At 36.1% G+C, this 63,225-nt stretch overlaps 2 protein-coding genes across 3 annotated transcripts; one reads left to right on the top strand and one right to left on the bottom strand.

Annotated features, from left to right (window-relative positions):
• Nucleotides 1–3,562: 3,562 nt before the first annotated feature.
• LOC125683656 (14-3-3-like protein 2) lies at nucleotides 3,563–18,251 on the bottom strand. 2 transcript variants are annotated; one of them, XM_048925028.2, is made up of 5 exons: nucleotides 17,676–18,251; nucleotides 16,973–17,138; nucleotides 9,156–9,319; nucleotides 6,508–6,603; nucleotides 3,563–4,709 (listed from the first exon to the last, which is right to left on the bottom strand). In XM_048925028.2, the coding sequence occupies exons 1-5, from the start codon at nucleotides 17,973–17,975 to the stop codon at nucleotides 4,650–4,652; spliced, it is 786 nt and encodes a 261-aa protein (XP_048780985.1). In that variant the 5' UTR covers nucleotides 17,976–18,251; the 3' UTR covers nucleotides 3,563–4,649. The 2 variants fall into 2 exon arrangements, with proteins under 2 accessions (XP_048780985.1, XP_048780986.1); XM_048925029.2 differs by lacking the exon at nucleotides 16,973–17,138 and adding an exon at nucleotides 16,578–16,713 and having other exon boundaries at nucleotides 17,676–18,213.
• Nucleotides 18,252–21,871: 3,620 nt separating this feature from the next.
• On the top strand, nucleotides 21,872–55,171 carry LOC125646083 (mRNA turnover protein 4 homolog). The gene is made up of 8 exons (XM_048872225.2): nucleotides 21,872–22,003; nucleotides 25,580–25,638; nucleotides 30,609–30,712; nucleotides 34,835–34,984; nucleotides 35,715–35,866; nucleotides 36,450–36,526; nucleotides 51,708–51,834; nucleotides 54,840–55,171. The coding sequence occupies exons 1-8, from the start codon at nucleotides 21,976–21,978 to the stop codon at nucleotides 54,902–54,904; spliced, it is 762 nt and encodes a 253-aa protein (XP_048728182.1). The 5' UTR covers nucleotides 21,872–21,975; the 3' UTR covers nucleotides 54,905–55,171.
• The last annotated feature ends 8,054 nt before the right edge of the window (nucleotides 55,172–63,225 follow it).

Here is a 63,225-nt window from a genome sequence, read left to right as displayed (position 1 = left end):
ACTGTGAAATTTGGGGGGGGGGGGGATCACGAGGTGTTGAAAATGGGTCGATTTTCATCATTTTTGTTCATCTTTTATTTGAGGATCAGGATGGCAGTTGCTTGAGTGTATTTCAACCCATTACCAGGCTAGCAGCAGGTGTCATCATGGACCTTCAAAATCTTTCATATGTGTACTTTCAAGAAGCATATACATTATGTGAAAAAATTGGTTGCCATGGTAACAAAATTTGAAATTTAAAAAATGGCCACACGGAGGCGAATTTTCCTCCATTTTCTGGTAGTTTGAGACTTTATCACTTGTGTGGATATTCACTTAAATTCTGGATTATATACATGTATATAGTCTTACATTTGTTTGTTTAATATTCTATCTGCAACACAGAATATCAAGAGATGGGGAAGAAAAAAAAACAACAACCAAAAAACAAAGAGGCCCATGGGCCACATCGCTCACCTGAGTCACCTTGGCCCTTATCTGAAGAATTTCCATATATATATTTGCATGTAAAACCTTAGTCCCTATTGTGGCCCCAACCTACCCCTGGAGGCCATGATTTTTACAAACTTGAATCTGCACTATGTCAGAAAGCTTTCATGTAAATGTCAACTTCTTTGGCCCATTGGCCAATGGTTTTTGAGAAGATTTTCTCTATATATTTCTATTTAAAACTTTGATCCCCTATTGTGGCCCCAACCTTGAATCTGCACTATGTCAGGAAGCTTTCAGGTAAATGTCAGCTCTTTTGGCTCATTGGTTCTTGAGAAGAAAATTTTCCCTATATATTTCTATGTAAAACTTTGATCCTCTATTGTGGCCCCATCCTACCCCCGGAGGCCATGATTTGAAGAAACTTGAATCTAGCTGCAGTATGTCAGGAAGATTTTATGTAAATGTCAGCTCCTCTGGCCCAGTAGTTCTTGAGAAGATTTTTAAATGACCCTTCCTTAATTTTGCATTTATGTGATTATATCCCCTTTGAAAGGGGCATGGTCCTTCATTTTGAACAAACTTGAAAGCCCTTCACCCAAGGATGCTTTTGGCCAAGTTTGATTGAAATTGACCCAGTGGTTCAGGAGAAGAAGATGAAAATGTGAAAAGTTTACAACGACAGACAACGGACAAATTTTGATAAGAAAAGCTTACTTCGTGAAATTCTTTTCACAAAAAATCTTACAAGATGAAAATTTTGTCTCTACCTTGTACTCAACTGAGTGCAGCTGTGCCCTGAGTAAGAATAAAGTTTCGCCACCAATATATACTTACTTTTGCTCATTCATAAATATATGAGCGCAAAATTATATTAAAAAAAAAAATTGTTTTAAAATTTTCATCTTAATCGTAAGAGATTTTGTGAAAAAGGCTGAGCTAAAAACGGAAAAACAGCGGCAAAACTAAGGAACCGAGGGGAAAGTACCAAGGATATCCCAATTATTCCCCCTACAGCTACGGAAAAAATACCAAGTACAGTATATCCCAATTACCCCCCTACAGTTACGGAAAAAATACCAAGTATATCCCAGTTACCCCCCCCCCCCCCTACAGTTACGGATCTACAGCTAGCAGAAAAACAATCAAGTTCTCTCCTACTTGACAGATTCACTTATATCATGCTCCCCATGACGTAGATAATGAATCTCAAGGGACAAAAATCAGTTTGTATTTCACATACCAGTATTATAATTCATCTTACCATTTTCTACATGTATCTCTCAATAGAGAAAATCTACTAAAAAGCATGCATGTAATGATCAAAGTATGATAAAAATTCAATTAATGCATTTATTTGTCAAAATGGTGTACATGCATATTCATGAAAGCTTCAGGTCAAAGTGCTGATGATGGTATAATATTACTGCATCTTCAACGTCAAGCAACCAGTTACGGTCGTTTTCTCAAAACGAATTATTTCACTTGCGCTGATTAAGATAGGCATGTACTATTTCTTCTCCTGTTTAAAATGATTGTGGTTTGCACATTTAGAACTGCTGGTAAAGTATGTTAATTTTGCCAATTGAAGACCATGTAGTGTTATTCAGTAGAGCCAGTTAGATTATTTACTATGCCACTCCCCTTCTTTGAAAAAGGGGCATATTTAGTGTGTACCTTTCGACTAAAAAGTAGATGAACCCTTTTGATTTTGAGGTCAGAATATCAAGAGACTAGTAGAAGGGTCGAACTCTGGACAGAAGATTGTCTGCTCAATATCTTCAGAACCCTTTACTTGACACACATCAAACTTGGTATACTGGTTCTGCTTAAGGAGTAGATAGATGACTTAGAACTATTGAATTTTAGGTCACAATGTCAAACTACTATGGACATAATAAGATACTAGATCTCGATATCTCAGTTGAGAATCCTTTGATTAAAAGACTAAACTTGGTACTTACTAAGGAGATGACCCCATATTGCATTTGAAGTCACCAGCTCACACTACTCGGGCAAAAGAAATATTGGCCGCTCAATTTCCTGTAAACTCTCTGTTGGTATACAGTAAACTTGGTACCCCCTAAACATTAGATGATCAGCATTGCTTTTCAAGACTCAAACATACTCCATATCTAAAAGCACTAACACACATGAAGTATGCCAACGTAAAGGGTTGCATTTTACACCCTAATGTTCTTGAAGTATGCCAGCATGTAGCGTTACAGTTCAGACCCTCATTCATTTTATTTTCATAAATTAAAATGCATTTCTTTCATTTACATCATACTGTCAAAATTCCCAGTCGTTAAAATAGATGTACACTTCAAACTTAGTATTGTGGTTGCCCCTACCATATTCTTCACCACCATTACATTCTTGTTGAAAAGTTGATCCTTTTTTAAATATCGCCACATATGGGCATATAGACCGGTCGCTAAGTGGTAGAGCGTTCACTTTGTAACCAAGAAGTCTCAAGTTCGAGCCCCTCTCATGCCATGACCGCATCAATACTCATCTAAAAGTGAGGATCACGGGTCTTTCAGACATTGACCTAAAAAACCGCTTGACGGGACGTAAAACAAACAACCAATCGGGCAATTCCTTGTTATGCAGGTGTTCCTGTATACATACTGTCCCCAATGTTCTATACAGGTTTTTTCAGTGACCAAAACACTAAAGTTGTTTCGATGGAGGCCTTGTAATTTACACATTTTGAAATTTTATTTTCAAAATTCTCCCTTTTGTATGCAACATGATGTACTAATACAAACTTTAATTTGGTGAATTCAATATCTTGAATTTTCATTTTATATTCATATCACATACTTCCACCTCATGATCTTCTAGGAAATAAATCACATCGCCTCGCTGTCTATGAGACTAATCAAACCCAATATATAGCCACAGACAGTCAGTAAGAAACCTAATAAAGTAATGGGCTTTTACTTTTATCATACACCTGTCACTTTAATAGTTGTATTTCAAATCAGTTTACAAAGGCTATTCTGAGGTTGAAATATAAGCATCATGCTTTCCTGTGCAGTGTTGTCAATTCACCCTTTGAACTGTATCGCATTCCTTGTGAATCGAGTGTTTCATCTACAGAGTACCAATTAAAGAAAGATCAGAATTGTAGACAAAACATTTATTGTTTCATATACCAAATCTTATTCATTTATCAGAACAGTTAGGCTGAAAGAATTTTTTGAAAAAGCAGAAATGATGAAATAGTCCTTCACTTCATTATGATATCCAATACTGAAAACACCGATTCATCAATGAATTATAAAAACCAACACTTTCATGAAAACATACATATTGATCTCAGCACTTCTTGTATAACAAAAAATAAGTTTGGAGGAAAAAAATGTTGAATATAAAATATTGCATTAAAATTAGCACACATAAAATGATGCCAACATATTGACTACACTCTGCACTAAAGATGTAACACTATACTAACACTACACATACAGCTTCCTTTGGTAATCAATAACATCAACAAAAATGGTCTACAGTTGGCAAGTTCCATTTCATTAAGACTTCACAATTTCAAATCCTGGAAACCATTTCTATGGACAGTGTTCACATTTTTCTAACTTGTTATACTTCTATCAGGAATACAGCAACAATAAATCTAAAACACATTTTTAATTTTGTTTTTCCTTTTTATAATGTCCTATTACATTGATAAGTGTTTCATACAAATTCCCTCTGTTACTGCAGACATTGTGCAATCCATTCAGATAAGAAAAAAAATCCGCTATTATGCTAGGAACAAAAGCTGAACTGTAAATAATTGAATTTCCAAGCTTCAAACTTAATAACAGTGAGAAAAACCAAAACACGATCACATCTTGACTAAACACAGACAGATACTGGAAATATAAGGTACAACAAAGTTATACAATAAATGTCATTATATAGCAGTGTACTGTTAATATTACTGTCCAATATTTTGACATGCAGTCTAATCCAATCTTTCATTTGATTACGCAAAGAAATTTGTCCAAATACAAAATGACTGAAGAGAAATATAGCTAGGTGTACACGAATACACAGTACAACCTGACCAAGTGATTTAGACAAATTCATTTGCCAGATCAACATATACTATCACGTTCACACACTTGAAGAAGTCCAAACACCAAGTTTGTCTCCTGTGATGACCAACTGTCAAACAATAGTTTAGGCTATGAGTGATGAAATCCAAATGATCAATTGTTATCCCCCTCTCCATCATTGTCACCGTCTTGATTGGCATCAGATGTCCACAGCTGTTCAAGAAAAAAAATGGAGGATATTGAGAAAACACAAGGCTTCAGAAATTATCAATTCAAAGAAAGAAAAAAATGCCATAAGCATTTCTGGGAGTATTGCATTCTAAGCAATTCATGTCCATTACCGACACCCCTATCAACTGACAGACGTAATTTGAGAGAATGTAAATTAAATGTTGTTTGACCTTGAACTGTTGTAAACCTAAAATATTGGTACAAAGTCGGTGTGTTTACCTGAATACCAGTATCGAATAAGTTTGATGTTTCGTTGTTCATACAGTTGACAGTTTCAATGGATGAACTAGTCTAATTCAGAACTCTATAATTCTTTAAATCAATTCATAAACATGTAATATACAAGTGTTGAGATCAGTGAGAAATGCTCACAAAATGCAGGTAAATTTGATATTGTGAAAACGGAGGACACTTGAAAATCTTACCAAGAGGCGATTTACAAAACTTGATAATCTGGTATCCATTTTTTACAGTGATGTTAAACTTGCACTCAGAATCATACAAATGCTTACATGAACGACTGATTTCATCTGTCTGTGTCTATCCCTCTTTTGCTTTTGTAATTTTTTTTAAAGAACTAACATTGCATAGTAATCGCAAATATAGACAGGTAGCCACATTCACTTATAGGGATGATAAAATTGAATTCCAGTGTCACATTCACTTATAGGGATGATAAAATTGAATTCCAGTGCTACATTCACTTATAGGGATGATAAAATTGAATTCCAGTGCTACCTTCACTTATAGGGATGATTAAATTGAATTCCAGTGCTACCTTCACTTATAGGGATAAAATTGAATTCCAGTGCTACATTCACTTATAGGGATGATAAAATTGAATTCCAGTGCTACATTCACTTATAGGGATGATAAAATTGAATTCCAGTGTCACATTCACTTATAGGGATGATAAAATTGAATTCCAAGTGGTTTTTGTTATTTATAAATCAATTATGCCTAGGGTAGATAAATTAGAGTAATTAACACATACGTCAATGCTTGCAATTTTGGGAATAAAGCGAACAAAGGAAATTATCATCTGTGTTCATACTGAATAAGGGTGCAGAAAATTACTCCGGGTCTGGGGAAAAAATTAACTACTAGCCCAGGAGCTAGTGGGATTAACAAAGTTACTAGCCCAAGATTGCCAGTTACTAGCCTATGAACTACTGACAGCAATATAACAAAACACCAAAAATGGAATTAATATATATGCAAATTGAAATATAAATATACAAACACTGGACAGTTTCATATCTTTCATTATTAAATAATTTGTTTGATAGTTTATGGCCAAGTGGTAAATGACTCAGTTTAATTATAATTATATGGCATTTTATACTTTCTACATGGAATGTGAACAATACTTAAGTTCAGAAAAGTTATATTTTCCCCCTTGATCTTTGTATTTCACAATATCTTGATACTTTTTACAGTATTTGCAATGCATGACTTTTCTCTTCATCAAAGTACAAGTCATGCGGTGTGGACAAAACATTGATTTTTGCTATGCAACTTTGAAACGAATCTTCACAAGAATACCAGAAAAAAGTCTGGAAAACTAATGGGACAGAAGTGAAGAAACCTATAGTAACCTTTGGTTTTACAAACCTGTAGGGGACAAATAATTCTTCAGAGAAACTGAGATTTCAACAATCAGAATAATTACAACTTATTTCTGGGATTCCTGTCACACAACGCATAACAATACTTTAAAGAGACAACTCGCAACATTTTATGAATCAAATTTTTTCTCTTCTCATAAAAGAATCTTTACCGTTAAATTATCCCGTAATAACTGCATTATCAAGGTACTGTCTTTGTAAGATTCTTCATTGAGTGTGTCCAACTCTGCAATTGCATCATCAAATGCCTAAAAGAAGAACAAAATATTAGCAAGCATAATTAAGAAAATTTCTCTCTCTCTCTACCTCTCTTTAGATATATATATTTAGACCCAGAAGCACACAATAGTGGAACAGTGAACGGTTTGGGAAAAAAAAAAAATTTCAGGTGATTTTTTAAAGAATTTTTAGTTCCACCCTCCTGTGATGTCATCAGATTTCGCAAAGTCAATGATTAAGCAAAATTTATGCATGACAGGAACATAAATTTTGTTGGAGTTTTTTCAATAGTTATTGTAAAAAATCTTGTTAACCAAAAAATATTTTAAAAGTCTAAGGACAAAAACTGTTTTCGTTAAATTATTTATCAAGTCCAATAGGTGATATGTTTCCATTAATTTCACAAACATTTTGTATATTTTTCAAAGAAACAGTTTCATGAAATCATTATGGATACTATTATATCGTTTCAACCAGTTTTTGTAAAATTTTGATAATGCTGTTTATGGAAAATTGCAATTTTCTGACATTGATACAGGTATATGTGTGCCAATTGATAAATTTTTTTACTAATACCGCAGCATACTTATTTTATCATTTTTATTTGTTAATAACATATTATTGGAAGAATCAACAATCAAATATAAGATTGAACCTATAATTCTACAAGGGTGGAATTGCCTTAAGGCCAAATCAACTTAATTGATAGATTATCATCCCCGCCCGCCCCTCAAAAACCGGCACGTCCCATTTTTTTTTTAATTTTGCGAAACTTGTGATTTCCGGAAAATTTTCATGTCTGACTCCGGTATTTACACTTCTTGTTTACATTTCCGGTATAGCAATGTGAAAAGCCACGTGAGGAAAATAGATATGTATTTCTTATTTTTCACATTCTTACGGGCATAAATGAAAGGAAGGGATTAATGTTCTTCATATCTTGAAGTTTGGTATCTTTCTGTGTTTGAAATTAAAGCTTAGCCTGGAATTTGTCTGTGAAATGAGCATAAATTGATATCCATCTGGCATTGACAAAAACTCGTTTGTCCTTAATATTTTTCTTAGAAAATAGAAATTAAAAAATAAAATCCTCCCACCCGCCCCATACTTTTTGTTGACCCTGGATGATAATCTACAAATTATGTTGAATTGGCCTAATTCAATCTTTATTCCCATGAAAATTATAACCCCATACTTTGGCCTCAACAGACCCCCAAAGGATCACAACATAACTGAAAATGAATTTCACACTACAGAGAGATGCCTCAACACCAACATGACTAACATGATCTTGCTGTTCTGGACAAGACCAATGTCACAAGGTCATAGATCATGGTATGAAATGAAAGGATGGTCTAGCCATAAGAAACCTATATATAGAAAATATGAAAAATCTACCTTCAATAGTTCAGGAGATAGATATTGAATAGGTCAGAGATTTAAACTTCATGAAATAATAAGGTCTTGCCATAAAAAAATCTATATACAAATTATGAAAGTTCAGGAAATAATGAATAGGTCAGGTTTTTTTTTTTTTTAAGTAGGTCAAATTTTCTAAGTAGGTCAAAATCCAAGGTCAAAAGATCAAACACCATTGCATACAAGATCTTGCCATGAGGAAACTATACACAAATAATGAAAACCCCATCTAAAGTAGTTTCAGATATAATACGTTACATTTTCATAAGAGTAGGTCCAAGTTCAAAATGAATGGTCTTGCCATAGGAAAAATGCAAACAAAATATGAAAGATCTACTTTGAATAGTTCAAGACATATTGAATAGGTCAGATTTTTATTAAAAGTAGGTCACATTCCAGGTCAAGGTCACAAGACCACAAACCATTGCCTCACACAAAAGGTCTTTCTGTATTAAAAAAATAATGTATACAGTATACAAAATATGCAAGTCCTAGCTTCAATAATTCAGAACGTATTTTTGAAGATTTTTCCTATATATCAGCATACAACACTTTGTTCCCCTACTGTAGTCCCACCCTATATCCCCTGGGTCACAATTTGCACAAACTTGAATCTATTGTATGCCAGAAAGCTTTTTATGCAAATTTGAACTTTTCTGGCCCAGTGCTTCTTAAGAAAATGATTTTTCTTATAGATATTCACATGCAGAACTTTGATCCCCTATTGTGGCCCCACACTTATCCCAGGGGCCATAATTATAACATATTTGAATCTGCACTATGTCAGGAAGCTTTCATGTAAATTTCGATTTGTCTAACCCAGTGGTTCTTCATAAGTTTTTTTAAAAATAATCCCACCATATTTTTAGATTTTTGTGATGATTTCCCCTTAGAATGGGACATGGCCCTTTTAACCAGGTTAGGTGAAATTGGCCCAGTGGTTCGGGAGATTAAGTCGAAAATGTGAAAAGCTTTACAAAACAGACGGATAACAGGTGATCAGAAAAACTTGCTTGAGCTTTCAGCTCTGGTGAGCTAAAAACATAACAGTAGAACAAGTGATGATCAAAAAGAAACAAAATAGGCACAACTCAAAATGAGAGCAAACTTGAATAGACAATGCCAATGAATTGCATTTTCTTTAGAATGAGATGTTTCTCACCGTTTTGGCCAGTTTACAGGCTTCTGTTGGCTTATTCATAATTTCATAGTGGAAAACAGAATAATTCAATGCTAATCCTAGACGAATAGGGTGAGTGGGGGCCATGTTGTCAGTGGCATTTTTGTAAGCCTCTTCATAGGCACTTTCTGATTTTTTCACCACATCTGAAAAAAAAATCAAATAGATGATAAGGTATACATCATAATCCTCTTGATAATGTACATATCATGTCAGAAATTAAACTACAGAACTGAACCTCTCTGGGAATTTAACAAATATACCAGAGAGTTACAGATCCATCCCTTGTTAACAAGAGGCCCATGGGCCACATTGCTCACCTAAGTCACCTTGGCCCAAATCTGAAGACTTCCCCTATATATTCACATGTAAAACTTTGATCCCTTATTGTGGCCCCACCTCAAATCCAGGGGCCATTTTAACAAACTTGAATCTGCACTATGTCAGGAAGCTTTTCTGGCCCAGTGGTTGTTGAAAAGATTTTCCCTATATATTAGCATGTATAACTTTGATCCCCTATTGTGACCCCAACTTAACCCCCAGACCATGATTTTAACAAACTTGAATCTGCATTATATTAGGTTTTTAAATGACCTCATCCTATTTCGCATTTTCGTGAACAATCTTGAATCCCCTTCACCTAGGGATGCTTTGTGCAAAGTTTGTAGAAATTGGCCTGCTGGTTCTGAAGAAGATTTTCAAAATTTGTCAGTGTATTTTCACCATTATCTCCCCTTGGAGAAGAGGATTGCCCTTCAAGTGAACAAACTTTAATCCCCATCCACCCAAGGATGTTTTTCATCATGTGTGGTTGAAATTGGACGAGTGGTTCTGGAGAAGTTGAAAATGTGAAAAGTTTACATTTAGACAGACAGATAACTGATCAGAAAAGCTCACTTTCAAGAGCTAAAAATGGAAAAATATCATTTTCAGTTCAAACTATGTTCATGTCTCTTCCCCCTTAATCTTTTCCTTGTGTTACTTACATGTAAAATATTTAATAAAATCTTGAAATAAATACAGAATGACAATAGATGCAAACAATCTGAATTTGAAAACATTACAAAATGAACATCTACAATCCATGCAATTAGAGAAGTTTTGCAATTTCAATCTTATTATATTAGAAAATGCTATCATTTGAGTTCAATAGATGGGGCCAGCTACTTTAGTATTTATATATATAGATGCAAGTAAGCAAACTCAATTATCCCCCTTTCCCATGCTTCTGAAACTTAAGGTTACAAAGTATTTATTCATACAAGACATTTACGTTTTTAAAACTTATCATTGATACATTTTCATGAAGCTAATTTTTCCCTGCTAGTTATTGCTAATATATCATATGAATATCTACATGTTGCACAGCATAACCTCATAGAACTACCACCTCAAAAATATATATACCAACACTGAAGCAGACCAATTACTATGATGATGTTGCAGTTTGCTATGTAGATTTTCATGATAGAACAGTACAGAGAGTGAAAAGGAGAACTTTTTGCGGCACACTATACATAGTCTAGCTAAAGCAAGCACAGTTGTTTACAGAGAATCCATTAATGGCCAATAACTGACGTTTTACATGTGGCATAAAGCTGGATATCAATCACATTATGGTCTACATTTAGATTCACACCTATTGTAAGAACACTGGGCAAACAATTTTATAATAACTGCATTAAACTATCACACTTTTATTTAAGCCATTCAACTTAATTAATTAGCAGATTATTATCCGGGGTCACAAAAAAATTGGGGCGAGTGGGAGGATTTTATTTTCTTAATTTTTAATTCCCCAAGAAAAAAAATTATATGACTAAAGGAATTACACGAAGTGTTAATCAAGTTAACATTCAAAGAATCCTTGGTAGAAGATATAAAACCAACATTCTGTGACTTTAATCATTCACTCATGTCAATGGGAAGCAAGATTGTTTGAAATCACATTTTTAGCGAAAATAAAAAAAAATCGGGGTGGGTGGGGATTATAATCTACATAAACACCTAACAATTAAACTCCTAGGTACCAGCACCTGATCCACCTCAAGTATCAGGGTCCGACCGACCAAGTCTACTAAATGATAGGTCCGGTCGGGTAAAATGCTTATTTACTAATCCAACTTGTCGTGTTGAAAAAAAATAAGCAAGAAACTTTACTTTAAACCACAAGATATTTTATTCTTAACTAAATAAATAACTGCAAAGAGTTTGAGAGCAATTTTGAACCGCGCGATGACATAATCTCTATTTTTAGTTGCAATATACATTATAAGCCGCGGTCGGAAGTGATGTTTTACGACATCTGCTCGATGTTAATGCTTTAGGGCTATGATGTGTGTAAAGTTATGTTTCGAATAAATAGATATAAATTGAATTCATATTCATTTAAAAAACAAGTTCATTTTAATTAAATATTTTATATAAAATAAAGTGTTTATCAAATTATTAAATTACATCATAAACAGCCATTTTTCAGTGTTGACATACGTGTGGAAATGTCTCTATATTCAAATACGTTTTCTCATTCTCAAGGAAAGATGTCCCAGGAGAAAAAAAGGGAAAAGGTTGGGAAGAAACAAACCAGGACTTATGAAATGGAATTTAAAAAAAACAACAATGTTGAGGCCATTTTATGCTGGGTAGAATTTAAAGAAACAGAACATATGTTTGAAAATAAATGCATCAAATTGAATGATGAGACTAAAGATTTTTTTGAGACAATTAAATATGTCTTAGTTCAAACTTAATGTTTGTAATTTGAATTAAATATTTAATCATGGAGAAACTAATCAGTTTTATCTGGAAAATTGGTCAGGGCTAGTAAAAATCATTTGAAGTTGCCTGACTGGTCTAGTGCTAAAAATAGGAAATGTCAAACCCCGAGTATATCCAGGGGTCCGCCTTAAGGCTTTGCTCAAAACTCTGTATGAGATTGATCACCGTTTTTCATATTTACCTTTTATCTTTGTATTATACAATATTTTCAATTTAATAAGGAAGCAAATTGAGAGCTTCCTGGTCAGTTGTCACTAGTGCAAAACCACCACACATGATACACCAATCAGTTGTTTATTAATCACATGGGGCAAACCTTCTTGAACTTTGATACAGAGATTTCACCAACTTGTTTTATGGCACAACTTGAAAGTACAAAATAATCCAATTGGTAATACGACTGCTTACTGAGTAAATCTATTATACTACTAATCAATAACTATTACCAAAGATTTGGGGATCTCTGAAACATTCAGTAGTAACTTACTCACTTCCTTACAGATATTGGTTTCTGAAAGTTTTGCAATTTCTGTGTTACTCTATTACCGGTAATTGGCTGTATTGCTATAGTAAGCTCCAAATGGAACATGCTTGTAGGAACATGAATTTAATCTGCAATTCACATTTCTCTAAAGATGTACCAGTTTGTTGATTTTATTACTCAAATCTTCATGTACATAAGCCCACAAAAAGGTTATGACATATTCTTGTATAATCACATCACCTTAACTAAAGGTCTCAGTGACCTTGATGTACTGATGTGTGTTGCAAAACAATACTGACCTAGTTTGATGATTATAGACCAAATAATGGTTCATTTATGAGCTGGACAGGGTTTTGCTATATCATCTTAATTAAAGGCCAAAGTGACCTAACCTTATAACACAACACACCTTCTACCCAAGATTCATCAGCTAACAAAATTTGACGATTCTAAGTCTCATTGCATTAGGTTATGATCTGTTCATGAAAAAGCTAAGGACAGACAGGAACACCATACCATAATATGCCCCATCTTAGACTGGCACATAAAATCCCAGTACATCTGTATCCAACATTGAATTCATAGATAGTGATGTCAGAAATTTCTGATTGTTTAAAACAACAGGTGCAGTAAAGCCAATATATTTGTTGGAAATTTTGATGGATCTTGCCTTTGGATAATCCTACATTATCTACTGACCATGCAAATCTTTACCATTACTTTATATACTTCTATTTTATTTTAGAATAGAAAAAGCCTTCTCCTTAAGTTCTACAAATACTACATTAAAGCAGAAACACACTAGAATAAATAAGTGATTGAGAGTTGTGCAGCAGTGCAGTTACTAGAGGTGAAACGACTCACAGCAGCTGACTAGATCATTTTGAATAGACAGTTTCATTATACAAGATTAATATATGTAGGTTGGCACTTTCTATTCATTAGTATTCAACAATTTCCAAGTCTGATCATTGGATGGATAGATTCCAACCAACATGCTTTCTGTTCTTTAATTTTTGCTAATAAAATCTGCCTAGAATTGTTTCACCTACATACCATCAATAATGAAATAAGATAATGATGTAACTTTGAAAACCCAGTTTCCATATTCAAGGCCTAAAACAAAATTTGCCATGTTTCCGCTAACACAACCAAGCCTCAACAGGACATTCGGTCTGGTAAACACAGGAACATTACCAGATTGAATCACATTTTACCAGACCGAAAAAAAGTAGTAGTATTTTTATATTAAAACATGAAAGCAAAACCCTTTGACTTTGAGCCTCCTGGTCATTGGATTTTCGTTTTAAAGGTTTACCGGGGACTGCATTACTCAGCCGTAGTGATGGGAATCAGTGAGAATTTCTTAATCGATGATTGGTTTACTGTAACTAACTAATTATCGATTATAATCGGACATAGAGAAATGCTATAATACTGAAAAAGTGTAAATAAATATTTTCTACATTTATATTTGCTGTTTCTGTAGCTGAGAGTGAATATTTTCTGTGTGTATATTTTGTTTTATTATTTTAATTACTTATATATAAAAGTCGCCCCCCCCCCCCCCAAAAGATATCGTTTGTTTCAGTTATATCCCCGTATATATGTTACATGTCATTAACTGAAGATGATCCGGCTAAATTAAAATATAATTAACGTTCAACAAAGCAAAATAAGGAGAGAAATTCATTTATTAAAAACAAAAAGGATCTAATGTCACCAATTGAAAACACGATACGCACGTGCAGAGTAACAGTGACCCTTAAAAGCGGTTTTTATCTGCGTAATTCACACATGGCTTTGCTATTATCAAGATTCTCGTTGATCAATGGCCCTTTGTTTATATGCCTGAATCAAAGTATGTCTATCTCAGTATCTGACCAAGCGAACATGCTTTATTTCCCGTGTATGGATACTTTCGCTTTCCTGTGCATCGCCATTACGATAAACAAAACTTTTAGGTTACTAGGTAGGTCACGGCAGGAATATTTTTCAAAACCTAATCGCTGAGAAAACAAATCTAAAAACCGATTGATTGGAATAAAATTGTCATAATCAAGCGCTTAGAATTTGCCAACTAACAACTGATTTTCGATTATAATCGATGATTGGAACACCACCATGCATTACTGTTCCATTTTGGTGTTTCGTATGGTTTTTTTAATCGAACTGGAAGTTGAAACGTAGTCTCCGAAACTGTTGCCGGAAGGTCACTGGACATTCGGACCGAAAATATAACGAAGGTTACCGGACCGAGAGTCAAAATTACCAGACTATCACTTGAAATGCCAGAGTGACGCAGTTATTTGTAAACATCGATTAAAAAAATAAATTTTGGTTAAAACTGGTGAAATAATGTATATGTCATACAGCCTCATAACTACATACGTGCAATGATTTACTAGAGTTTTTACGAGATGGAAAAAAAGATTGTAATTCGGACCATACAGCTTTAATATGTCATTCTGTCTGTCAGAATCACTCTCAATTGCAATGTTCATTTTTCAATTCAGGTCATGCAAAATACAAAAAAAAAAAAAAAATTAAAAAAACAAAACCACTTTTAACTTCTTTTTAAATGCCCATGCGTTTCTATGCAAGATATTTAAACAGGAATTACTTCCGAGATCCATGTGAAAACAACTGAGCTAAAATAATCCCGGAATTTCTACTTCATATTCATACGCTTTATGTGAAATGTGCTGATTTTTTAAAATAAAAATAACTAAAAAATTTCCGATTATGCAAGCTGTGTGAGAATATATATATATGTGTGCATGTAATTCTTGTCATGCTGCATTTGGTTTAGGGATAGTTAGGTTGGAATGTATATTCCAAGCACCTGCTATTGTTCAAAACAAACTTGCGTGCCTTCGTGGATGACTATGTTTTGATTGATAATACTGAAGAGTTGCTCTACAAATTAACAGATATGCCAAAATTGGGTGGTCAGTCAGTCCTTTTTAATGAAGGATTGATTGAAAACAGAGCCATCAGTCCTATTGTCCGACTAGGATCCTGTCCATTCACACCGAATATTTGTAGATTTTTTACTGGTCGGGACCCTGATTCGGATTTTAACACATTTTTAAGTACCATGATGATGACCTCATGACCAACTCTATACACAGCAGGGATGTAGCCTGGTGCAAATCGCAAGTGAGGACCAAAAAACAAATTTTCACGAGTCTGAAAAATGTCTGGAGAGGAACTTCTCAGAATAATAAAAAGAAAAGCTTAAGCACTGATAGAAAATGATCAGTATTTAGTCTTATTGTCTAAGAGGCTATTTCTCACTTTCAACACGTCCGAGTAATGAACAAGAAGGACTTTTTCCAGAAGTTCCTTTAGAATGGAAGTGCATACTTACAAAAGTGTAGTTAAAATGTAAACTACAGTAGAATTGAATATTGGAATGCAACGTAAGCAACAACAGTATTATACCAACTGGCAGTTAAGAAAAATAACATCTATAAATTTGGCACACACAATTCAGGACTTTAAAAAACAACAACAAGCACATATGTTTGTCTTACTATTTGTCAATTGTAACTGATGAATTGTTTTGTGACACAGTGAAAAGGTTTCCTAACACAAAAACATCAGTATTTAATATCTGTCAGACGTGTCACAGGACATATAAAATCTAAATTCTATTTATCATGTTCAAAACCTGCTTCAAATGCCTGCTTAACTGACATGTTTTAGGAACTCTTGAAAAGCATGCAATTTAATAAACTACTTAAAAAGTTCCTCATTAAGTAATTTCCACATTTTGAAAAAATATAGGTAAATTTCTAAAAAAGGACCGAGGTCGAATTTCAACCCAAAATTGACCCTTAAATAAAATCACTACCTTCCTACCCTAATCTCACCTTGGATATTAGCGGAAACACAACAATAATTATTTTGCCCTAGGGGGAAAAATCATAAGAAAATCTATAATTTGTTCAAATCTTTAAAAACTCTCATCCTGCAAGTCTGCCCTACATTGTTAATCTAAATTCTGTGCAACTCCCTAAATTATCTTTTCAAAATCTATATTGGTGTATCGTTTCAACCCTAAGTAACAGTATTAAGAAGTTTCCCCACAGAGAAAAGTTAGTGGTGTCTGATCACACAAGGTGCTCCTCCCTTACCATTGTACTGATCCCCATCAGTAACCTCCGCCAGATAGCGGAAATAGTCGCCTTTCATTTTCAGGTAAAACACCTTACTCTCTATGTCTTTTTCCTTCTCGTTATCATCATTTTTTATAATAGAATCTAACAATTGCTGAAAGAAAACAGAAGAATATTGTAAATCACCTAGTTACTACATTATTTTGCCACAGATGTCTTGATTTGTCTTTTGCTTGTCCACATACTGTAAAATTCACATCTTGCTTAATAAATTGTTTCTTACTGCATAAAATTATGCAGTTTCATTGCAATATTCTATGAGGTTTTCGAAATGTTATTGAAATCAATCATATATGCCAGGTGCACAGCAAAAGACATATCTTTAACATCCATGGAAATGACCCATTTCTTACCAGACTTCTCTTCCTCAATGGTAACTTCAGCCAAATAGCGATAATAGTCTCCTTTCATTTTTAAATAGAAAACTAAACTATCCTTCAAGTCAGTGTTTTCATTTGCGGCAGCATCTTTATAGTTCTTCATTGCTTCCTCATCTATTAAATATTTCTCAAGTAATTCCTGCAAAATCATTCAGATGAAAGTCATTTTTCAAAGCACAACATGTACCTTAGCCAGTGCATATTAGTCCCCCATACCAGATCTATGGGAGAAGGTGTAAACACTTGCAATCCAACATTTTTTTCCTACTATTTAGCACTTAAACTCAGTTTTACAAAGACATGCCAATGAAGTTACTGCCCTTGCTGAATGTCACATACTGAATGACCTAAATTTATAACATTTCTTTTCCAGATTTATAAACGTTTATAGACAAGTATTTTACTGTACAACAAAACTTCTAATTCAAAGAACATAATGGGGATGACACTGTACGAGCAGCACGTATATGGTAGGAGGGTGTGTAACCCCACTCATGACTCATCTTTCAGGCATCAGTCACAACGAATTCGTGCATACAAGAAAGTGCTTAGATGAGATCTGATTTCCAGCATATATAGTTTCGACAATCAGCAACTGAATGTAAATAAAATCATGAATAAAATTTATGCACTTGACCATAATAATGTCGTCTGTATCACCATGTTTGCTACTTACCAGTACATCACCGCAAATCTTTTTTAGTTCGTCTGTAATTTTAGTTCTGTAGGTAGAGGCTATAACTTGCTTCTTTTCGCTTGAGTCTGTTTTCGATTCTATACTGGATATAACTCTCCAAGATGATCGCCGAGCACCCACTACATTTTTGTACGCAACCGACAGCAGGTTTCGTTCCTCGTTCGAGAGTGGTTTGTAGTTTTCCACCAACTTTTTCATAGCTTCAGCCATATCATCATACCTTTCTGCTTGTTCGGCTAACTTTGCTTTGCTAGCAAGCTCCTCTCTTGAGAGGCTCATGTTTGCTGTGATATCAAAGGTCGACGTAAATTCGAAAGTTGTTTGCAATGTAGACTTACTACAGACACCAGTATGGCGGAAGACCGAGTTAAATTACACCTTATGACGTCATTTATTCATTCGCTAATTAATTAAAGCATTTCTTAGCTTGGATTGAATACATAAACCAACTAATAGCAAATAACAACTAATGTTATACAAGCCACAATCATGTAAATCACAATTAAGCACGCATATATGAATGACCTATCATATGTTTAGTGGACTATTTTTCTTGTGAAGGAGTTATCTTTCCTTAGATTCCGAACGTAAAGTTTGACCTGTTGGGGATTCTTTCGAAACCAAAGGGTAGCCATGACGTATATGTTTCTATGGTGATGTTTCTTCATCATCGAAATTATTTTATTTTGATTTTTGAAAAATTGTGCATAAAAAGATACTTCTCAAAAGTTGATAGAGCAAATACTAATCGCAATCTATGAAAAGTAAGTATGTCAAAGAATACGGTTCCGGGTCATTTTAGCTCCATAGTGTTTTTGGTTTAAGAAAGAGGCATTTTTTTTATTTTTTTTATTTTTTCTTTTATAAAGAAGCCTGGAATCTATATTATGAACATATCCTTTTGTGTTCATCAAGAAGAAGAAGGTGGGGTGGTCACAGTGTCGGATATAAGGCCGGATAGTCCGAAATAGCTGACGTTTTCCTGGCTTTTTTATGATTTTGATATTTACCGTGCACGCGGTAAATAATCAAAATCACAAAAAAGCCAGGAAAATGTCAGATATTTCGGACTAAAGGCCGGGTGGTCGCAATGTCGGATTTAAGCCCCCCCCTTTTTTTTCAAGACATTTTTTAAAATTAATTTATTGTTACTCTTATTGGGAGCACGTGAACATTTTACCCCCCCCCCCCAAAATCCTTACAATTTGTGCCATTATATTAATTTTCTCTCTCAACTCATTGAAAATGACAGAAAATAGTAAAAATCACTACACACGAGACATGTAGAATCCATAAAATCCAGTGGGAACTTTCTGGGCTTCGCTCCCTTAAAACAAATTATGCCCCCCCCCCCCGGGGGGGGGGGGGGAGGGGGGCTTTGCCCTGCATCCACTAGGGGCCCTTAAGGCGGCCCCTAGACACATTGCCTCATGGAATTGCACCCCGACTTCAATGTCTCGGATCCGTCCCTGGGTCCTTTAAACTTTCTTACACACTGCTAACATTACTTAAAGATTCTTACTTTCTTTTCAGTCTATTCTAAGTGATGTCTATATGATATATTGCAAACCCATCGAGTTACAAAACATTGAACGTATAACTCGACCATGCTGTCAGAGAAGATAAACCTGAAATTTTCATTATTTAATGTTCCATATTGGCATTTTATCCAATTCAGTTCTTTCAATTTTAATTAAAATATAACTGGAACTAAGACACACCTAAGTGTTGTTAGCCATGTAAAATCAAATACATGTACGTAATGTGTTATAACAGTACAATGTGACGTGGTATTACATCTTTTGTTTCTAAGGTGTAAAGAGTCTCTGATGTATAAACAAATTTCTTTTGCAGATACAATATTTTTTGCAGATACAATATTGAGAGGAATCTGTTATCAAGATACGGAATTATTATATAATATTTTTATGAATGCTTTTTTCTTAAATATGCTTGTATAAAGGACAATCAAGTAAAATATGTTTTTCATCTTCAACACTTGTCTTACAACAGGATTATCATTTGATTTTGCCAGATTTTCCAAAGAAAAGTAAATTTGAAAAAAAAAAATCATTAAAGACATTTAAAGGAAGTGAACATGAAAAGAAATATTTGATGCATAATAAACTTAAAGGACCTCCTGAAACTGAATAGTGTGGCCTAAATCTAATTTGCTTGTTTCTATTACGAGATTTGATCAATTAAACACTCTAAGTTAAAGGTTTATGGAGGTCATCCATTATTTCCCAGTATGCATCTGTGCTCTGACGTAGATGAGACACATTGCTGTTGACTGGGTCACTGTTATACAGCAGAAAAAGTTTATGGATTCATATTAGAATTGATGGATAAGGTTTTGGAGCAAAAAGAATCGATATCAAATCTAATTACAATGCATTAAGAAAAAGAAGAAAACACTCCCACAAAATATTTCCAGCTTCTCCAACTTCTTAACTTACTCAGAACACTGTATGTTTCAAGGTTCCAAAATACTTATTTACTAATATTTAGAATCTGTATCAGAGTCTGATGTTTTAAGAAATCCTTCATAATTGCAGTGCTCTTTAGGAAATGCTCCCTTAATTAATGAGGGTAAAACTACTCTGATCCCCCCCCCCCCCCCCCCCAAGAGGCTGACCGCATTTGACCTAGTTGATAAACTGTCTGTAGGCCATAAATCTTGATAGCATGTCGCAACAGAATTGTAACTGTATTCTATCACATGTGTTGGAAATGCTTACACACAAATGCCATGTTGTGTTAAGATTTTAATGCATGTGAATACAGAAGGTATTTTTCATTTTCGTGTTTTTCTTGCTTGTTTAATAAGTTGTTATCCAGGTCCTCTGGACCCTTCCTCTCTATAGGATACATGAATCCATGGATAAATGTATAAGCTGTATCAATTATAACAGGACTTAGACACACAGTGTTAGAATATATGGGTGTAGAGAACTGCACTTTATGTGTAATCTAACTGATACAAAATATTAAACTCATGACAACAAAGACACCTCTTGAATGTAAATAGCTACATTGTACAATTTCCACAAGCACACCAATCAAGGAAAATTCCTGTCTAATTAAAAACAAGTATTATTCTGAGAAACAATATCTTCCTCTGTAACATCAGCTCGGTTCAACCTGATATTCCATATCTAATTCACTTTCTGCTGATGACATTTTAACGTTGATGCTTACAATGTGCCAAAAATGCACAGTACATGTGTCCTACTGATGTCAGCATCAGTGCTGCCCTCTAGTGGATGCTAAGAGATAACTCAGCAGGGAGGTAATTTTTTTTTTCAATATGGCAGCTCCCAAGGATTGAAAAGATTAGTTAATCTTTATAAAATATCTCCCTACTGAAGAAAGCTACATCTTAGTGATTTTCAGAATTCATTATATACATCAAAATGACAAATCTAAACCCTTTGTCACATTTTCATGTTCACTTCCTTTAAGGTAAATTTTCTCTATGATATACTGGTATATCATTGAGCACCACCACCCCCTTCTCCAATCCTGCTCTATGTCTAGTTGATGTAATTCGAAATTCAAATAGAAAACAAAGTTTACATAAATTTAATGAAACCCATCTTCAATATTGCTCCTAAATTAAGATGATTCACAAACATTAAACAATCGCACAGGTCATTTTTTAAAAGATTTCAAACTTCATGGCGATTTTTTTTTTTTTTTTTTTTTTTTTTTTTTTTTTAGAATGCCTTTAATCAGAGACGCACGCAATCAAAATTAGATGTTAGATCCGCTCGTATTCTTGCATTATGCGAATATATGAGTGGATCTAATATCCAATTTTAATTAGATTGAGATACATACGCATATCTACCATAATACAGGAGGTATACATGTAGGGAATATTTATTGGATGTTTTAAAACAGAAAAGCCGTGTACTGCAATATATTTGTCTACGAATATGACTGACTTGCCCAACCCATCTTTGAGATTGTGTGATGTATAAAACAAGGACTTTTTATGAAAATAAAGAGGGGTGTGGGAGGTCCGCCTCAGTTCAAATTTTATAATTTTTTTCCACCCATGTGAAAAATAAGGACATTTGAAATAACTTAAATGTTGTGCCAATATTTGTTTGTTTTCCAAAGTATCTCGACCGAAATGTTTGGGTTTTAAAACAACCAGGAACCGTCAAATTGGACTTCCGATCCCATAATCCTACTGCTTTCCGGTTAAAGAAAAACAGAAGCACATGTCGGTAGTCGTGTGACAACCCATGCACATTGAAATTTAACAAAAATGCCGAAATCAAAGAGAGATAAAAGGGGTATATTCTTGTATTTATCTAATATGATGACGGTGCTATCGTAAGAGGGAGCGTAGCTACATTAAACAATATGCTGACGGTGCAGCCGTTTGAGCGAGGGGAGCTGTAGATGATCACAACGACAAGCACAGGAGTTTGAAATTTTACCAATAGTCAATAAAATGTACTTTATTGACCAATCCATGAGACATGCGTTCGCTATGCTTATGCATAGCTCATGGCTTGGTCAATTAAGTTCATTTTATTGACTATTGATAAAATTTCAAACTCCTGTGCTACAAGCCTTTGAATTTTTATCAATATTGCCGTAAAATGTGTAGTAAGGGTGATATGTATACCCCCTCTAGATATGAATACACATCATTTTGATGGTGGCCGTTTACTGGTAGATCTAGAAGAGGGGATGTACATACATCACCCTTACTACACGGTGTCATCTTGCGGCCTATTGTTAGAAATTCAGAGGCCTGTGCTTTATCCAGCAATTTAAACAATATCTAGGCCTATATACCAAATATTCAGTGCATGAATGGATTAGGCCGCAGAATTGGCATATTCTAACTCTCTTCTAGGATTTTATATAGATCTAATATATTTTAAAAATCATGACTTGCTAGATTTAGATCACTCTGAAATACTCGCTCGCTTCAAATGCCTAAAAAAAATCAAACTAGGTGCGATATGCGTAATTTGCCGGTCTCCTTGAATAGATTAATGTTTTAACAACTTGCATGCGAAATTTCAAGCTATTTTGCTTGGTATAATTGACAATTTATATATTATCATGCAAAATGTATACACGTATCAACACTTCGCAAAAGTTACGTCCCTTGTCCGCCATCTCCCGGATAAAAATCGTATTTCCCTACGTTGGCCTTTGTAATTTTCCTATCTGTAGCTTTGACATCTGTTATTTTTCCATCAATTGCAGTTAACTACAATATGCCCCAGATTGGGGCAACCCATTAACTTGTATGAAAACATGGTAATTGGCTAAAATTCAAAGTAATAACATCTTACATTTGGTAAGGTAAAGAAGAAAAACTTGGGTTTTCACCGATTGACCTTTGGCTGACCCCGCAAAGGGACGTAACTCGCGGCGAAGTGTTGATACGTATATTCAGACAATATGCCCATCAAGGACGGGGTGTATTATGGTATGGCGTTGTGCGTCTTGACCTTGTATGCAAAATGAACCATAAACTCTGTGATCTTGCAACTTGGTACATCTGATCATGATGAGAAGAAGATGCCTATTATTTTTCAAGGTCAAGGTCATATCAGTTAATAGGAAAACTTTCCAGGCAGGATACAGACCGGACCATTGTGGCTAGGACTGTCAAACTTGGTACAAATACACCAAACGGAGGATGCTTGTTGTTTCTCAAGGTCAAGGTCATAGTATAACTTAGTAGAAACAACCTTGTGTTTATTTTCCAGGCTTTTTTTGTTATGAATACAGGTATTGCCCTGAAAATTTGTCACAATTTTCCTCTCAGAGAAATACATGATCAGTTCACATTTCAACTGGTTGTTGCACTGTGATCTACTTTAAAACTAATAGAAGGTCAAATAGTTTTCTTGACTTTTTCTCATCATGGATACAGATCTTGTACTGAAGGTATATGGGCATATGCTGTACCGTTTGCAGTACTATTGTTTTTTTTTCCATATATATTTTATTATAAAGGACATTTTCAACAGTGTTCAACGAATTGATAGTCCCATTACAACAATTCTACTTGATAATTTATTGAATGAATAATGAAATTTATTCTTAGGGCTATTCCAGCAAAAAACGTATGGGGGGGGGGGGGGGGGGGGGGGGGGGGGGGGGGGGGGGAGGGACGGCAGCCGATATTTTTTTGGATGGGTGGGGGTGATTTGGGAAAATATATTTGTATGGGTGGTTGTCTTCCAGGTTAAATAAAAAACATGGGTGCCTGTGAATTATGATAAAAATGAAAACGTATCACGTTACGTTTCTTTTATTACAAAAGAAGAAGAAAAGCGGAGCCATCCTACATTAAGTACGATAAAAAGATTAATAAATGGGCAGATAACTCAATGTTACCGTTAAACTTTCCCCTCCAAGGCGTTATCCAACCTATTGTACCTGTCCTAAACGACCACCTGTCTAACGCAACCAACGATCATGAGTTTTGCAACCTTTTCGTGTAATTTCACCTTTATGAAATGGCTGTACATTTTTTCGATTACAACGCGATTCCTACTTTCGATTTCAGTCGAGCATGACTATTCTGGGAATTATCGCCCCTAACACTTTCGCTTTAAAACGCACAGGTAATAGTTCGGCGGTGATCTTGTTTAATCGGCACTCTGAATCAATTATTATACCCAAGCTATCAATTAGTTAACGTGTAATTAACAAGCAGCGTCGTGTGAGGTTAATTACCAAAACCCGAGTTGTTGTTTATTTAACAAAATCAAGGATCAGGGAATCACGACCGTTGTTTCCGAAGGTGTGAATTTCGACAGACTTTGAGATGTGCAGGGTAATTCGGAAATGAAATCTCCCACCTGGTATACCATTACGTTTAACAGAGTGGAAAATTTGCCTGATTGCGATATAAATCAGGTAAATATTATGCTTGGGACTGAAATTTTAAATGGAATATTCGCGAGTTTCCTGTACAAGAGATTGTAGGGGGAAAAGTCAAAGGGAAAAAGTCACAATCTATATGCATACACTTTGTAATTTAGGGAAATATCTATGTCTTGCACTTAAGTTGCGAGAAAACCTAACTCGTTGAAAAGTTCTTCTCCGTTGCTTGCTTGAATTTGTACACCGCTATACAATGCCATTTTATGTATACATATTGTAACTGATGTAATAAGACACATGTCTTTTAAAAGCAATAAAGTCTTAAGAGAGTAACAATATATGTGAATTTAAATTTAAAGGTATAATATATTCATATTTTATTTAGTTTTATATCATTAAAAAAAACCCCAACTTCTTGTTATTTCAACAATTAACAAGCACCCAGATCATGACATGAGTAAAAAGGACGTGCACATCTAGTCCAGAAATGATATGACAATATCCCACATCATTAATCTAGTGAAACTGTTTGTTTATAATAAGTAAACAGAGTTTAGGTTTCTACAACTCACATGTTTCCAGAGTATACAAAATTAATTGCATTTTTTCTTTCATTTTATATGCTGAGATCATCCTGTTTTCTCCCTACCAAAATTGCATTGGAAACCAAAATGTAATTTTTTCTGCAATGATTGCTACCTTCATCTCCCGATGAAACAAAGAAAGACATTTCATTGTTTATATTTTTATGCATTTTTAAAAATATAAACTAGATATTAAGTTCTAAAATATCATATGGTTTAACCATTTGTTGCGTTAAATGAAAGTATTGAATTGCATGGGTGGTGGTAGCAGAGGAAAATTTAATTGTATGGGTGGCTGTCTTAAAAATAAAGTGCCTCCCCCCCCCCCCCCCCATATTTTTTTTTGCTGGAATAGCCCTTAGTTAAATTAATATTTTATTCTTGACACTTCAAACTTTTGAAATGGCTGTGTTTTTCATTTTTCAGTCTCTTTAACCCAGACAAAGAAAAAGGGATTGGAATTTAAACAAAAAGTAATCGAAGATGTGAGTGATTTTGTGCAATGTAAAAATTTTGTAATTTGATAGGAAAAAGGAAGCATATTTCTTGGATCTTGATTCCAAGAGTTCTTGTTCTATGTGGTAGTGTTTAGGAGGTTCTATACTGTAGTTCATATTTAGCTGAAAACTTAAGTGAGCTTTTCTGATCACATTTTGTCTGACATCAGTCTGTCCATCTCTTTGTAAACTTATAACATTTTTGACTTCTCAACAACCACAGAGCTAATTTCTGCGAAACTTGCCACAAAGTTTTCCAGACCTTTATTAGGTCGCAATTGGTTGTCGCCGTCCATCGTGCGTTAACAATTGAACATTTTTAACTTCTTCTTGATAACTACCTGTCCAATTCTTTTCAAATTTGGTATGAAGCATCTCTGGGACAAGGGGGACATAAATTGTAAATTTCAGGACTCCAGCACCCCTGGGGCCTTAGGGGTGGAGCAAAAATTGACCAATTTTCAAAAATATTCTCAAGAACCGCATGTGTAAAAAAAAAAAAAACAAAAAAAAAAAACGAAACAAACAAACCAAACAACTAAATGCATGATGATGTAGAACAGGAAGGCCTCTACCAAAATTGTAAATTTCATGATCCCTGGGGTAGGGGATTTGACCCCAGGGCGGGGCCAAACTTGGTATATTGTGTTTATGTGTTAAACACTTAGATAACATCTTCTTTAGTGCTATTGATACTATATTGAAACTAAATGGGTATTTAGAAAGAACAGGAATTTTAAATTTGATGATCCAGTGTTTCTTTTGGGCTTGATTTGGGGCCGAAATTCGGCCCCAGTCCCAATCGTAAATTCCCTAATATTTCCCCAATTTTGGACCAAAAAATCCCCAATCGTAATTTTCAAAAAAAACAAAAAACAAAAAAAATCTTCGTACGAGTTATCTAAATATTATGTACGCCCTATCTATCATATATTTCATAGCTCTTCCGGTAATGAATGCATCGTGTTCTAACTGGTAGATTCAGTAGTCATGTCACATAACAGCAAATATTATGTAAAGAAGCTTAGTAAAAAACCCAAAAGATTCAAACAAAAAGATATCATCCTTCTTCCGGAAATGTATAATTAAATGATGCCATCATGGAAATCATGAAATTTTAATAAAGATGAATTTTCCCAATTTTCTTGTTTTGTCGCTATTTTTCCAAATTGAAAGGGCCCCAGTCCCAAATTGGTGAAAAAAAACACTGTGATCCCAGGGATAGGGGTTTTGGTATGAGGGTGGGGCCAAAATGGTCAGTTAAAAATGTGTGAACAATAGACATTTTTAACTTTTTAGCTCACCTGAGCTGAAAGCTCAAGTGAGCTTTTCTGATCACCCGTATTCCGGCGTCCAACCGTCCGTCCGTCTTTAAACTTTTCACATTTTCAACTTCTTCTCAACAACCACTGGGCCAATTTCAACCAAAGTTGGCACAAAACATCCTTAGGTAAAGGGAATTCTAAATTGTTAAAATAAAGGGCCAGGCCACCTTCCAAGGGGAGATAATCAAGAGAAGGTAAAAATAGGGTAGGGTCATTAAAAAATCTTCTCAAGAACCACTGAGCCAGAAAAGATGAAATTTATATGAAAGCTTCCTTATATAATGCAGATTCTGAATTGTTAAAATCATGGCCCCCGGGGGTCAGATGGGGCCACAATAGGGGATCAAAGTTTTACATACAAATATATAGGGAAAATCTTTAAACATCTTCTCAAGAACCACTGAACCAGAAAAGCTGAGATTTATATGAAAGCTTCCTTATATAATGCAGATTCTAAATTGTTAAAATCATGGCCCCCGGGGATCGGATGGGGCCACAATAGGGGATCAAAGTTTTACATACAAATATATAGGAAAAATCTTTAAAAATCTTCTTCTCAAGAACCACTGAGCCAGAAAAGCTGAGATTTATATGAAAACTTCCTGATATAATGCAGATTCTAAATTGTTAAAATTATGGCCCCCGGGGGTCGGATGGGGCCACAATAGGGGATCAAAGTTTTACATACAAATATATAGGAAAAATCTTTAAAAATCTTCTTCCCAAGAACCACTGAGCCAGAAAAGCTGAGGTTTATATGAAAACTTCCTGATATAATGCAGATTCTAAATTGTTAAAATCATGGCCCCCGGGGGTCAGATGGGGCCACAGTAGGGGATCAAAGTTTTACATACAAATATATAGGAAAAATCTTTAAAAATCTTCCCAAGAACCACTGAGCCAGAAAAGCTGAGGTTTATATGAAAGCTTCCTGATATAGTACAGATTCTAAATTGTTAAAATTATGGCCCCCGGGGATCGAATGGGGCCACAATAGGGGATCAAAGTTTTACATACAAATATACAGGAAAAATCTTTAAAAATCTTCTTCTCAAGAACCACTGAGCCGGAAAAGCTGAGATTTATATGAAAGCTTCCTTATATAATGCAGATTCTAAATTGTTAAAATCATGGCCCTCCTGGGGTAGGATGGGGCCACAATAGGGGATCAAAGTTTTACATACAAATATATAGGGAAAATCTTTAAAAATCTTCTTTTCAAGAACCACTGAGCCAGAAAAGCTGAGATTTATATGAAAGTTTCCTGATATAATGCAGATTCTAAATTCTTAAAATCACGGCCCCCGGGGGTCGGATGGGGCCACAATAGGGGATCAAAGTTTTACATACAAATATATAGGAAAAATCTTTAAAAATCTTTTCCCCAAGAACCACTGAGCCAGAAAAGCTGAGATTTATATGAAAGCTTCCTGATATAGTACAGATTCTAAATTGTTAAAATCATGGCCCTGGGGATCGGATGGGGCCACAATAGGGGGTCAAAGTTTTTTTGTTTTTTTTTTTGGTTGTTTTTTTTTGGGTTTTTTTTGTTGTTGATATAGTGCAGATTCAAGTTTGTTAAAATCATGGACCCCGGGGATTGGATGGGGCCTCAAGGGGGGCATCAAAGTTTTACATAGAAATTTATAGGAAAAATCTTTTAAAATCTTCTTCTCAAGAACCACTGAGCCAGAAAAGCTGAGGTTTATATGAAAGCTTCCTGATATAGTGCAGATTCAGGTTTGTTAAAATCATGCCCTCCTGGGGTAGGATGGGGCCACAATAGGGGATCAAAGTTTTACATACAAATATATAGGGAAAATCTTCTCAAGAACCATTGGGCCAAAGAAGTTCACATTTACATGAAAGCTTTCTGACATAGTGTAGATTCAAGTTTACAAAAACCATGGCCTCCAGGGGAAGGTTTGGGGCCATAATAGGGACTACGGTTTTACATGCAAATAGATATGGAAAATCTTCTGATATGGACCAAGGTGACTCAGGTGAGCGATGTGGCCCATGGGCCTCTTGTTCTTGATAACTATCATTCCAATTCTTTTCAAATTTGGTATGAAGCATCTATGGGACAAGGGGGACATAAATTGTAAATTTCAGGATTCCTGCACCCCTGGGACCTTAGAGGCAGGGTAAAATATGTTCAAAATTGACCATTTTTTAAAAATCTTCTTCAGATCTGTAGAACTGCACATGTTTAAGGAAAACTACATGCATTAAGATGTAAAGCAGGAAGGCTTCTACCAAAATTGTAAATTTCATGATCCCTGGGGTAGGGGTTATGACCCCAAGGTAGTGATGGGCAATCGGGGGAAAAAAAATTAATCGATGATCGGATTAATCGGATGTACCTTTTTGATTGATTAAATCGAAAAATAATCCGAATTTTAATGATTTCAAATTTATGGCATAAATATATGAAATTTACTTTATGTTTTACCCTAGATATTAAGTTAATAGAATAAAATAATTAGATTGATTGTATCTTGTTTAACGTCTCTCTCGAGAATTTTTCGCTCATATGGAGACGTCCAAAATCATAAATAGAACTTTGAAGTTAATCCCATACTTTCGATTTTATTTTCCCGGGATAGAGATAGATCTCTCGACTTTTGTTGTTCTTATGGGATCCCGTTTAGAATACAGCCTCATTACTCACCCCTTGCTTGTTGTAAGAGGCAAAATCCGAAGCCCCGTGTCACAACAGGTGTGGCTTGATAAAGATTCCTCCCTGTTGAAAGACTGTAAGCACCGAGCATAGGCCTAAATTTTGCAGGCCTTTACCGGCAATGGTGACGTCTCCATGTGAGTGAGAGATTCTCAAGAAAAACGTTAAACAATATTTAATCATTCAATCTTATCGGATGATTCAGCTTCGTCAGCCATTTTTGATTTTAGATAAGTCGCGGCAGGAATATTCGTATTATTAAAAAAAATTACCGATGTCGGCAATTTTCGAAATGACAATCAATTATTCACATCGTTTCAGTTATAGCGACCGACAATCGAAAGTTGGCGACAATCGGTACGTCACTACCCCGAGGTAGGGCCAAACTTAGTATATAGTGTTTATGTGTAAGTTTGCTGATACTGTATAAAATCTAAATGCATACTAAGGAATAGCAGAAAAAGATGTACAAAAAAATGGTGACTTTCACAACCCAGGGTTTTGACTCTAGGATGGGTCCAAATTAGTCATATCTTTCAATGTTAATACACCTATTCAATTATATTATGTGAAGCCTTTCATCAGTGTATGCACTTATGAGGGCATTGAAGTTGTGAGAACACTTCTTGTTTTATACTTTTGGTGAATGTTTAAATTTAGCTTTAATAGATATTTAGGACAGGAATTTTTTTCTAGATTTCATAACCCTTGGGAGTAGTGATAATTTTTTTACTAGTACTCAGGTGACCGATAAGGCCTGTGGCCCTCTTGTTTTTTACTAATACAGATACAATTATTACTATCATCATTAACTTCCAACATTATCATTGTCTATTTCATCCTATGATTTTCTCATTTTCAGTTACATGTGTACGTGTCACTGTGTGCGTGTGTGTATGGACATTCTGAATAGATTCCTTTTTCATTGTAAATGTGTTAATTCTTTGCAGGTACAGACTTGCTGTGATAAGTACAAACATATATTTCTCTTCTCTGTACACAACATGAGGAACTCGCATCTTAAGGAGGTTCGTCAGCGTTGGACAGGAAGTCGGTTAGTTATTCGATTCAGGATGGTAATATTTCAAATTCATTTAGCATTTTAAAAGTAGTATGATTTGATTGATAATCAAATGTTCTAAAAATATAACCATTGTTTAGTACTATAACAGCAATACAAGCTGTAACTGATGGTATTTTTCAACAACGCAAGTATGCACCAATTAACACCTATTGGTATAACTTATATAATCCCCAAGATCTGATGGAAAATTTAGCAAATTAATGAAGGGAATATTACTTGAAAGCTTATCTATAAACTGTTAAAAGTAAAGGTGTGTGGTATATTAGGGTAGTTATCCTTCTTTATATCTTTATATGTAATAATGAATTAGCACACAAAGGACACTGATAACAATGCTAAAATATGAATCCCACTGAAATATGTTTTTCCTTCATTAAAATCGACAGGTGTATTATGCCATGTTGCTCTTGTTATATTTCCTTGTACATACCTATGACAATTATATTCATGGCATATGCACGGGACGTTGACAAAACATGGACAATCACGGAATCACAGAAATTACACACAAACACAGAAGAATCACGGACAAATTTTTTGAAGTCACAAATACCAAAGTTACAGAGATTCTATGAATTGTTTTTAGGTCACCTGAATCATTCAAAAACCATCAAAATGAGTGTAATTTTAAAAAATCTTCTTCTTTACTCCTGGACATCAAGAAGCCAAACTGTGGGCATAATTATAATGGGTGTTGAGCCCTCTACCAAAATTGTGAAATTCATGGCCCCTGGGGCAGGGGTTCTTGTGTTAGGGTGGGGCTCTATTGGTCATATAGTGAAAGTGTAGAAATTCTTTGAAAATCTTCTTCTCTGTCTCTGGGTATGAAGTAGACAAACTAATAGCATGGTAATGATGAGCAAGGATGCCTCTTTATACCCCCCGCAACAAGTTGTGGGGGGGGGGGGGGGTATACTGGAATCGGGTCGTCCGTCTGTCCGTCCGTCCGTCTGTAGACGCAATGGTTTCCGGGCTCTAAAGCATTATCCTTTCCACCTACCGTCACCATATCATATATATGGACTACCCATGGGATGAAGATGTTCCCTATCGATTTTGGGGTCAAAAGGTCAAAGGTCAAGCACACTGGACATCGAAGTAGCAATATGGTTTCCGGGCTCTAAAGTGTTATCCTTTCCACCTACAGTCACCATATCATACATATGGACTACCCATGGGATGAAGATGTTCCCTATCAATTTTGGGGTCAAAAGGTCAAAGGTCATGCGCACTGGACATCGAAGTAGCAACACTCAGAAAAGAGGTAGTTTATACCTATTACCAACACCCTTTGGGAGATTGGGGTAAGCGGGGGGTATTCTTAGTGAGCATTGCTCACAATACCTCTTGTTAAAAAATTGTGAAATTCATGGCCCCTGGATCAGGGGTTCTGGTGCTAGGGTGGGGCTCTATAAGTCATATAGTGAAAATGCATTATTTCTTTGAAAATCTTCTTCTCTGTCCTTGGTTATTAAGTAGACAAACCAATAGCATGGTTATGATGAGCAAGGATGCCTCTTTCAAAATTGTGAAATTCATGGCCCCTGGGTCAGGGGTTCTGGTATTAGGGTGGGGCCCTATTGATCATATAGTGAAAATGCATTTTATTTCTTTGAAAATCTTCTCCTCTGCTGCTGGGTATTAAGTAGACAAACTAATAGTATGATAATGATGATCAAGGATGCTTCTTTCAAAACTGAAATTTATGGCCCCTGGGTCAGGGGTTCTGGTGCAAAGGCAGGGCTGACCACATAGCTATTCAATGTTTCTTCCATCCAAAAGTAAAATTCTTATATTTAAACACAAACCTAATTCAAACATTGGAAGGTTGTTACATGATACTCAGGTGACCTATAAGGCCCCTGGGCCTCTTGTTTGAAAAACAATTGTCTGAGAACCAGAGAATCGATTTGATGTGGCCTTATGTTATACATAATAAAATAATGTTAAAAATTACGGAATTGTCTCTGCATAACTAAAACTTCACTTGCCCATTCAGTTAAGCATGTCAGCATTTTCTGAAAGCAGATTTCACTTGTCCCTGGCAAGTTTACATTAATGTAGCTTCCTGATTCATACTTTATGAGGAAAAATTGGTGTGCTACACCAATATTGAAACAAAGTTTCATGAATATTCATATTTTGGGCCCCGCATGAAATGCGGGAAGCCCTATAGTAATCACATTGTCCGTCTGTCCGTCAACACTTTCTTTGTGACACGATAACTCAAACAGTTTTTATTGTACAGTTTTCAAATTTTGTACAGAAATAATGTACAATAAGAGGAAGAAGCCTATACATTTTGGGGGTCATTTCACTTTGTCTGTCTGTCTGTACGGCATGATCTTTGTCATTATGAACACTTTCTTTGTGACACAATAACTCAAACAGTTTTCATTGTACAGTTTTCAAATTTTGTACAGAAATACTTTACAATAAGAGGAAGATACCTATAGATTTTGAAGTCATGTCACTTTGTCTGTCTGTTTGAATGTCATCATCTTTTTTATTATGACCGTATTTATTTACCACTGTCTAAGGGAGATAATTCAATTTGAATTATGATATGCATTGTATTGATATATAGAAAATTTACAAGAAATAACTCTACAACATTGTGTATGTGTATATATTTGTTTTTTTTTTTAATGTGATATAAAAAATGCTTGATGTTACATGTATATTGAATTAAAACACGTCATTCCCAGTCAACAACTTTCGATCGGGATCGGAATGCGAAATAAAATTTCTTATATCCGGTTGCAAAGTGAAACTACTTCAGGTATCACACCGGTAATTATTTTCACTATATATTACTATAGAGGGGAAAAAATCATTAAAAATCAGTTTACAAAATTGATGCCGAATAACGCAGTCAGACACGTTCTATGTTACCTATCTCGTCTGCCGACACCAGAAAAACAATACCCTACGCGGCATTTTCGAAAAAAAATTACCCGCAAACAAGACTACCCTCAAATCCACGTGTTTTTCACATGTGTGTAAACAGCCGGAGTGCACCTCAGGAAGTAGCCTCAGCTACCAACAGCAAATAGTTCCTTTGTATACACTTGATTATTTCTACAAATTACACAAAATTTCCTAATCAGGGGTACAAAAATTAAGAGAAAAGAAGAAGAGGAAATGAGAAAAATCGCGCAAGGAAAAAAATATTTCTTTAAATATATGGAACTACAATTGACTAAGTTCATTTTGATTGGACAATTACCGGTGTGATACCTTCATGCTTCAAGTTATTGAATTATGTAGTAATTGCACGTTACACATTAGAGAACTGTTCCTTTTAATAAAGAAAGTCACAAAATAGATACAAAATGAGTGTACCTTATTCATTACTGTTACCGAGCTTTTGTCGGCGAAAATCTCGAAATGGCGTGTTTCACTGCGCTTGTTGACGGTAAGGTCCACATTTTCTACGTGAGTATTTTGATATTTGCTCATGAATTTTTTGCGCATACATGGTATGTCTCGGCTAGGAATAATGGAAACTTTCTCACTTATGTATGTAAAGACATATTAATCTCTATTTTTAAAAATGTAGAACACTTTTATCAAATGACAATGTGTTTGAAAACGCTTAGAGCCCCGATGTCAGAATTTCCTTTTCCAAGACATCAATATGTCAAATTCATAATCCTTTTCGAATAGGATGTACCATATTTTGTACCAGTTATCCATTTTGAATCCTCTATTAGAATGGGATTTTGTTACACTCTGTTGTGTTTGAGTGGATGAGTGTGTGTCAAACAGAAGTAATTTAAATTGCATAAGTCTCTCATAAATATGCTTCATCATCATGATGCCTTTTTCACAAATTGGCATTCCAATGTATCTTTATATATTATTAATTCTAACATATATACCAGCTCCAAACATTACTATATCAATTACAGATGTCACTTTCCTCTAATAACCCTCGGCGGGGCCCTTGCTGACCGTGTCAGTTTTCTAGTTTCATGTTATAAAAAGCAGATTTTTTCATTATAACCAAGGAAATGAAAATGTCTGGTCATGTGAACTTGAGATAGATCTTGTCCAGAAGTTTTATAGATATTTGATTTTGTTGCACAGATTTTACTTTGGGAAAAACAAGGTGATGTCCCTGGCCTTAGGAAGAACGCAGGAAGACGAATACAAGGACAACCTCCACAAGCTTAGCAACCAGCTACGGGGACAAACCGGTCTGCTATTCACCAACAAATCGAAAAAGGAGGTCGTTAGGTACGTACTAGTATGTGAGAGGACTAGAAATAGAGAATTCACCAACAAATCCAAGAAAAGAGTATCTTTGTTACTTTCTGCACCGCCAGTAGCCGGCTTGGAGGACAAGCTGTTGTATTCTAAATGAGAGGTCTTTAAGTAGCATGTCGACTGTCTGCCACCAATTGCAAGTCGAGAAATGATTGAAAGGACAGACAGTTCTACTGGGAGCTGAAAAATAAAAAATAAAAATATTGTCATGTATTTATAAACCGGTAAAGGTTTGTAGACCTTGCGTTTGAAAGGTTGTATGTACACTATTGATAGAAGTCTAGAAATGTGAGAGTAATTGTGTTGCATTGAGTGCATGGAGGGCACTTGGGCGGTATTCTCATCAAAAATTTGTTTTATGTCGTTGATGTCATAAGCTTTTCACATTTTTACCTTCACTGCTCTACCAATATCAACTTAAGGTAGCACAAAGTGTCTTTGTTTTATGTTGTTGATGTCATAAGCTTTTCACATTTTTACCTTCACTGCTCTACCAATATCAACTTAAGGTAGCACAGAGTGTCTTTGGGTGGAGGGGATTCTGGTTTGTTCAAATGAAGGGCCATACTTCTTTCAAATGGTAGATAACTTAAAATAGAGTAGTATATATCAATTTAACATAGGTAGTGTACATGTCATGTCGTTTATAGAGCAAGATAATAAAAGCCACTTTATCTTCTACTTTCACTTCTACTTTCAGTTTCTTTGATGGCTACAGAGTAGCAGACTTTGCCCGGTCCGGGAACACCTGTCAGCAGACAGTGTTGTTAGACCAGGGCCCCATTCCAGAGTTTTCTCATTCAATGGAGCCACAACTCAGGCAGCTAGGGCTCCCCACCTGTCTACAGAAAGGTGAAAACCAAATCAAAACAAACTGTATTCACCACTTTTAGTTTCGTATTGTCATTAGTATGGTGTTTTTTTTGTGACAATTACTTGTTGAACCGCAGCAATCTTCAGTTAACAAAATAGTTTAAAGATGTCACAGCGGGTGTTATCGGTTCTGTATCTGTATAGGTACATTGAATCACCACTTCTCAATAATGATTAAAATGGCATAAATCTTTAGAAATATTTCTTTTGAAGTACTGAAACTTAATTGTTTGATTTTAATAATCAATTTAACTAACATTAGTGGTGAAGTATGTAATAAATGGAACCAATGGTACCCAAACAGATGATGTTAATTAGATAGGTTAATAATTCAATATTTCGATACAAAGTCAGTTCTAGTTGGTAGTGTTACGGAGTATGAGAGATTTTATCCATTTATTTACAGTTCTAGATGGTAGTGTTACAGAGTTTGAGAGATTTTATCCCTTTATTTACAGTTCTAGTTGGTAGTGTTACGGAACTTGAGAGATTTTATCCCTTTATTTACAGTTCTAGTTGGTAGTGTTACGGAGCTTGAGAGATTTTATCCATTTATTTTCAGGTGTTGTGACCTTACTGAAGGACCACACTGTGTGTGAAAAGGGAAATGTTTTGACCCCTGAACAGGCTAGGATTTTGGTAAATGAGTTTTATCATATCTGCATATAACACTTAGATGTGATTTGATTGGTTGAAACTGTTGACCATCATTTTAAATCTTTTTATACCAAACTAAATATATTATACAGTACAATTCACCAGCATTACGGTTTAATTTGAGCTTATAATGGTAGTTTATTTGTGATTGTAATTGTTTTTTTTGAGTTTGAAAAATACATAATCTTAAATTTGAGCACCAAACTTCTGTTGGGGGAAAACCTCCTAAATATCAAAAATCTATTTTAACATTGCTGTCTAGTCGTATATTTACATGTACATTGTAAACAAGTGCTTTAGAATCTATGTGCCTGCTGATTACTTTCACATTTTTTTCTCAGGGTCACTTTGTATGACTGATATCTTGTCTGGTAGTTCGTTGTGTGTGATGACTCTTAGAGAATAGTCCCCACACAGAGACTCAGTCCCTTCTTAGAGAATAGTCCCCACACAGAGACTCAGTCCCTTCTTATAGAATAGTCCCCACACAGAGACTCAGTCCCTTCTTAGAGAATAGTCCCCACACAGAGATTCAGTCCCTTCTTATAGAATAGTCCCCACACAGAGATTCAGTCCCTTCTTATAGAATAGTCCCCACACAGAGATTCAGTCCCTTCTTATAGAATAGTCCCCACACAGAGATTCAGTTCCTTCTTATAGAATAGTCCCCACACAGAGACTCAGTTCCTTCTTATAGAATAGTCCCACACAGAGATTCAGTCCCTTCTTATAGAATAGTCCCCACACAGAGAGACTCAGTCCCTTCTTATAAAATAGTCCCACACAGAGACTCAGTCCCTTCTTAGAGAATAGTCCCACACAGAGATTCAGTCCCTTCTTATAGAATAGTACCCACACAGAGATTCAGTCCCTTCTTATAGAATAGTCCCCACACAGAGAGACTCAGTTCCTTCTTATAGAATAGTCCCCACACAGAGACTCAGTCCCTTCTTAGAGAATAGTCCCACACAGAGATTCAGTCCCTTCTTATAGAATAGTCCCCACACAGAGAGATTCAGTCCCTTCATATAGAATAGTCCCCACACAGAGATTCAGTCCCTTCTTATAGAATAGTCCCACACAGAGATTCAGTCCCTTCTTACAGAATAGTCCCCACACAGAGAGACTCAGTCCCTTCTTATAGAATAGTCCCACACAGAGATTCATTTCCTTCTTATAGAACAGTCCCCACACAGAGATTCAGTCCCTTCTTACAGAATAGTCTCCACACAGAGAGACTCAGTCCCTTCTTAGAGAATAGTCCCCACACAGAGATTCAGTCCCTTCTTATAGAATAGTCACCACACAGAGACTCAGTCCCTTCTTATAGAATAGTCCCCACACAGAGATTCAGTCCCTTCTTATAGAATAGTCCCCACAAAGAGATTCAGTTCCTTCTTATAGAATAGTCCCACACAGAGACTCAGTCCCTTCATATAGAATAGTCCCACACAGAGATTCAGTCCCTTCATATAGAATAGTCCCACACAGAGATTCAGTTCCTTCTTATAGAATAGTCCCCACACAGAGAGACTCAGTCCCTTCTTATAGAATAGTCCCCACACAGAGAGACTCATTCCCTTCTGATAGAATAGTCCCCACACAGAGACTCAGTCCCTTCTTATAGAATAGTCCCCACACAGAGATTCAGTCCCTTCTTATAGAATAGTCCCACACAGAGACTCAGTCCCTTCTTAGAGAATAGTCCCACACAGAGATTCAGTCCCTTCTTATAGAATAGTACCCACACAGAGATTCAGTCCCTTCTTATAGAATAGTCCCCACACAGAGAGACTCAGTTCCTTCTTATAGAATAGTCCCCACACAGAGACTCAGTCCCTTCTTAGAGAATAGTCCCACACAGAGATTCAGTCCCTTCTTATAGAATAGTCCCCACACAGAGAGATTCAGTCCCTTCATATAGAATAGTCCCCACACAGAGATTCAGTCCCTTCTTATAGAATAGTCCCACACAGAGATTCAGTCCCTTCTTACAGAATAGTCCCCACACAGAGAGACTCAGTCCCTTCTTATAGAATAGTCCCACACAGAGATTCATTTCCTTCTTATAGAACAGTCCCCACACAGAGATTCAGTCCCTTCTTACAGAATAGTCTCCACACAGAGAGACTCAGTCCCTTCTTAGAGAATAGTCCCCACACAGAGATTCAGTCCCTTCTTATAGAATAGTCACCACACAGAGACTCAGTCCCTTCTTATAGAATAGTCCCCACACAGAGATTCAGTCCCTTCTTATAGAATAGTCCCCACAAAGAGATTCAGTTCCTTCTTATAGAATAGTCCCACACAGAGACTCAGTCCCTTCATATAGAATAGTCCCACACAGAGATTCAGTCCCTTCATATAGAATAGTCCCACACAGAGATTCAGTTCCTTCTTATAGAATAGTCCCCACACAGAGAGACTCAGTCCCTTCTTATAGAATAGTCCCCACACAGAGAGACTCATTCCCTTCTGATAGAATAGTCCCCACACAGAGACTCAGTCCCTTCTTATAGAATAGTCCCCACACAGAGATTCAGTCCCTTCTTATAGAATAGTCCCACACAGAGACTCAGTCCCTTCATATAGAATAGTCCCACACAGAGATTCAGTTCCTTCTTATAGAATAGTCCCCACACAGAGACTCAGTCCCTTCTTATAGAATAGTCCCCACACAGAGATTCAGTCCCTTCTTATAGAATAGTCCCCACACAGAGAGACTCAGTTCCTTCTTATAGAATAGTTCCCACACAGAGACTCAGTCCCTTCTTATAGAACAGTCCCCACACAGAGATTCAGTCCCTTCATATAGAATAGTCCCCACACAGAGATTCAGTCCCTTCTTATAGAATAGTCCCCACACAGAGATTCAGTCCCTTCATATAGAATAGTCCCACACAGAGATTCAGTCCCTTCATATAGAATAGTCCCACACAGAGATTCAGTTCCTTCTTATAGAATAGTCCCCACACAGAGATTCAGTCCCTTCTTATAGAATAGTCCCCACACAGAGAGACTCAGTCCCTTCTTATAGAATAGTCCCCACACAGAGATTCAGTCCATTCTTATAGATCAGTCCCCACACAGAGATTCAGTTCCTTCTTATAGAATAGTCCCCACACAGAGACTCAGTCCCTTCATATAGAATAGTCCCACACAGAGATTCAGTCCCTTCTTATAGAATAGTCCCCACACAGAGAGACTCAGTCCCTTCTTATAGAATAGTCCCCACACAGAGATTCAGTCCATTCTTATAGATCAGTCCCCACACAGAGATTCAGTTCCTTCTTATAGAATAGTCCCCACACAGAGACTCAGTCCCTTCTTATAGAATAGTCCCCACACAGAGATTCAGTCCCTTCATATAGAATAGTCCCACACAGAGATTCAGTTCCTTCTTATAGAATAGTCCCCACACAGAGAGACTCAGTCCCTTCTTATAGAATAGTCCCCACACAGAGAGACTCATTCCCTTCTGATAGAATAGTCCCCACACAGAGACTCAGTCCCTTCTTATAGAATAGTCCCCACACAGAGAGACTCAGTTCCTTCTTATAGAATAGTTCCCACACAGAGACTCAGTCCCTTCTTATAGAACAGTCCCCACACAGAGATTCAGTCCCTTCATATAGAATAGTCCCACACAGAGATTCAGTTCCTTCTTATAGAATAGTCCCCACACAGAGAGACTCAGTCCCTTCTTATAGAATAGTCCCCACACAGAGATTCAGTCCATTCTTATAGAATAGTCCCCACACAGAGATTCAGTTCCTTCTTATAGAATAGTCCCCACACAGAGACTCAGTCCCTTCTTAGAGAATAGTCCCCACACAGAGACTCAGTCCCTTCTTATAGAATAGTCCCCACACAGAGATTCAGTCCCTTCTTATAGAATAGTCCCACACAGAGACTCAGTCCCTTCATATAGAATAGTCCCACACAGAGATTCAGTCCCTTCATATAGAATAGTCCCCACACAGAGATTCAGTTCCTTCTTATAGAATAATCCCCACACAGAGACTCAGTCCCTTCTTAGAAAATAGTCCCCACACAGAGATTGAGTTCCTTCTTATAGAATAGTCCCCACACAGAGATTGAGTTCCTTCTTATAGAATAGTCCCCACACAGAGATTCAGTCCCTTCTTATAGAATAGTCCCCACACAGAGAGACTCAGTCCCTTCTTATAGAATAGTCACCACACAGAGATTGAGTTCCTTCTTATAGAACAGTCCCCACAAAGAGATTCAGTTCCTTCTTATAGAATAGTCCCCACACAGAGATTCAGTTCCTTCTTATAGAATAGTCCCACACAGAGATTTAGTTCCTTCTTATAGAATAGTTCCCACACAGAAACTCAGTCCCTTCTTAGAGAATAGTCCCCACACAGAGATTCAGTCCCTTCTTATAGAATAGTCCCCACACAGAGATTCAGTCCCTTCTTATAGAATAGTCCCACACAGAGACTCAGTCCCTTCATATAGAATAGTCCCACACAGAGATTCAGTCCCTTCATATAGAATAGTCCCACACAGAGATTCAGTTCCTTCTTATAGAATAATCCCCACACAGAGACTCAGTCCCTTCTTAGAGAATAGTCCCCACACAGAGATTCAGTTCCTTCTTATAGAATAGTCCCCACACAGAGATTGAGTTCCTTCTTATAGAATAGTCCCCACACAGAGACTCAGTCCCTTCTTATAGAATAGTCCCCACACAGAGATTCAGTCCCTTCATATAGAATAGTCCCACACAGAGATTCAGTTCCTTCTTATAGAATAGTCCCCACACAGAGAGACTCAGTCCCTTCTTATAGAATAGTCCCCACACAGAGAGACTCATTCCCTTCTTATAGAATAGTCCCCACACAGAGACTCAGTCCCTTCTTATAGAATAGTCCCCACACAGAGAGACTCAGTTCCTTCTTATAGAATAGTTCCCACACAGAGACTCAGTCCCTTCTTATAGAACAGTCCCCACACAGAGATTCAGTCCCTTCATATAGAATAGTCCCCACACAGAGATTAAGTCCCTTCTTATAGAATAGTCCCCACACAGAGATTCAGTCCCTTCATATAGAATAGTCCCACACAGAGATTCAGTCCCTTCATATAGAATAGTCCCACACAGAGATTCAGTTCCTTCTTATAGAATAGTCCCCACACAGAGATTCAGTCCCTTCTTATAGAATAGTCCCCACACAGAGAGACTCAGTCCCTTCTTATAGAATAGTCCCCACACAGAGATTCAGTCCATTCTTATAGAATAGTCCCCACACAGAGATTCAGTTCCTTCTTATAGAATAGTCCCCACACAGAGACTCAGTCCCTTCTTATAGAATAGTCCCCACACAGAGATTCAGTCCCTTCTTATAGAATAGTCCCACACAGAGACTCAGTCCCTTCATATAGAATAGTCCCACACAGAGATTCAGTCCCTTCATATAGAATAGTCCCCACACAGAGATTCAGTTCCTTCTTATAGAATAATCCCCACACAGAGACTCAGTCCCTTCTTAGAAAATAGTCCCCACACAGAGATTGAGTTCCTTCTTATAGAATAGTCCCCACACAGAGATTGAGTTCCTTCTTATAGAATAGTCCCCACACAGAGATTCAGTCCCTTCTTATAGAATAGTCCCCACACAGAGAGACTCAGTCCCTTCTTATAGAATAGTCACCACACAGAGATTGAGTTCCTTCTTATAGAACAGTCCCCACAAAGAGATTCAGTTCCTTCTTATAGAATAGTCCCCACACAGAGATTCAGTTCCTTCTTATAGAATAGTCCCACACAGAGATTTAGTTCCTTCTTATAGAATAGTTCCCACACAGAAACTCAGTCCCTTCTTAGAGAATAGTCCCCACACAGAGATTCAGTCCCTTCTTATAGAATAGTCCCCACACAGAGATTCAGTCCCTTCTTATAGAATAGTCCCACACAGAGACTCAGTCCCTTCATATAGAATAGTCCCACACAGAGATTCAGTCCCTTCATATAGAATAGTCCCACACAGAGATTCAGTTCCTTCTTATAGAATAATCCCCACACAGAGACTCAGTCCCTTCTTAGAGAATAGTCCCCACACAGAGATTCAGTTCCTTCTTATAGAATAGTCCCCACACAGAGATTGAGTTCCTTCTTATAGAATAGTCCCCACACAGAGACTCAGTCCCTTCTTATAGAATAGTCCCCACACAGAGATTCAGTCCCTTCATATAGAATAGTCCCACACAGAGATTCAGTTCCTTCTTATAGAATAGTCCCCACACAGAGAGACTCAGTCCCTTCTTATAGAATAGTCCCCACACAGAGAGACTCATTCCCTTCTGATAGAATAGTCCCCACACAGAGACTCAGTCCCTTCTTATAGAATAGTCCCCACACAGAGAGACTCAGTTCCTTCTTATAGAATAGTTCCCACACAGAGACTCAGTCCCTTCTTATAGAACAGTCCCCACACAGAGATTCAGTCCCTTCATATAGAATAGTCCCCACACAGAGATTAAGTCCCTTCTTATAGAATAGTCCCCACACAGAGATTCAGTCCCTTCATATAGAATAGTCCCACACAGAGATTCAGTCCCTTCATATAGAATAGTCCCACACAGAGATTCAGTTCCTTCTTATAGAATAGTCCCCACACAGAGATTCAGTCCCTTCTTATAGAATAGTCCCCACACAGAGAGACTCAGTCCCTTCTTATAGAATAGTCCCCACACAGAGATTCAGTCCATTCTTATAGAATAGTCCCCACACAGAGATTCAGTTCCTTCTTATAGAATAGTCCCCACACAGAGACTCAGTCCCTTCTTAGAGAATAGTCCCCACACAGAGACTCAGTCCCTTCTTATAGAATAGTCCCCACACAGAGATTCAGTCCCTTCTTATAGAATAGTCCCACACAGAGACTCAGTCCCTTCATATAGAATAGTCCCACACAGAGATTCAGTCCCTTCATATAGAATAGTCCCCACACAGAGATTCAGTTCCTTCTTATAGAATAATCCCCACACAGAGACTCAGTCCCTTCTTAGAAAATAGTCCCCACACAGAGATTGAGTTCCTTCTTATAGAATAGTCCCCACACAGAGATTGAGTTCCTTCTTATAGAATAGTCCCCACACAGAGATTCAGTCCCTTCTTATAGAATAGTCCCCACACAGAGAGACTCAGTCCCTTCTTATAGAATAGTCACCACACAGAGATTGAGTTCCTTCTTATAGAACAGTCCCCACAAAGAGATTCAGTTCCTTCTTATAGAATAGTCCCCACACAGAGATTCAGTTCCTTCTTATAGAATAGTCCCACACAGAGATTTAGTTCCTTCTTATAGAATAGTTCCCACACAGAAACTCAGTCCCTTCTTAGAGAATAGTCCCCACACAGAGATTCAGTCCCTTCTTATAGAATAGTCCCCACACAGAGATTCAGTCCCTTCTTATAGAATAGTCCCACACAGAGACTCAGTCCCTTCATATAGAATAGTCCCACACAGAGATTCAGTCCCTTCATATAGAATAGTCCCACACAGAGATTCAGTTCCTTCTTATAGAATAATCCCCACACAGAGACTCAGTCCCTTCTTAGAGAATAGTCCCCACACAGAGATTCAGTTCCTTCTTATAGAATAGTCCCCACACAGAGATTGAGTTCCTTCTTATAGAATAGTCCACACACAGAGATTCAGTCCCTTCTTATAGAATAGTCCCCACACAGAGAGACTCAGTCCCTTCTTATAGAATAGTCCCCACACAGAGATTGAGTTCCTTCTTATAGAACAGTCCCCACAAAGAGATTCAGTTCCTTCTTATAGAATAGTCCCCACACAGAGATTCAGTTCCTTCTTATAGAATAGTCCCACACAGAGATTCAGTTCCTTCTTATAGAATAGTCCCCACACAGAGATTCAGTCCCTTCTTATAGAATAGTCCCCACACACAGATTCAGTCCATTCTTATAGAACAGTCCCACACAGAGAGATTCAGTTCCTTCTTATAGAATAGTCCCCACACACAGATTCAGTCCATTCCTATAGAACAGTCCCACACAGAGAGATTCAGTTCCTTCTTATAGAATAGTCCCACACAGAGATTCATGAACACATGAAAAATTTAGCATCAGATGACAGTCGTGTACACAGGGGCTAAGCCCGTTTTGGGCCCGAACCCTGTGATACCATAAATATAGAAAGGGGTCTAACTCTGACCCAGATAAAAAACTAACCACTCGCTTCAAATGCCTAAAAAATCTTAAACTAGGTGCGATATGCGTAATTTGCCGGTCTCCTTGCATAGATTAATGTTTTAACTACTTGCATGCCAAATTTCAAGTCACAGGTTCTTAAAATAATAAAGATATACGTCATCGTTCTCTTGAATTCACCTGTTTATTTTTACTAGGACATTTATCGGTCCAGGTCACGGAGTCGTTTCTCGCCTATGACAGCAGCGAAATTCAGACTAGTGTGGAAGATTTCGGACCTGTCAATTAAAATTTCACATCAATTATACACTACTTACTTCCTCATATTTTAATAATGTTCTTCGTGTAGACAATACACGACTTATTTTACCTCAGCAGCACCAACTGTTGACAACATCTGCCATTTTAATGAAAGCACTAAATACCCGATAGACTTAAAATTTCAAATACCTTAAAATTGATCAAAACATTATTCTTGTGATATTGCACCTAGAGAAGGAAATTGAACATTATTTTTTGGCTTTCTTAACTTTTTGTTTTTGTTTATTTTATTTCATTTAGATTATGTTTACCCATTTCCCCCTTCTTTAAAGTTTTAGATATTTCGGGTCTTTAGTGCATTTCTCAAAATGACAGTTAGAGTCAGGAGTTGATGTTTTGTAAAATAAGCGACCCAGATACAGCGAACATAGAGAACTTTATTAACCCGATAGCTGAATCTCATCTAGATCAGTGAGATAAAGTTGTAAAAGGTAGGCAAAGCACCAGTTTGGCAAGGATTGAGCTACAATAGCATATAGACTTCACATCACAAGCTAACAATTGCATTTTTAGGGTCACCTGAGTTTACTGAGTTTACTCAGGTGACCTATTGCAATTGGTTGTTGTTGTGAGTCGTGCGTTAACAATTGAACATTTTTATGCACCGGAGATCGAAGATTGGGGGCATATTGTTTTTGTCCTGTCTGTCATTCTGTAATCTTGTCATTCTGTCATTCTGTAATTCTGTCTGAAACTTTAACCTTGCTAATAACTTTTGAACAGTAAGTGATAGAGCTTTGATATTTCACATGAGTATTCCTTGTGACAATACCTTTCCGCGGGTACCAACATTTTTTACCCTTTGACCTTGGAGTTTGACCTACCTTTTTGTAAACTTTAACCTTGTTGATAACTTTTGAACAAGATGTGCAGTCTTGGTATGAAGCATCTTTCAGTCAAGGGGGACATTAATTATACATTTCAGGATTCTACACCCCTGGGGCACTAGGGGTGGGGCAAAAACTACCCAAAATTGACCAATTTTCCAAAATCTTCTCTACAATTGCATATGTGTAAGAAAAACTAAATGCACAGTGATGTAGAGCAGGAAGGCCTCTACCAAAATTGTAAATTCATGATCCCGGGGTAGAGGTTCTGACCCTAGGGCATGGCCAAACTTAGTATATTATAGTATTTATGTGTAAAACACTTGAATAACAACCTCTTTAGTGCTATTGATACTAAATTGAAACTAAATGGATATTTAGAAAGAGCAGGTAGTCCTTTACAGGCTTTCAAGTGGGCCCTTATTTTCCTTATTTTTCTACAACAGCCCTTATTTTCCTTATTTGAGCTTTAGAATCCTAAAAAAGCCCTAATTTTTTGTTGAAATTCCTACATTTTCAAATTTTCTAAAGTTTTAATAAATTTGACATAAAGTAAGTGTTGGAATTTATTAAATTTAGTCTTAGTATACTTTCAGAAAATGAATATGTTAATTAAATGTACATCTCAGAAGACATCTTGATGGTTATCGGCTATATTCAGCATTGATTGTGAGCCATGGGAGTCCACCTGAATTATATCATGGTTTGTGCTGAATGCTGAATATGGCTGTTGATGACCACTGGTATGATCTTCTGAGTGGGTAATTGTTAAGTCACCTGAGTAAACTCAGGTCACCTATTGCAATTGGTTTTCGTCCGTCGTCGTGCGTTAACAATTGAACATTTTAAACTTCTTTTTAATAACTACCAGTCCAATTCTTTTCAAATTTGGTATGAAGCATCATTGGGACAAGGGGGACATAAATTGTAAATTTCAGGACTCTAGCACCCCTGGGGCCCTAGGAGTGGGGTAAAAACTGCGCAAAATTGACCAATTTTCAAAAATCTTCTTCTCATAAACCACACACATGTAAGAAAAACTAAATGCATAGTGATGTACAGCTGGAAGGCCTCTACCAAAATTGTAAATTTCATGATCCCCGGGTTAGGGGTTTTGACCCCAGGGCAGGGCAAATCTTGTTATATAGTGTTTATGTGTAAAACACTTAAATTACATCTTCTTTAATGCTATAGATACTAAATTGAAAGTAAATAGATATTTAGAAAGAAGAGGTAGTCCTTTACCAAAATTGTAAATTTAATTATTCCAGGGGTAGGGATTTTGGTATCAGGGTGGGGCCAAAATGGTCAGTTATTAAGTGTGTGAACAATAGACATTTTTAACTTCTTCTTGATAACTATCATTCCAATTCTTTTCAAATTTGGTACATGAATGAAACATCTTTGGAACAAGGGGAACATAAATTGTAAATTTCAGGATTCCTGCATGCACCCCTGGGGCCTTAGGGACAGGGCAAAAACTTCCCAAAAATGACAAATTTTCAAAAATCTTCTTCTCAAGAACCACACACGTGTGAGAAAAACTAAATGCATAGTGATATAGAGCAGGAAGACCTCTACCAAAATTGTAAATTTCATGATCCCCAGGGTAGGGGTTATGACCCCAGGGCAGGGCCTAACTTGTTATATAGTGTTTATGTGTAAAACACTTAAATAACATTTTCTTTAGTGCTTTTGATACTAAATTGAAACTAAATGGATAGAGCAGGTAGTCTTTTACCAAATTTGTAAATTTGATTTTCCCCATAGTAAGGGTTTGACCTCAGAGTGGGGCCAAACTTAGTATATAGTATTTATGTGTAAGTTTGCTGATACTGTATAAAATCTAAATGCATACTTAGGAATAGCAGAAAAGGATGTACAAAAAATGGTGAATTTCACAACCCAGGGTTTTGACTCTAGGATGGGTTCAAATTAGTCATATGTTTTGATGTTTTAATGTTAATACACCTATTATTTAAAGCCTTTCATCAGTGTATGCACTTTTGAGGGCAGTGAAGTTTTAAGAACACATCTTGTTTTATATTGTTGCTGAGCATTAGAATTTAAAATAGCTTAGATATTTAGAACAGGAATTATTTTTCTAGATTCCATAGCCCATGGAAGTAGTGATACTTTTTCACTAGTATTCAGGTGACCAATAAGGCCTGTGGGCCTCTTGTTGTATTATTGCTCTTGCAAATGGTGAGTAAAACATTTTTTCTTTCCTATTGATTTGTAAATTTAACCCTTATTTTTGTCTAAAAAGCCCTTAAAAATCCTTTAAAAGGCCTTTATTTTTTGATAATTTTGCCCTAAAAATGGCTTTTATTTTTTGCAAAATGTCACTTGAAAGCTTGCCTTTACCAAAATTGTAAATTTGAGGATCCCAGGGGTAAAGGTTTTGGTTAATGGGTACAACCAAAATGGTCAGTTATTAAATGTGTGAACAATTAAAATTTTTAATTTCTTCTTGATAACTATCATTCCAATTCTTTTCAAAGGTATGAAGCATTTTTAGAAAAGGGGGGATATAAATAGCACCCCTGGGGCCTAAGGAGCGGGGCAAAAACTGCCCAATTTTTCAAAAATCTTCTTCTCTAGAACTGCACGTGTTAGAAAACCTAAATGCCTAATGATGTAAAGGAGGAAGACCTCTACCAAAATTGTAAATTCCATGATCCCCAGGGTAGGGGTTCTGACAACAGGGTGGGACCAAACTTACTAATACTATATAGTATTTATGTGTAAAGCTTGGATTTTATAACATTTTCTTTAATTAGTGCTTTTGATACTAAATTGAGACTAAATGGATATTTAGAAGGAGTATAGGTAGTCCTTTACCAAAATTGAAAATTCCATGATCCTAGGGGTAAGGGTTTGGTTTCAGGTTGGTGCCAAAATTATTATAATGATTTGAAGGACTTATTTCAGTTTGCTGATACTGTATAAAATCTAAATGCATACTTAGGAATAGCAGAAAAGGATGTACAAAAATGGTGAATTTCACAACGCAATGTTATGACTCTAGGATGGGTCCAAATTAGTCAAATCTTTTGATGTTGATACACATATCACCTTATGCCTTTCATCAGTGTATGCACTTTTGAGGGCAGTGAAGTTTTAAGGTATTCAATGTATAATGACGATATTTCATATCTAATAAATGGATGGTGGAATATTTGTAGTCATGGTATCATTTTGAAGGGTTCATCAAATAAAAAAAATCCACGATAGGAATTTTCAAAATTTTGTTTACTGTTTGATTTATTTCACCTAGAATTTAACATTGAAGTATATGGGAAAAGCATGTTTTATTACAATATTTTAAAAACAAATTATATTTTCATACTAATCTCTTGGCAGAAGTTGCATACACTTTCTTTTTATGAAAATATGAAATAAAATTAATCATTGACCACATACATTTTTAGAAAATTAGATTTTTATACGCCCGTCTTAAGACGGGACGTATTATGGTATGGCGTTCATGTCCGTCCGTCTGTCCGTCCGTCTGTTAGCTTTTTCGTGTCCGACCTGTAACTTAAATACTACAAGGCCTAGAATCATCAAACTTTGTCTTTAGATACATCTTGGGTAGAAGGTGTGTCGCACATTAAAACCAGGTCACTGTGACTTTTCATTAAGAAGATATGGCCATATATGACAAAAACTTGTCCGGCTCATAACTTGAAAACTATTAGACCTAGAATCACCAAAATTGGTCAACTAATGCATCTTAGGTAGAAGGTGTGTCACATCCTACTTTAAGGTCACTGTGACAAAAAAAAAATGTTTTAATGGGTACAATCTATACTGTTAACAATATGTGACGGGCGTATCATGTGCCGTGGCGGTGCACTTTATTCTTATCTTTACAAAGGGCAGGCAACTCTTCCAAAAAGTCTTAAGTGCAAAAAGGTCAGCTTCTAATTTACCAGTCATGTGAATTTCATCTGCTTCACTTTCATCATTATTTAACAATAAACTTTTATGTTGATCTAAACCCTTCAAAATTGTTCATTATCCTTTCATTATACATGGAATACCTTTGAACACATCTTGTTTTATGCTGTTGCTGAACATTAGAATTTAGCTTAGATATTCAGAACAGGAAATTTTTTCTAGATTCCATAGCCCTAGGGAGTAGTGATACCTTTTCACTAGTATTCAGGTGACCGATAAGGCCTGTGGGTCTTTTGTTTTAGTTTCATTCAGCATACTTTCGCATGGGTGTTACTCCAATTTACATGTAACAAACTTTCAATCTAATTTAAGCACATTTCTATTTGCTTTGATCTACTAATTTTGATGTGTATTTCACATCATTTGGAATCAAATTTTAGGACTATTGATCTGTGGAGTTAATGTCTTAAGTGAGCATTGCTGCCTATAGGCCTTTTGTTTTTGTACCCCACTTTTAGTGAAAAGCAGAGAATATGAATTTGGTTCTGTCTGTTCATCCGTCCATCTGTCTGTCTGTCATATTTGCTTTTCCAGTCTTTATCTCTGTGCCAGTTACTCCACCAGTTAACTTATATAACTTTATGAAACATACAGTTAACTTATATAACTTTATGAAACATACAGTTAACTATATATAACTTTATGAAACATACAGTTAACTATATATAACTTTATGAAACATACAGTTAACTATATATAACTTTATGAAACATACAGTTAACTATATATAACTTTATGAAGCCTACAGTTAACTTATATAACTTTATGAAACATACAGTTAACTATATATAACTTTATGAAACATACAGTTAACTATATATAACTTTACGAAACATACAGTTAACTATATATAACTTTATGAAACATACAGTTAACTATATATAACTTTATGAAACATACAGTTAACTATATATAACTTTATGAAACATACAGTTAACTTATATAACTTTATGAAACATACAGTTAACTATATCGAGTTCAGGTTGAGTACTTCATAGATAGTGACTTGATACAATTTAGGTATCATTTTATCTAATGTGTTTTGAAAAAAATCATTGTACACTTTATTTTTGGGTTTATTGATTATTCATTTACACACCAGATGGATACGATGGTAACAGAAGTGAAAATGGGCTTGAACATAGTTCACTTTTTTGTACATATTGGCTACATATTTGTCTTATACACACAAAATCTGAAAAAGTGCTGTTAAATTATTGAAAGGTTTGTCCTTTCCCAATTGGCTGTGTTGATTTTAAACGAAATTAATTTCAGGAAGAGTTTAGCAGGACCGTGATGTATTTGGTCAGTTTTTGCTCTGATTTTCAAGGAAGATCACTCTTCCATGCTCAATGCAAATCTCCTAACTTAAACTTTTTCATAGGGGGTATTTCATTGAGTATGAGAAAAATTCACTGACAAGTAATTTTTTTTATGCCACTGCCCTGCCAATCAATCCTTAATGCATTCAAGGTCTAGCTGTTATCATCCTTTCACAAGATTTAACATAAAGGTATCATTTGAATATTCAGAATGTGTGAAGGTTATAGGGGTTTTAGTTGGATTATGAAAGTTTGATATGAGCAATGATTTTGCAATGTGTTCATGATATATAAGAAATAAACATGGAGTTCATACTGGATTTCCAATATCAGCTGTTTTGTGTGTATCTCACATGGGGATATTTGTCCTGGATATAGACAGCTCTTGTTTGAAACAATATGTTTGGTTGATGTAAAATATAGATCTGAATTCATTTCTGTCAGCCTAACTCTTGAGAAATATTGCCCAGTCTTTAAGATTAAAACTGACAGTGTGCAATACACGTACATTTTCATTACAGAAACTCTTTGGACACAAGATGGCAGAATTTTATGTAACGATAGAAGGCATGTGGTCATCCAATGGGAAGTGGGCGGTAATAGATGACCGACCAGAACCCATTATACCTCCCAAAGTCACAGTCAAAGGTGAGCTTTCCCGAGTCGTTTGAGCTCCTAGATAGCTAAATCATAATGGTATATTGTGGAGATGGGGATTTTTTTTTATGAATACCCCCACCACCCCCCACCCCCTTATTGTAAGATGTGCAGCTGATCATGCATATAGAATCTATTCTTTGTTTCTGACAGACTTTTGTTTGTTCTTGGACCACACCCCCACAAACCACAAAACAAAGAATAGATGTCCTAGGTGGTGAACTGTTTGGTGGTCATTCTACATTATTACTAGTACAAGAGCCAACATTCTCACTATAGCAATCAAAGTTTGTACTGTAGTAAATCAATGTGTTAGAATCTGTACATTACCTGAGGCACTCAGGTGACCTATTGCGACTGGTATTTTGTCCATCGTTAGTTGTCTGTCTTGCATTAACACTTGAATATGATTAACTTCTTTTGTGTAAGTACATACATGATTATTTTTCATTAAATTTGGTACGGATGATCTTTGGGGTTAGTGGAACTAAGTTTGTACATTTCATATATTGATCACTGCACCCCTAGGGCCTATGGATTGGGGTCAGATCCTAAATGAATGATGCAAATCTTTTTAAAATTTTCTTTACTCGGGGACATCAAGCAGACAATCTGTTTATAGCCTTGGTGAGCAAGGATGAGCCAAAATTATGAGGGTTAGTGGTCTGGGTTAAGGCTTTAGGATTCATGTAGTGAAAGTGCTTTATTTCCTTCATATCAAACAATGAAACTGAAATTATGAGAAAAAACCTTCACCGAAATTGATTGAAAATTTGAAATAGAAATATCAATGAAAATTTGAAATAGAAATATCAATGAAAATTTGAAATAGAAATATCAATGAAAATTTTAAATAGAAATGTAAATGAAAATTTTGAAATATACACTGAACAGAGATGAAAATAAAATCTTTCCTGAAAGAACAACAGTTTGTTAATTTAAGCGCACTTGCTACAAACAAGAATTGTCTGTCCATACATACATGTACTGTATCACAGGAAATATACCAGTTCCTAATATTTTAGAAATTGAATAGTTGGTACTAATTACAACCAAAATAAGCCAAGAAATATATAACAACCCATGCATCCAATTCTTGTTTGTAAAGTTACAGACTGTATAATTCTTATCTCTACAGTGTATATTCTAATGTAATATCTTAAACCTGGTTCTTCCACCTCTCAATATCTGAAATTGTTTTGGCACTACTATTGCACCTTTGGGGGGGGGGGGGGGGGGGGGCATACATGTTTTCATTGGAGCAATGGGTGATTTGGATGGAATAAAGTTCATGTAAAATAGCCTTCAAATAACATATTCTGTTTTCTACTTGGTAATTTAAATTCTACAAATATTTTAATCATCAGACTGGTGACATTTGACCTAATTAACGAGCCTAGTAAACAAAAACGTGTGTTTCCGTAAAACTTCATATAAATTCATATGTAATAGGCGACTAAACTTTGATATTCTTAAATCAGAATAAAGAATCAGACACCCCAATAGTATACAAAATGTGTCCGTCTTTCTGTCGGTATAAGCAGGTGGTTCAGGTGAGTAGTGTGACCTATGGGCCTCCAGTTACCTAGTGCTTGAGTGTTTAATTGAAGTTGCATACATGTAAGAACATATTGTTTGTGTAATAATGAGTGCACAAATGACATCTTCAGGTTCAAAATTTTCTGTAAAAATTTGTTTTGTTGTTCATATGCAGCAAAATTAATACATGTACCATATTTGAAATGAACACTGCCAATTAAAAGGAGATTGAAATGAATACTTGATCCTTACTGATCTCATCCCAGTTCCAATGGTCTGGTATTTTCCTTACTTATCTCATCCCCGTTCCAATGGTCTGGTATTCTAAGCCATATACTAGTGATTTTCTCTGACAATGAGTGATTCTTTACTCAACAAAAGTACACCTCTCCTATTTCAAAGTCAACATAGTATTATAAAAAATGACCATATTCCTTGGATATACCAAAATATACCTTTTTGAAACTCACAATTAATGTCAATTTCAGTACAGGTACATATTATATTATGGAAAAGTGGACAATGTCATCTATCTATGATGACATGTGGTGAAAGGGACAGATGTTAATCATGTTTAATATGATGTTTGAAAGAAATACATGAAATAGACTTGGTATGAGGTGTTAAATATGATTTTGGATGGATGCTTAATTGCTAGTCTCTGTCCAAAAGGTCTGGGGCAAAATATTACATATTATTAAAATATTTCATAATTTTTGGAAAATTTTAAAATATGTGCCCCCACAAAATACTAGTAGGTAAAATACAACTTTATTTGAGATTAAACATCAGTGAATCAGACCATCATATGTTGTTGCCACATGTAAGATTATATGCTTGAGTGTACAAAATTCAGCAGGTCAAATGAAATTCAAGTTTTATAACAGACAAGGATAACCGACAATCTCCTGCATTAACTTATTTACTTATTCTCCTAGATATGTATGTATATAACTGACATCATGTTGGTCTCTATTTATAAAACTTGGATCAGTAAGTGAAGTATTTGGTGGATTGTATGTTACGATATTATTGTTGGTTTTGCATCACAGAAGAACATGCATTGAGAGTTTATCCTGGCAGGGAATGGGTTTTACAAACACTCTCTAATCTATCATTAAGTGGTCATTTTAAGATGAAAGCATTAGACCACCTACTTCATTTGATAGTGTTTGATAACATATAAATGCCTATATCTTAGAAGTCCATTCATGAAAGGCTTTTGGAAATTGAGAATTCCATCCAAGCAATGTTAACATGTAATCTTGTATGATATAGTTATTCATTGCTGCCATAAAAAAAATTGGAGATTCTGAAAGTGTCTCATCTCGTATTTTTATTCTGTTGATCATTTCAAAGTGCATACATGCAATAGATTAGAGTTAAAATTCATTCCATTCTGCATGCATAGGTGAAACTAGATCATGATCTGCATATCTAATGCAATGTATTTACAGCTAAACCACAAGAAGAGGATGAGATGGAAGAGGAAGAGGAGGAGGAGGAAGATGATGAAACGTGATGTCAGAACGGACCTGGGGCGTGTGCATATGTTACTGTTAATAAAAAATCTTTCTTTTAACCTTTTTTGTGCCGATAGTAAAGGTTTATCATTTGAAACCTGTGAAAAGGAAGGAGAGGGGGAAAGAAAGACTAGAACTGACCAAGACTCCCTCGTGCCTGGAGTAGGCATTTTGCATCATGATTGGAGATGCTAGATTAATGAAGCTGAAATATTTCATTCTTCAGGTGGGGATATGTGTTTCAAATAAAAAGATTATAAAATTCATTTGTTTGAGCAATATATATTAAGACATAAATTACATTTTTGAAAATACAGTAGGGTATGAACTGTGACGTTTCCTACTGGCAGACTTCATAAAGCATGCGAGTACATCATGCTGACAGACTTCATAAAGCATGCGAGTACTTCATGCTGGCAGACTTCATAAAGCATGTGAGTATGTCATGCTGGCAGACTTCATAAAGCATGTGAGTACTTCATGAAAAGTTTTGAACGTGAAGCATTGCAATTCATCCCCAAATGTATTTTTTAGAAATGAAATTTATTTTTAGCTCTGGCTCAAAGAGCTAATCATATGGCCATGTCTGGAATGCGGTGTGCGTAAACTTTTTTGAAAAAGGGCTATATCTCAAGAACCCCTTGGCCAATTTTTGTCAAATTTGTCACAGGGTATCGTTGTACCAAGGGCTTTCATTTGTACTAAAACTAGGGTTGTGACCTTTTAACAAGGGGAGATAATTAGGAAAATGCAAACAAAAGCAGTGGTTGCTAAAAAATCTTCTCAAGAACCACTGGGTAAATTATCACCAAACTTAAGGATGAGGATAGGCTGTAGATAAAAAAAATTGTTCAAGGCATCATCCTGGGGCAAAGGGTGTGGTCTCAAGGTCACTTCAAAGTTGACCTTAAATTTTGTTTTGTTAAAACTTTGATATTTTGCTTAGTATAAGGACTAGGATCATCAAATTTTGTCAGTTGATGCATCTTAGGACCTAATATCATGTTGTCTCAAAATTAGGTCATGATGACCTACTTTTTGAATTTCGCAGGTAATTATTATTAAATGGATTTTGATGCATATCTTGGACACTTTTGAGCCTATGATCATCAAAAGTTGTCAGTTGATGGATCATGGGACCTTGAAGTGCGTCATGTAAAAAGTATGTCACCATGACCTACTTTCTGAATTTTATGGCTAATCATTTATGAATACATTTTAGGTTGTTATTTCAGATACCGAGAGGTTTAGAATCATCAAACCTTGTAAGTTGATGCGTCTAGAGGCCTCGAAACATATTTATATAAAAATTTGCAGACATTCAAATTTCACATTTTCAATTTTAGATGCATGTTTTGGACACTATGAAAGCTAGGATCATCAAACTTTGTCAGTTGATGCATCTCGAGTCTTCATAGTTTGTTGACCAAAAAGTAGGTCACTGTGACCTACTTTTGGAATTTGACGGCTATATTTTAATATTTCAGATACTATTTGACTTACAATTATCAAACTTTGTCAGTTGATGCATGTTGAGTCTTCAGAGTGTATTGACTAAAAGTAGGTCACCGTGTCCTATTTTTGGATTTTGACGGCTATATTTTAATATTTCAGATACTATTTGACTTACAATTATCAAACTTTGTCAGTTGATGCATGTTGAGTCTTCAGAGTGTGTCGACCAAAAGGTAGTTCACTGTGACTTACTTCTGGAATTTGACGTTTATATCTGAATATTTCAGATACTATTTGACTTCAATTATCAAACTTTGTCAGTTGATGCATCTAGAGTCTTTGGAGTGTGTCGACCAAAAAGTAGGTCACTGTGGCCTTCTTTTGGAATTTGACGGCTATATTTGAATACTATTTGACTTGTCAGTTGATGCATCTTGAGTCTTCAGTGTGTCAACCAAAAGTAGGTCACCGTGACCTACTTTTGGACAGTTACATTTAAATTTTCAGGTACTATTTGACTTGACATCATCAAACTTTGTTAATGAATCTTGGTTAGTGAGAATTTTTGCCTGTTCTACAATGTATCAGAAGAGCGATTCTAGGCCCATGGGCCTCGTGTTTATATTTACTTTCTACTTTCATTTTTGTCAGAATTCCAAGCAATTAAAATAGACTACCTACATTTATCAAGATTCATGCATGCAATGTTCACAACAACGCATTCATGAGGAAATGACTATCATTACAATTTATAAAGATATCAAAGACCAAAACATTGGAAATGTAAATATATTTTTTACTATTCCTCAATATCTCCCCGATTTGGCTGCCAGTGGAATTTGAGACCTTGTACAAGTTGCTACTAACTGTATTCAAAGCACTGCTTGAGATGTCGTGTGTATATATTCAAGATGTAGTGAATCTGTATCTCTTGATGAAGCCATAATGTGCTCCGAGAATTAGAGACTTGATTCAAAGTTGTACAGGAATGGATTTTTAGTGCCACAATACTCTGGAGCAGTCTTCCTGCAGACATTTTAAAAATTATGCTAAGGCTCATTTTCTGTTTGCCTGTATTTTGAAGGTCCATATTCCTGCTCATCTGTTAGTTTTTTCGTCATATGACTCAGTCATATCTTTCATATTGTGAGGCCGAGGACTATCAAGCCTGGCCAAGGTGATGCATCATGTGAGAAAAGGTGTTTTATGACCCAAAAATAGTTCTCTGTGGCCGTCTGAAATTTTATGGCTATGTATACTTAAATAATGTCTGGACCAGATTTAGCATTCTGTGAGGCCTTGATCAGTTGAAGCATCTTGGGGGGGGGGGGGGGGGGGGGGGGGGGGGGGGGGGGGGGGGGGTCATGACCCAAAAGTAGGTCAGTGTGCTCTCATTTAGGAATTTTACAGTCATGCATTGTTAAAAGTGCAGTTATGCAGCTGACTCGCCCCATATTTTTGTCTCTGCCAGGGTCCATGATTGTTTAAAGCATATTCATGCCTTGATATTTGTTGGGAAAATGAACCACAAAGTGCCAGACTTGTTCAAAGACCAAGCAAACTTTATAGTGCTGGCAGTTTTGTATTTTGCTTCATTAATCTGAAGAGTAAATACATTGTGTCTATAAAGAAACTGTATGACTACCAATTGGTTTGTTTTGCCTCAGTTTTAATGTGCATGGTCAGGTCTTCCTGAGAATATATGATCTAATATTTTAAATTTGATTTGAGACCCCTACCCTCAAACCAAGCGATGTTTTTATTCATTAGTTTAGTAGTACCCTGAAGAAGGGCCACTGGAGCCACACTTGATCCTACCCAGTCATATATCTGTGAAGATCCATGCCCTCAAATCCTTGTTCCATTTATTAAAGAGGCATGGACAAAATTTGAGCTGAAAATTTTCAAATTTTATTTTTCCATTTTTAGCTCTTCTGAGCCGAAGGCTCAAAGAGCTAATGCTATGGCCATTTGTGCGGTGTGCGTAAACTTTTTAGAAAAAGGGCTATAACTCAAGAACCCCTTGGCCAATTTTTTTCAAATTTGTTACAGGGTATCATTGGCCCAAGGGCTTTCATGCATACTAAATAGAGGGATGTGACCCTTTAACAAGGGGAGATAATCAGGAAAATACAAACAAAAGTAGTGGTTGCTAAAAAATCTTCTTCTCAAGAACCACTGGGCAGATTATCACCAAACTTACACATAAGGATGAGGATATGTTGTAGATTAAAAATTGTTCAAGGCATTACCCTGGGGCAAAGGGCGTGGTCTCAAAGTCACTTCAAAGTTGACCTAAATTTATATTTCCTTAAATCTTTGATATTTTAGTCATTATAAGGACTAGGATCATCAAATTTTGACAGTTGATGCATCTTAGGACCTTGTGTCAAGTTGTCTCAAAAGTAGGTCACGGTGACGTACTTTTTGAATTTTGCAGGTATTTATTTTAAAATTAATTTTGATGCATATCTTGGACACTTTGAAGCCTATGATCATCAAAACTTGTCAGTTGGTGGATCATGGGACCTTGAAATGCGTCAACTGAAAAATAGGTCACCGTGACCTACTTTCTGAATTTTATGGCTTATCATTTATAGATATATTTTAAGTTGTTATTTCAAATACCGAGAGGTTTAGAATCATCAAATCTTGTAAGTTGATGCATCTTGAGGCCTTGAAACATATTTATATAAAAAAAAGTAGGTCACAGTGACCTACTTTTTTAATTTTGCAGATATTCAAATTTCACATTTTCAATTTTAGATGCATATTTTGGGCACTGTAAAACCTAGGATCATCAAACTTTGTCAGTTGATGTGTCTTCAGTCTTCGGTTTGTGTCGACCAAAAAGTAGGTCACCGTGACCTACTTTTGGTATTTGACAGTTAAATTACTATATTTCAGACACTATTTGACCTACAATCATCAAACTTTGTCAGTTGATGCATCTTGAGTCTTCGGAGTGTATCGACCAAAAAGTAGGTCACTGTGACCTACTTTTGGCATTTGACAGTTATATTTATATATTTCAGTCACGAATTGACCTACAATCATCAAACTTTGACAGTTGATGCATCTTGAGTCTACGGAGTGTGTCGACCAAAAAGTAGGTCACCTTGACCTACTTTTGGAATTTGACAGCTATATTTATATATTTCAGATACTATTTGACCTACAGTCATCAAACTTTGTCAGTTGATGGGTCTTGCATGTTTGAAGGGTTTCGACCAAAAAGTAGGTCACCTTGACCTGCTTTTGGAATTGGACGGCTATATTTATATATTTCAGATACTATTTGACCTACAGTCATCAAACTTTGTCAGTTGTTGGGTCTTGCATGTTCGAAGGGTTTCGACCAAAAAGTAGGTCAACTTGACCAACTTTTGGAATTGGACGGCTATATTTAAATATTTCAGATACTATTTGACCTACAGTCATCAAACTTTGTCAGTTGATGGGTCTTGCATGTTCGGAGTTCGCTGACCAAAAAGTAGGTCACCATGACCTACGATTGGAATTTGACAGCTATATTTCAATATTCAGATACTAATTGGCTTAAAATCATCAAACTTTGTCAGTTGATATTTCTTGGGTTCTCAAAATGTGTAAACCAAAAAGTAGGTCACATTGACCTACTTTTTTTGAATTCTTAGGATTTAACTAAAGATTTAGAATACTAAGAGGCTAAGAATAGAAATGGTGGGGTTGTACAATTTATCAGAAGAGCGATTCTAGGCCCTTGGGCCTCTTGTTAATGTTTACAATGCTTAACTAAGCTATTTATAATGGTCAACCAAAATTTGAATGTCAGCTGTCGAGTCGCAAGAGACACGAGCCTGGTTTACATACAAAGCATTGTGAGTGCTGTACATGTATCTCACTTGCAACTCAACAACTGACATTCACCTTGTACACCTTCAAAATGGGAAAATAGAATTTCAAAATTTTCAGCTCAAGTCGTATCCATGCCCCTTTAAGTCAAATTCAATGGCACCTATAAGAAAGGCCTCTTTGCTTAAGCCTTACCCCACCCTCTATCATAATTATAAGGTCTGATATCTTGAAAACAATGACAATACTTACCCTAAATATACACCTGTTTTTATTACATATAGATTGCTTGATAGAAAATGTTCAAAACAAAATGAGATGTGACAAACACTAGAAACTGTTTAATTGTGTTCAGAATGAACTTGTGATTTGAAAAAATTTGCTGTACATGAAACTTTTACTGGTATATTTAACCTATTTTAATTATTATTTTTAACCATTACCCACTTTTCAAGAAACAGAGAAACACAGGTACACCTCTTAATAATGAAGTGTCTTCAGTTTTAATTTTCTTCATTCCATGATCCTGGGCCAGTCAGCAGGTCCACGGGGGGGGGGGGGGGGGGGGGGGGTGTTAAATATTTATGCCCTTGATGTTCCAAACTGGTACGAGTAAGAAAGGTGCCCCAATTAATTGTTGTGGCCCAAGGGCGTCTTGTTTAGAATGTTCACAACACATAGCATGCAGTGATTGTTCCTATGTGGATCCTTGCTGAAATTTAGTAATCATTTGTATTATATAAATGGTGGGTGTGTAACCGAGTGTGTCAGTCTTTGTTGCTAGTTGTGTATGAAAGGTGAAGATAACGAACAGCGATCAATCTTACAACTCCTATAAACAATACAAAATAGAGAGTTGCACGGACACCTGGACACACCAGAGGTGGGATCAGGTGCCTAGAAGGAGTAAGCATCCCTGTCAACCGGTCACACCCCTATATCCTGATCAGGTAAACGGAGCTATCCGTAGTCAAAATAAGTGTGCCAAGAACGGTCTAATAATCGGTATTTCTATTAACTTTCTACATTTTCAACTTATCAAAAACCACTGGCCAATTTAAACCAAACTTTACAAAAAGCATCTTAGGACCCCGGTACTAAATGATTCAGGTTTGATCTGCATACTACCCATAGTACTCTGCGTCTCCGCACACAGAGTTTGTGCGCAAACGACCTCTGGGGGAAATTTGGTTTGATCTGTACCATATTGTAAGGGAAGATAATTGAGAAAAAGAAAAAAAGTGTAGGGTGTTTAGAATTGCGGAATTCATAGCCCCTGAATCAGAAGTTCTGATGTTAATGCGGGGGCTTAGACATCAAAGGATTAAACTAAATACAGTGAAAATGAAGAGAAAAGTCTCTGAAAATTGTGAAGTTCATGGGTTTAGAGTTAATGTTCTTAAAGATGAGGATCTTGGACTCCTGTAGTGAAAATGTGGAATTTCTTTTAAATCTTCTTGACTTGACCATCAAACATGTTCAATACCTGATAATGAGAAATAATCACAGAGTCTGAATGCATGGTTATTATGGGTTGTAAAGTAATCTAGTGGGGTTATAGTAATGTGCCCATTTGTGTTCGTTGAGTAGACGAGCTCGAAAGTACAAAACATCCTAGAACAGCATGTTAACAGGATCTCGGTTCTTATTGGGTTTAGAGATCCAAGTCTCCGTATAGAATATACCGGTATATGTGTCTAGAAGGAGAAAAACCGGTCGCGGTAGCTCAGTGGTAGAGCGTTCACTTCGTAACCGGGAAGTCGTGAGTTCGAGCCCCGCTCAAACCTAAGGCGTTAAAATATGTAGTGCTTGCTCCTTCGCCAAACGCTCGGCATTTAGAAGTGAAAATCACGGATCTTTCTGATATGACCTTAAATTCGGAGATCCCATGTCGCGACAGGCGTTGGTACGATAATGAATAATTAATGTTACCACCATGAGCGCAAAGCATGTCTTAATTTGTGGTACTTCACCTTCAGTGGTGACTTCTCAATAGGAGTGAAATATTCTCGATGGGACGTAAAACAAATAATCAATCCGTAAGGAATATCCCTAAATCCATGTCTACGTATATGTTGGTAAACTTTTCTGGAGTATCAACAGATTTGGTGCCAAACGAAGCGAGGGACCAAATTGAGTGGCGAGAGAAAAGTTTAACAACATAGATGTACTTAGTACATGTACATGTTTCACACGAGAAATGAGAACTCTTTGTGGTCTCTCTTCAATTTATTATAACCGTATTTTTTATCCTTTAATTAAGATCATCAGCATTACTAGTATTTTGTATTGGCTGGGTTTGATAATGTGTGCCCTCAAGGGGAGTTTACCTGTATTCAACAGCCAGGTGACGATGGAGTGAGTAGTTTTCACGTATTATTAGTTTCTTTGTACACATCCATTATATCTCATCCATGTTTCAAGAGTGTCTGTCATGTCTTTTCAAATGGATTAAGCTAATAACTTGCTAAAACTATTCTTTTGGACATTTTCGGGCATGATAGAAAATACTTTCGTGCGTTTCCTAAATATCATATCTGAAAATGATCTTGAAAACAAAATATTTGGGTGACCAACAAAAACGGATCAGATATGCTGATAGAATGATATACAAGACTGTTCCTGTGTCTTTTAAATTTGTTTCAAATGATAGATTGCTGGATGTATCACTTTGTGACCGAAGCCCTAACACGAGATGGTGAGTACACATCTTGTATTTTTTTCATGAAGTGTTAGTGATGGGGCATAACAGATACCTCAGAGAGAGAGAGAGAGAGAGAGAGAGAATATCTTAAACAGAGCATGTCTCATCTTGTTTCTGTCGCCCAAATATTCAATGCTCCATACCAAGTCTGGTAACTGACACAACGTATTCAGAAAGTGCGACGCCTTTCCTTTAATGTTACCAATCATTGATGATTATTGGTTTAATAATTAGAAATACAAAGGCACGGTTATCCAACTGTGAAACTTGGGGTGTACCAAGTTAATTATGTGTCAGTATCGTAAACTGACAACTCTAACCCTTGTA

The sequence above is a fragment of the Ostrea edulis genome, chromosome 6, assembly GCF_947568905.1.
Source record: "Ostrea edulis chromosome 6, xbOstEdul1.1, whole genome shotgun sequence".
In the NCBI taxonomy this organism is placed as follows: Eukaryota; Metazoa; Mollusca; class Bivalvia; order Ostreida; family Ostreidae; genus Ostrea; species Ostrea edulis.
The sequence above is the reverse complement of the archived record's forward strand: the minus strand, read 5'-3'. Positions and strand labels throughout refer to the sequence as shown.

What these genes read in the sequence shown, in the direction of transcription:
- LOC125683656 (XM_048925028.2), bottom strand. Translation starts at nt 17,975, where the DNA reads ATGAGCCTCTCAAGAGAGGAGCTTGCTAGCAAAGCAAAGTTAGCCGAA. An exon ending in CATTGAGGAAGAGAAGTCTG is followed by an intron (nt 9,320 to 16,972) that starts GTAAGAAATGGG and finishes TTTTTTTTTCAG; the next exon opens with ATGTGGTGAAAAAATCAGAA. An exon ending in CCTGTAAACTGGCCAAAACG is followed by an intron (nt 6,604 to 9,155) that starts GTGAGAAACATC and finishes TTCTTCTTTTAG; the next exon opens with GCATTTGATGATGCAATTGC.
- LOC125646083 (XM_048872225.2), top strand. Translation starts at nt 21,976, where the DNA reads ATGCCGAAATCAAAGAGAGATAAAAGGG. An exon ending in ATCAAAGAGAGATAAAAGGG is followed by an intron (nt 22,004 to 25,579) that starts GTATATTCTTGT and finishes TTCATTTTTCAG; the next exon opens with TCTCTTTAACCCAGACAAAG. An exon ending in CCCCACCTGTCTACAGAAAG is followed by an intron (nt 35,867 to 36,449) that starts GTGAAAACCAAA and finishes ATTTATTTTCAG; the next exon opens with GTGTTGTGACCTTACTGAAG.